Source organism: Macaca fascicularis, chromosome 7 (assembly GCF_037993035.2).
Source record: "Macaca fascicularis isolate 582-1 chromosome 7, T2T-MFA8v1.1".
Classification (NCBI taxonomy): Eukaryota; Metazoa; Chordata; class Mammalia; order Primates; family Cercopithecidae; genus Macaca; species Macaca fascicularis.
Genome location: NC_088381.1, coordinates 102,214,155 through 102,285,547, shown reverse-complemented (window position 1 = coordinate 102,285,547; position 71,393 = coordinate 102,214,155). Strand labels below are relative to the sequence as shown.

Genomic DNA, 71,393 nt, shown 5'->3' with positions numbered 1-71,393 from the left:
GGTGTGGTCGCTGGCACCTATAATCCCAGCTACTCGGGAGGCTGAGGCAGGAGAATTGCTTGAGCCTGGGAGGCGGAGGTTGCAGTGAGCAGAGATAATGCCACTGCACTCCAGTCTGGGCGAAAAGAGCAAGATTCCATCTCAAAAACAAAAAACAAAAAACATCAGATAGGGCAATATCAGATAATCCAGCCTTTATTGTACATATAATTTCTAAACTTGTGATTAGATAATATATAATGTGATAGAATGATATGGTACAGCTGCTCCTAAGTCCCTGGCCTATATAATACACATTCCAGATGAGACTGAAGTTAAGCAGTAGGAAGCTCAGCATTCTAGCGTCAATGACATAAAACACTAATTTGCTTTAATGACCAGATGTGCAATTTAAGCAAATAGTTGGAAACCACCTCCACTTTAAATTTGTACAAACTCTTTCAGGACCTTAAATTGATTCAGTTATGTCCAGCTCAAACAGCACAGTCTAAAAACTATTTGATATAATTTTCAGAGTTATAGAAGGGAAGTTACTTTACTTTATCAAATTATTATTTTATAGAATTCTGCCTCATAGTGAACTGCTAATCGAATCATCTCTCTCTAAAATAGCCAAATCACTTACATATGAATTTTAGACTTTAGGTAAGCACCCTAAAATTTCTGGTCACCTGTCAAAGTGATTCACTTTTCACAGCAAGTTTCCAAGACAAATTATTTTACATTCTATTCTATCTGTATCCCCAGAGGTTATTATAAAGGATACAAAGAATGACACAATGGGCATGGACTGATATTTATTTGCAACATAAAGTAGGCTAACCATGAAATCACTACTGTATTTGGACTTGGAAATTAGAATGAGTCAGAAGAAGTAGGAGATGTTATGTGAAACTTGTTTAAATAAAGCCTCTAGTTTACATTCATTTGCTAAAGAGACAGGCCGGTTCGAGACTGATGGCATCTGACAGGGCACACTTGGCTCTTGCTTTTGGACTTCCCTTCCTCCAAACAGCAGAGCCCCACCCTTCCAGCCAAATACTGCACCTCCAGGCCTTCGCCTTCTCATGGCAGCCTCAGCACCTCAGCCTCCTCAGCCTTTTCTTCAACTACTAGCTTCTTCAACTTCTTCAGCTTCCTCAGCTTCCTCTGCTTCCCCAGCCTCCACAACCTTTTTTGCATCCTTGGAGTCTCAGCCTCTTCGTCTCCTTGTATCCTCAGCCTCTGACTTCTTGAGGCTTGGCTCCTTGGCCTCCTCCGTTCTCATTGGCTTTCGCGGTCTGGACCTCCCTCCCTCAGCCTCCTCTTTGATTTATCTGGGTATTTGAATGAACTCTTTGCATTTATTTCTGGTGGGAAGAGGACAAGATCCTGCCACCCTTCTCCTCCCACAGGTCTGTAGATATGCATTTTGCAAGGAAAATCAAGTTTTCATTTTCCTGAAGATTTGAGGTCAGAGTAGGGACTGATGGTGCTGACAGTAAAGCCCCTGTGTGGTGGGATAAAAGCCTTCACTGCCAGCTGCCCATCTAGAAAACCATCTAAAAGACTGTCAGCTGACATCAGGGGTCCTCGTTTACCAGGACATCCTCAACTGCTCCTTGGTTTCTCATAAGTGACTATTGAGTAGGCTGGTGCCAAACAAGAGTGTTAGACATCAGGCCTTGGAGGCCAGGTGCGGCCTCAGCTGGGCGTGGTGGCACACGCCTGTAGTCCCAGCTACTCATGAGGCTGAGGCAGGAGAATCACTGGAACCCGGGCGGCAGAGGTTGCAGTGAGCCAAGATCGCTCCACTGCACTAAAGCCTGGGCGACAGAGTGAGACTCGGTCTCAAAAAAAAAAAAAAAGAAATCAGGCCTTGGGGCCTGGCATACAGTAGTTAAGTGATTAGCTACTATATGTATGGTGGTTAGATAAACCTTCTTAGAACTCCTTTATCTTGAATGAAATTACCATATTTAGCCATGGTTCAATGTGTTTACCTTTACACATAACATTGCTGAGAGAAACTCCAAATTTGATTCTGCATCCGCCTGCTGCCTTGGTTTTTTTTTGAGACACAGTCTTGCTCTGTCGCCCAGGCTGGATTGCAGTGGCGTGATCTCAGCTCACTGCAACCATCACCTCCTGGGTTCATGCAATTCTCTTGCTTCAGCCTCCCAAGTAGCTGGGATTACAGGGGCCCATACCACAACCAACTAATTTTTGTATTTTTAGTAGACATGGGGTTTCACCATGTTGGTCAGGCTGGTTTTGAACTCCTAACCTCAAGTGATCTGCCCATTTTGGCTTCCCAAAGTTCTGGGATTACAGGCGTGAGCCACCGCGCCTGCCCGCTGCCACCCCCACCTGTTTTTTTTTTTTTTTTTTTTTTTGAGATGGAGTCTTGCTCTGTTGCCCAGGGTGGAGTGCAGTGGCATGATCTCGGCTCACTGCAACCTCCACCTCCCGGGTTCAAGCGATACTCTTGCCTCAGTCTCCTGAGTAGCTAGGACTACAGGTGCACACCACCACTAATTTTTGTATTTTTAGTAGAGACAGGGTTTCACCACGTTGGCCAGGCTGGTCTTGGACTCCTGACCTCAAGTGATCCACCTGCCTCGGCCTCCCAAAGTGCTGGGATTACAGGCATGAGACCGAACCTGGCTGATTCTGTTCCATTTTGAGGCACATGCATTTGCTGAACTCTCTTATTCCACAATGAGAGCCTATTTGAATAAAATACATATGGATGAAATGTTGATTGTAGTTCTGTTTATTTTCTTTATTTGTGCCTTTCAGTATTTACTATAATAAAAAATGCATAAAAGTTTTAGCAACCTTTTACTGTGTTTTGAGACATTGTGTAATACATCTTGAGGGTTTTCTTTCATTTATACTTGAATTTACTAGACTTGCTTGATCTTTTTCTTCACTATATCAAGCGACCAGATCAGCACTTTTTCTGCCCTGGGAACCAAATGTCACCCCTACTTTTCCATCTGCTGGCCCCGGAGCTCTCCAGCTTTTCAGCTCCTCCTTTTCCTTCTCATTCCCTCACAAACAGTTCCATCACTGCTCCTGGAATAGCTCAGCTGAGTCCTGGCAGGAGGGACTCAGACCTAGAACCCAGAGGTTACTGTGGCTGTCAGTCTAGGAATATCATGAAAACCTAGCAGGCAGGAGGAATCCCATATTTTGTGGCCTTCCTGTGTGCACATGTCTCCTACACTGGGCCATGAACTCCTCAAGTGCTGGCTCTATGCTACCTGCCCTACCACTCCCACAGCCCCTGGCAAAGGTAGGCCCTTAATACAGTCTTTTTTTTTTTTTTTTTTTTTTTAAGATGGAGTTTCACTCTTGTTGCCCAGGCTGGAGTGCAATGGCACAATCTCTACTCACTTCTACCTCAGCCTCCCGGGTTCAAGCGATTCTCCTGTCTCAGCCTCTGAAGTAGTTGGGATTACAGGTGCCCACCACCATGCCCGGCTAATTTTTGTATTATTTATTTATTTAGAGATGGAATTTCGCTCTTGTTGCCCAGGCTGGAGTCCAATGGCGTGATCTTGGCTCACTGCAACCTTTGCCTCCCAGGTTCAAGCGATTCTCCTGCCTCAGACTCCCGAGTAGCAGGGATTACAGGCTTGCGCCATGATGCCCGGCTAATTTTGTATTTTTTTTTTAGTAGAGACAGGGTTTCTTTTTTTTTTTTTTTTTTTTTGAGACGGAGTCTTGCTCTGCCGCCCAGGCTGGGGTGCAGTGGCCGGATCTCAGCTCACTGCAAGCTCCGCCTCCCAGGTTTACGCCATTCTCCTGCCTCAGCCTCCCGAGTAGCTGGGACTACAGGCGCCCGCCACCTCACCCGGCTACTTTTTTGTATTTTTTAGTAGAGACGGGGTTTCACCGTGTTAGCCAGGATGGTCTCGATCTCCTGACCTCGTGATCCGCCCGTCTCGGCCTCCCAAAGTGCTGGGATTACAGGCTTGAGCCACCGCACCCGGCCTAGAGACAGGGTTTCTTCATGTTGGTCAGGTTGGTCTCAAACTCCCAATCTCAGGTGATCCGCCCACCTCGGCCTCCCAAAGTGCTGGGATTACAGGCGTGAGCCACCACACCCGGCCTAATTTTTGTATTTTCAGTAGAGACCGGGTTTACACCATGTTGGCCAGGTTGGTCTCAAACTCTTGACCTTAGGTGGTCTGCCTGCCTCAGCCTCCCAAAGTGCTGGGATTACAGGCGTGAGCCACCATGTACAGTCTTAAACTTAATTACACCATCGTTTCCATAGGCCATATGAACGTATTTCTTTTTAGATCATAGACTCTCTGAGAGCAGAGGTCATGTGACATTGATCTTTCTGTAACTTGGCACTGGCTCAGCTGCTGTATTGTGGGTACATTGTAATGGGCAGTAAGTGAAGGGGTTGGTGGAACTACTGGGTAATTGGAACTGAAAAGACAACTTAAGTGAAAACTTTCCGGATACAGACAACATGGAATAGTTTTCTGAAAACCTGTCATTTTTTTCGCATAGGTTGGAAGTATTTTTAGTATAAAAGTTTTCTTCGATCTGAAAGTACAAGATGAGCCATGGTTAATAAACAGGGATAGCCAGCGACAGCAGGTAAGCCACATTTGGGTGACAACGGTCAGCTCACGCACTTGATGAGAGTGAGGTTGTATGGGGACATGTCCTAACAAAGGAGGCAGACCTGAGACACTTGGAGGAATGACTTGTCGTCACCTAGGAACAGAAACAAGGGGTCGGGGGAGGAGAAGGGATGTAAAACTGGTATGCCATTTCTGGCCTGAAAATCAAGGTTCTTTCTGCCATAAACAGGAATGAGAAAGGTGGAAAGAAAAGTTAGTTTTTGGTGCAAGATTAGTTTGTGTCCTTGAACTTCAGTGTCCATAGTTATTAAATAGGAGCCATACTTGCTCTGAGGAAATGAGATAATGAAAGCACTTTGTAAACTAGGAAGGACCAGATGATTGTAATGTGTTAGTGATAATTGTTATCATTTTAATTATATTTAAATACATCCTGTCAGCAGGTAGAATAAAGACCTGAAGTGCTGTTTGGGATCCAAAGGGAGGGCCGAGCCACCTGAGGAAGCAGGCATGAATGGGGAGAGGCAGAGGAGACAACAGATCTTTAGGAATACAGAAGAAAATAGTTTTTTTCAAAGGAATCCAAGGAGCAGTGAGAACTCCAGGAGAAGTTTGGATAGTGCAGTGTGGTAGAAACCAAGACTGTGGGGAGTTTTTAGAAGGTAGAAATGTTCAGTAGTGGCTGGGCACGGTGGCTCATGCCTGTAATCCCAGCACTTTGGGAGGCTGAGGTGGGTAGATCACCTGAGGTCGGGAGTTTGAGACCAGCCTGGCTAACATGGTGAAACCCTGTTTCTACTAAAAATATAGAATTAGCCAGGCGTGGTGGTGCGCGCCTGTAGTCCCAGCTGCTAGGGAGGCTGAGGCAGGAGAATCGCCTGAACCTAGGAGGCAGAGGTTGCAGTGAGTCGAGATTGTGCCATTACATTCCAGTCCAGGTGACAGAGTGAGACTCCGTCTCAAAAAAAAAAAAAAAAAAAAAAAAAGTTCAGTAGTGTGAAGTGCTGCAGAGAGGTTCAGTAAGAAGATGATTAAACTTTATTGAATTTGGCTTGAAGGAAGTTTTGGTGAACTTGAGGAAATGGTTTCACTAGAGGGTAGAAAGAGAACCCAGATTTTGTATGTTTTGGAGGGGTGGCTGGGCTAGGTCTTAAGGTACCCAACGAGAGGAATGGTGGCTTTAGGTATCACCACAACTGCAGGTACTTCGCAGCCAAAAAATGATAGCTTAATGTAATTTTGTAACTCTCATTCCAAAAAAAGGATTTGGACCCGCAAAGTGGGGAGAAGTAGTTCAAAAAGGGCAGAAAGATTAGCTGAGAATGTTTGAAAGGTGCAGGAAAGTGGGAGAGGAAAGTGACGAGACTCTTGATCTGTGACAGAAAGTGACAAAGTCCAAGAGGAGGGCATAGCTTTACAGATTAGAGACAACTCTCATGAGGCTGGGAGAAAATGTGGGGTGGTAAGTGTAGGGTGGTGATGGTTGTGAGGAAGGGGAGGGCTTGTAAAGGATGTTTGGAGGATCTCAGAGCATTGGGAGCGCACAAGACAGGCAGAGCAGGAGGGAGGCTGCCCACTGAGTGCAGAGTAAGAGAGAAATGGATAGAATTGGGCAGTTTAAGAAGAGAAGCTGTGAAACCGTACTGGAAAAAATGCTAGATATTTAGCAAATGTTTCTTGTAGTATAAAGAGCATACAAAAATTGGAAAATATAAATATTATTATTATTATTATTTTTTTGAGACACAGTTTCACTTTGTTGCCCAGGCCGGAGTGCAGTGGCCCAATCTTGGCTTACTGCAACCTCTGCCTCCCAGGTTTAAGCGATTCTTGTGCCTCAGCCTCCAGAGTAGCTGGGACTACAGGTGCGTGCCACCATTCCCAGCTAGTTTTTGTATTATTAATAGAGATGAGGTTTCGCTATGTTGGCCAGGCTGGTCTCAAACTCCTGACCTCAAGTGATCTGCCTGCCTTGGTCTCCCAAAGTGCTGGGATTATAGGTGTGAGCCACCATGCCCGTCTCAAATATTCATTGTTTATACCCATCTAAAAACTGTTAATTTTCATACAACTCTGAAAATATATAGTAACTAGATCCTTAATAAATGTTGGTTGAATTAAGGTCTATTTATTAGATTTCAGCTAGGCACTGACCTCATTTATGAATACAACTATGTGGTTGTGTGTGTGTGTGTGTATGTGTGTGTATGTGTGTGTTTCTTTTAAGTTGCTGCAGTTGGCATTCTATTTTTATTTGAAATTTTTTGCATACCCAACTCAGACCTAATTGTGTCAGTAGCTTTGACCCAGGGCTCTGCTTTGAAGAGGCTGGCAGCCCTGGGCTGACATGCTTTCCTATGCCCCTTCTCCTCTGGGCAGAGGGCCTGAGGTTGGGCAGTCTTCATGGGCTATTGGTTGCTTCCATCACCTGCCTCACCTGCTACCTCAGGGCTGAGCTTTGCTAACGCACAAAATGACTTCTTAGTAACATGTATTTGAAAGACTAAAACTGAGTCAAGGTCCTGGTTTGCTGATTGGACAGCAATCAGAGGTTGCTCCATAGCCCTGGAAACCACTTGGGTTCTGCTGGTGTCTGTCCTGATGCTGCTTTGAGTCAGATGTTGAGGTCAGCCTGGCCCACTTTGCCATCAGCATTACGTTGCTAAGGTACCAATGTTCTGCCTTCCCATTCTGCCCTGGTATTTTCTTTTTTTTTTTTTTTTTTTTCCTCCAAATTCCTGGTTTAATAAGGACTTGTTTATTTTGAGGAAAAAAGGTCCCAAACATCAGGCTGTTCACAAAAATAACCCACAGTATCAACTTTAGAAAACAAATCTTAAGACTATAACACTAATTATTTTTCTAGAGGATGCATTTGACATGCCAACTCTCATTCACAAAAATACATTGTTACATTCGTGTTGAACTGCCCCACACAGCACACTAATGTGGGGGTGTAACACACATACTTCTAACTCAAAGCTGCTTTCAGGAGCTACTCAACTAAATGAGATTGCCTTTGCATTTAGGGAAGCAACTACTGAACTTATGTATGAATGAAAAGAACTGTACTCCCTGCATAACAAGAGATTATTTTGGAGACAATTGATAAAAACCATACATCCTTTTTATTGTTAAGTCATAAAGAGGTATCAAAATTAAAAGCAAAAATTACAGGGTAAGACTTAACAAAACTACTAGGAGCGTCAAAGGAAGTGAAAATGGGACTAGGCGCGGGGCAATATGAATTAATGAACATGGGAAGGACAAGGATGGGGAGAACAGTGAGCATGTGCTGAAGATACTAGGGGAGAGGATCTGGTGAAAAATTTGATCTTAGACAAGCGCCTAGGTAAAGAAATAATGGGATAAGATTTCTAAACCCCACTATGTGCTTAAGAGTCATCCTCGACATTGGCGCTGTCTCTGTCATCCTCTCCTTCCTCAGCCTCTTTTTCATCATCCTTGATCAACTCCAGCTGGTCATCCCCCCGATCTTCATTATCATCATCATCCAGTAGGTCCCCCTCCTCAGCAGAGTCATCGGCACCCCCCTCAGACTCCATCTTCACATTAGTCTCATCTTTCTTCACGGAGCTGCTGCTCTGCTCCTCTTCTGACTTATCGTTCTTCATTTCTACTGCTTGTTTGCTCTGTTCCTTTTCAATTTTTTCCAGGTTTTCCAGGAGAGAATCCACTTTTTGTTTAATCTGGGTCAACTCCTTCTTAATGGCCTGAAGGTCATCTCCTTTCAACTTTCCAGACTTGGAAGATCCCTGCTGTCCACTCTTAGAATTGAAGCCACTTTTGCCCCTTCGTGAGGTGTTTCCTGATACACGCTGACGTTTCGAGGGCACTACAGCCCGAGCAATAGGAGGAGGAGGAGGTACACGTGCTGGGTAACTGTACATCCTATCATAATAGTCCCGTTGAAAGTCATAGTCCAAGTCAAAAGAGGAGCCGTACATCTCCGCTGCAGATCGTTTCACACCTGCTTTTCCTTGGTTCACTTTTGGCTCTGCAGCCAGGTTAATATCTAAAACCTGGCCAGCAATCATTCTCCCATCCTCTCCTGCTACAGCAGCCCGGGCATTTCTCTCATTATCATATTGAACGAAGGCAAAGCCCTTATGAACAGAGCAGCCCACAATTTTGCCATACTTTGAAAAGATTGCCTCCACATCAGATTTCTTGACCACAAGAGTGTTGAGATTCCCAATGAACACACGGGAGTTCATGGAGCGAGGATCTGTCTTGTTGGTAACGTTGCTGGCCATTGTGTTTGATGATAAGGTTTCTCACAAAGCTGAAAATGTAGCTGAAGATCAAAAAAATCTCACAGGAAGGGGGAGGGAGAAGAGATTCAATTCTGAGTCTCCTACTCCCGGATTCTGCGTGGAGAAACCGACTGCTGGTCGAGGTCGGCAGCGCGGCCACAACCGCTCAGTCTTCATCTCTTCACCTGCCCTGGTATTTTCATCTTCCAGGAACATCACTGCAACTGAACCCTTCTTGCCAACCCTCTCTCTCTTGCCCCCGACTTCACTTTCCTGTATAAACAAAGACTCCTCTGCTGTCACCTTCTTTGGGAACACTCTATCTCTTTCTTTTTCCCTGAGGATATGACCTAAGTCCTCCTACCACAGAGCTGGGGGTGGGACTGGGGGTGGGGTGGGATTGGCTTTCTGCTTGCTCTCCAGTACTGCCTCCTAACCAAAACCATGTGCCACTGGGCTTTGCCCCCTTCATCCGCCTGTCTCCTGAGCTTTTCTCTACACTCACTGCAGACTTTGACATTTGCTTTATAGACTTTCCCTCTCGACACTTAGTCCTGCCATTATCCTGGACAACTTTATCTTTCCTGTGGTCTTTTTTTTTTTTTTTTTTTTTTTTGAGACGGAGTCTCGCTCTGTCGCCCAGGCTGGAGTGCAATGGCCGCATCTCAGCTCACTGCAAGCTCCGCCTCCCGGGTCTACGCCATTCTCCTGCCTCAGCCTCCCGAGTAGCTGGGACTACAGGCGCCCGCCACCTCACCCGGCTAGTTTTTTGCATTTTTTAGTAGAGACGGGGTTTCACCGTATTAGCCAGGCTGGTCTCGATCTCCTGACCTTGTGATCCGCCCGTCTCGGCCTCCCAAAGTGCTGGGATTACAGGCTTGAGCCACCGCGCCCGGCATCCTGTGGTCTTTACTATCCCCTCCACTCCACTTTAGCTGCCTATCCCATGGTCACAACCTGTGCCTGATCTTTGTCTAAGACTGGCCTATTTCTGTGCTCCTAAGCTTCAGAAGCACAGCTGTGGCCTTCCTCCTCCAACACAGACTCTCTCCCATGCACCTACTCCTACAGTTTCCAACCTCACACAGCTCTGGACTACTCCATTTTACCTTTTTATCATTTACTTCCCTCTGTGACCTAATTCTTGTAGTCATTATTTCAATTATTCTCTCTCCAGCAACCTTCTTGCTTATTTCTCCCTTGTATCCATCCAGCAAACCCTGCCTTGGAGGAAGTCTCCTAACCCAACTTCTCTAGTTCTATATATACTCGGTACTTGTGTATTGTTGGTAAAAACTGTATGGTTTTTCTGCCTGACAATCCTTAGGCAGCTTTAGGAAGCTTCCCCCATCTCCCTTTTTCTTTTTCATACCCTCCGCACTTCAACATCTTGCTCACTCTCAACAACAGGCCTTTATTTTTTCACCAAGAAAAGTGAGGTTGTAAGGTAGGGAGTTCCTTAACTTACTCATTTGTGTTTGTGTCCATCTGGCTCCCATCTTTCCATCCTCCTCCTCTTGGGGAAAGAGCTACCAGTTCCTGTTTATTAAGGGTTTGGATCTGGTCCCCCAGCCCACCATCTTTATCCATCTCTTTACTCTAAGCCTATAAATGTGCTTACCCCTTTCCCATCTGAAAATGAAACCAAACTGAAACCCTTGCCACCATTCTATCTCCTTCCCTTCACAGGCAAGCCTCCTGCAAAACTAAGCCTGAATGAACTGTCTTCATTGTTTTACTTCCCGTTCTCTCCTCAGCCTTCTATAATCTGGCTTCTGCCCTATCATCATTCCACAATGAAATGCTGAGTCATTAATCTAGCTCCATGTGGACAAAACAAATTGGCGCTTCCCTTCTTCATTTTGCTTATCCTCCCTGAGCCATTTGCTCTGCTGGCTGTCCCTTCCTCCGTTAGCTTCTCCTGTATGTCTCTCTTCATTGCTGTCAAATCTTAAGTAGCTCCTTTCCTGTATTGGCTTCCTTTGGACTCTCATTGGCCAAACGCCAGAATCTCTGGGTTTATTCTGTACCCTGCTCTTCCCGTTCTATGTGCTTTCCTTGGGTGACCTCATCTGCTCTTCTGGCTTCAATGACCAGAGACATATTGAAAATTCATATGCCTCTAGTTCTGTTCAGGCTTCACTTCTGAGTTCCAAACCATGTGCTCAGTTGTCCCGTGGATACCTCCACTTAAATATCCCTCAGGTACCTCAGACATAGTTTCATCCTAACAAAATCAATACCTTTTCAGCCAAACGTCTTCCCTCGGATTCTCTGTATTGTCATCATCCAGGATCTCAGCCTCTTTTCCTCATTTCTAGTCAGTCACCAACTTTAGTGAGATGAGGTGGTAGGGCTGGTTTCCAAGAGACACGCAGTGGATTGGGAGCTACTAACAGTGAGGACAACCATCTGGCAGAAATGCTGCTAGGGAGAGGGCCCAGTAAAGGAAGGGTGGCTATGGGTGATGCTTCCAATCTTGGGTAAATTTTACATAGCATCACCAGATGCTGAGGGTACTTGGAGTTCTCGAGGAAAAGGGAACAGAGCTTGCCTGTGCTGGAACAGGAATAGGGACAGAAAGAAGTCCAAAACAGTTAAGTTTGAAAGTAGGAGGGCATGTGTACCTGGACCTCTGAGGGGTAAGGAGGTTCCAAGTGAGGGGTAAGGAAGACTACTTTTGTGATGTCTTCTCAACCTGTTTTTTTCCTTAGTAGCCTCCAGGCTACTACCCCCACCCAAGTCTTGTTCCAAAAAGCAATTTTTTTTTTTTTTTTAAACGGAGTCTAGCTCTTGTTGCCCAGGCTGAAGTTCAATGGCGCGATCTCGGCTTACTACAACCTGCGCCTCCTGGGTTCAAGCAATTCTCCTGCCTCAGCCTCCCAAATAGTTGGGATTACAGGCACCCACTACACACCTGGCTACTTTTTTGTATTTTTAGTAGAGACAGGGTTTTACCATGTTGGCCAGGCTGGTCTGGAACTCTTGACCTCAGGTGATCCACCCGCCTTGGACTCCCAAAGTGCTGGGATTACAGGTGTGAGCCACTGCACCCAGCCCTGAAAGAAAATCTTATTTAAGCTGTTGGCTCTAGTAACTTTTGGACATCAAGTTAAAAATTTCTTAGTTTCTCAAACAAGGTCCCTCAGAATATAGTCCCTGTTTGCTATCTATGCCCATCTCTTGCTACTGCATACACATTATTTTTGCTCCAGCCACATGGAAGTTCTTCCAGTCTTCTAAAAACATTACAACTTCATCCTTAGAATGTCTGTCTCACCCACTCTTCCCCAGGCTCATTCATTCTTCCATTTCTGCTTGTCCTTCAACACTCAGTTCAAGCACCATCTCCCAGAAGCCTTTCACAAGCCCGATCTGATTTTGTCTGGGCTATCTTGGTATCCTAAAGGATAGGATCCACAAAAATATCATTTACCACACCTCACTGTAATCCATTAAGTTGCCTCTCTTCCCCAGTAGACTGGGTACTTCATGAAGGCAGGTCTCAGTCTATCTTGTTTGCTATCCCCAATGTCTGGCACTTGATATTACTTACTCTTTTCTTTCTTTCTTTTTTTCTCCTTCCTTCCTGCCTGCCTGCCTGCCTGCCTTCCTTCCTTCCTTCCTTCCTTCCTTCCTTCCTTCCTTCCTTCCTTCTCTTTCTCTCTCTCTCTCTCTCTTTCCTTTCTTTCCTTCCTTTCTTTTGCTCTGTCACCTAAGATGGAGTGCAGTGGTGCCATCCTGGCTCACTGCAACCTCGACCTCCTGTGCTCGAACAATCCTCCCGCCTCAACCTCCTGAGTAGCTGGGACTACAGGTGCAGGCCACTACCCCTGGCTAACTTTTTTTTTTTTTTGTAGAGATGGAGTTTCACCATGTTGCTCAGGCTGGTCTCGACCTCCTGTACTCAAGAGATCCGCCAGCCTCAGCCTCCCAAAGTGCTTGGATTACAGTCATGAGCCACTGCACTTGGCCGGCACTTGATACTTTTAAATAAATAGTTATTAACCGTGAAACTTTTAAAGTTTAAGCAATAGGCTGTTTAACCTGGAAGACTTTTAACATTTAAACAGCAGACCATTAAATTGTGGCATTTCACATGCTACACCAGTGTATGGAGCTCCTGGTGGCCAGTGCAATGTTGCTGACCCATTTGGCAGTGGGAAAATCCGGGCATCCAGGAGTGCATTTCTAGGAGGTATCTCCAGCCCTCACACCAATCTCAAACTGCCTGTCATCTGCAGAACCCACTAGATCAGCGCGCTTCTGGCCTTGACCCACTTGGTGGTTAACTACAGCCACTAAGAGGTGGGCGGATAGATACTTTTGGTAAGTGGTCTTTGGGTTAGGGAGTGCATGGGTTATGCCTGTCTAGATGGGTGTGTTTTTGTGTGTGTGCATGGGCGGGGGAAGGGAGGAAGGAGGCCGAATGTGCATCCCTTCTACAGGGACGCCTTTCCAGACCTCCTTATTAGATGGCGTTCACCTCCTCACCCTCTCTCAGTCCCTTATTCTCCTCTTACACCGATCACGACTTGATTAATGCCTGTCTCCCAGCTAGGCCGCCAGCTGCACGAGGTAAGGAACCGAAGGCATTTCGGTTCTCCCTGGCAATCCCCCTCCTCAGAAGGATGCCTGAGGCATAACAAGTGTTCCAGAAATATTTATTCCGCAACCGCTCTGGGCCAGTCTGGATGGACCCGGCGCCCGCTGGGCTGGGGGCCCCCGGCCGGCACTGACGCCCCGCCCACCACCGGCCGGCCCAGGCGGGGCGGGGCGCGGCCGGGCGCTCTCGCGGGGACCGTTCTCCGGCTCGCGTGGGCGATGCCCGGGCAGGGAAGCGGGAGGGGACGACGGGACGCGAGGTAGCGGCCTGGCCAATGAGCGCGGGTCGGGCGGGGCTCGGGGACGGCGGCCTGGGCGCGCGCGGGGCTGGGCGTGCCGCGGGTGACGGCGGGGCCGGGCGGGCCAATGGGCGCTGGGTGGCGGGCGGGCGGGCCTGGCTGCCGGGGGCTTTAGGACGTGAGCGGGCGGCCGGCCGGACAGACTTACGTGTGAGCTGCATCGCGGGAGGCGCATGGCGGGGATGGCGCTGGCGCGGGCCTGGAAGCAGATGTCCTGGTTCTACTACCAGTACCTGCTGGTCACGGCGCTCTACATGCTGGAGCCCTGGGAGCGGACGGTGTTCAGTATCCTGTCCGGGTCGCGGGCGCGGGGGCCGGGTTGGGGGCGCGGGCCGCGGGGCCGCAGCTCCCAGGCCCGGGGCCTGGGGTGGAGGTTGGAGCGGCGGCCCCGCGGGTCCTATGCGCGGAAGCCGAGGAGTCGGGGGGCAGGGGGAGGTCTGGGGGCCTAGGGCCGGGCTTGCGGGGTTAAGTGGGAGGTGGGGGAGGCGAGAACTCTTGAGATCCGGAGTCACCCGTGAGTCGCTGGACCCAAGGAGGAAGCGTCTTGATTCCTGGAGAAAATCTCCGAGGGTGATGTGTAACCCAGTGTGTCGCCTGCACTTCGGCCGCGCCTGCCTTTGGTTCAGTTCCCTGTTCCTGTAGGAGGCGGGGATCATGTAACAGTGGAGTACATCGCTCCCGGCTTGGACGCCGTTGACCTTTAAGTGTTCCTGATGTAGTTGGCTTTGGGTCTACCAAGAATTCTAACCAGTTAACCAGCTTTTAAGCGAGATTCTGAATTTGTAGGCATGACACTCCAGTAGTTTTTGACAGCAGTTTAAGTTATTTGTATCTTTTTGGTCTTCAAGGTGGGGAGTTTTAAAAGTGTATTGCTTCTTTGCACCGTCCGTAGAAGTCGGCCTGAAAAGTGGTGCAATTTGCGGTTAGTTGTCGGTAGGGTTTGAAACTGTTGTGGTGGATAGTTAGTAAATTATTAATGACTGTTGAGTGGTTACTATAAGCAAAGCATTTGTGCAAAGCACATTTTCTGTATCTTAACTCATCTAACTTTGAGAACTTCAATTAATAACTCAGGATTGTGAAGATAGGCTCCCTGAAAGTCTGATGTTTCTTGTCTCTACTTGTCCATATTGACATCCTTTGATGATATTCTTGCAGATTGAATACTGATAATGAATGAGATGTAACTTTTTACAAACTCAGGCCAATACGAAACAGATATTTCACAGAACATGTTTAGTTTATCCACGTTCTCTCCTTTTCAGTGTGGTTTAGTTGGAGTAGCTTACTTCAGAACAACTTTGCGAATGCATTGTTGCATTCCAGTGAGTGACTGAAGTAATTTCATTCCAAGCCTTATCAAGTGTGTTTGTTTTGAAATAGCTTAAGGTTGTACTCAAAGCTGAGTCTTTTGTTTCAGCACTTTTGAAGAATTTGAGATGCTTTCAAAGCAGTTTATTTATTAGGAATTTAAGAACCAGAATGCATATTTTGGATTTAGACACTGAAGATAGTTTGCTTTGATTTCCTGCACCATTTATTTGTAGCTGCACTTTAGTCTCACTCTTTAGGGCTCACAGGGCCATGCCTTGTAAAATACATACTTAAATGTATATTTAATAGAAGTCTCTCTGTAGAAGCAAGCGTATCTTGACTCACATAACACATCCTAAAATTAAACAATGCTGGGTTACATTGAAGCTCTTTAAATCAGAGATTGAATGTAGAGTGCACTATTAGAATATAGTATAGATTTTACACCTAAAAGCTTTTACACCTAAAATCTAATATAGATTTTACACACTAAAATGCTACAGTTATCAATGATGTTAAGATTTTTCTGTTATGTTGCAATAGTGACAGTATCCTATAAAGAACTAGGTGATGGCTTTTTTGGGGTATGGAGAAATAAATTATGAAATGAAATTCAGTGCCTTAGTAGATATTTGCCTTTAATGGTTTTGAGTTACCATTGGTTTAGCGACCAAGTAGTTTCAAATTTTTTTTTCAAATAGGTGACACCTGCAACCAACTGACATCCAGTATTATAGAACCTTATGATTTTAAACTTGAGATTAAAAAAAGTCTTATTTCAAATTTCATGTTATTGGGGTTAGAAATGCAATTATTTGACATAAGCCAGTCTTGAATTACTATCAGCTGTTATATTTATATTTTTCCACTTCAACTTCTAGAATCATTTAAAACTATCTGGTAGTTTGGAACATCAATTTGAGATTGAATCCTCGTTTTAGCTTGACGGAAGAACTGAATAAGAAAGCTGGATTTTTTTTCCCCCAACTTGTCAGGAGGCTTACTGTCAAGTACTTTGAATTTCATAAATCCATTAACGATTAGTAAGCTTCACCCAGAACTATTTGTGGCCAGCTACATGATGTTAAAGGAAAGAGGCATACTTTCTACAGCTTAAACATTACATTCAACTTAATCATCAATCCCAGAAACCTAAAATTTAGAGAAATTTGCCTCTGCCGGTCTGAAAATTGGTGTCTGTCTGAGTTAGAAGTCCTGAACAGAGTAAGACTTTAGATTGATTTCTTTTCTCTCTCTCTCTCTCTCTCTCTGTCTGTCTCTGTGTGTGTGTGTGTGTGTGTGTGTGTGATGGAGTTTTGCTCTTATTGCCCAGGCTGTAGTGCAATGGCACGATCTCAGCGCACTGCAACCTCCGCCTCCCAGGTTCAAGTGATTCTCCTGCCTCAGCCTTCAGAATAGCCAGGATTACAGGTGCCTGCCGCCACGCCCGGCTAATTTTTGTATTTTTAGTAGAGATGGGGTTTCACCACATTGGCCAGGCTGGTCTTGAACTCCTAACCTCAGGTGATCTGCCCGCCACAGCCTGCCAAAATGCTGGGATTACAGGCATGAGCCACCATGCCTGGCCAGATTAATTTTCTTTTTTTTTCTTTTTCTTTTTTTTTGAGATGGAGTCTCTGTCGCCCAGGCTGGAGTGTGGTGGTGCAATCTTGGCTCACTGCAACCTTTGCATCCCTGATTCAAGCAATGCTCCTGCTTCAGCCTCCCAAGGTAGCTGGGATTACAGGTGCCCACCAACAAGCCCATCTAATGTTTGTATTTTTAGTAGAGCCAGGGTTGGGGGTGGGGTGGGGGAGTGGTTTTACCATGTTGGCCAGTCTGGTCTCAAACTCTGACCTCAAGTGATCTGCCCACCTTGGCCTTCCAGAATGTTGGGATTACAGGCGTGAGCCAACGCGCCTGGCCCAGATTAATTTCTTAAAGAGGATAGATGCATTAGTTTACATTTCCTTGCTATATAATGCCTTTTTAAAAATTTGAAGTTGTGGGCCTAGTGCGGTGGTGGGTGCCTGAAATCCCAACTACTGGGAGGCTGAGGCAGGAGAATCGCTTGAACCTGGGAGGCGGAGGTTGCAGTGAGCCGAGATCATGCCACTGCACTCCAGCGTTGGTGACAGAGCAAGATTCCATCTCAAAGAAAAAGAAAAAGTTGTAATTTCAGGGGAAATTGATAACGTACTATCACTGTACTTTCCAGGGGCATCCTTGAGCATCTGAATGGATGTTTAGAAATTCTTTGCTTCTTGACTTCCCAAATCAAATAGCTAGAAGTTAGTTAAAAGCTGTTGTAAATTGAAAGTCAATCTCGGCCGGGCACGGTGGCGGTTCACCAGCCTGGCTAACATGGTGAAACCCCATCTCTACAAAAAAAAAAAAAAAGCCGGGTGTGGTGGCGCACACCTGTAGTCCCAGCTACTTGGGAGGCTGAAGCAGGAGAATCGCTTGAACCCAGGAGGCAAAGGTTGCAGTGAGCTGAGATCGCGCCACTGCACTCCAGCCTGGGCCACAGAGCAAGACTCCATCTCAAAAAAAAAAAAATGTCAATCTCAGGTCTGGTGCGGTGGCTCACACCTGTAATCCCAGCACTCTGGGAGGCCCAGGTGGGCAAATAGCTGAAGTCCAGGAATATGAGACCAGCCTAGGAAACATGGCAAAACTCTGTATCTACTAAAAATGCAAGTATTAGCCGGGTGTGGTAGTGCACGCCAGCTACTTCGGTGGCTGAGGCACCAGAATCTCTTGAACCTGGGAGACGGAGGTTGCAGTGAGCTGAGATGACACCACTGCACTCCAGCCTGGGCGACAGAGCGAGACTCCGTCTCAAAAAAAAAAAAAAATTGCAATTTATAAAAAAGATTTTAAGATGTGTTTTTAAGGAAAAGCCTCTATTGGGTCAAGTCAGACACATTGTAAATAGTTCTTGAAACAGTGAGATTTATGAATAAGTTTTGTAAATTCTTCCTCATTAGGGCCTATATGCTAAGTTTTCTTTTACCATCTGTCTTGTCTTTTCTTTCTTTGTATTTTTTTTTTGAGACAGTCTTGCTCTGTCACCCAGGCTGGAGTGCAGTGGTGTGATCTTGGTTCACTGCAACCTCTGCCTCTGGGACTTAGGCGATTCTCCTGCCTCAGCCTCCTGAGTAGCTGGGACTACAGGCCGTGCCACCATGCCCAGCTAAATTTTTGTATTATTAATTGAGGTGGGGTTTCACCATGTTAGCCAGGCTGGTCTTGAACTCCTGACCTCAAGTGATCCACCCACTTCAGCTTCCCGAAGTGCTGGGATTGATTATAAGCATGAGCCGAGATGCCCGGGCTACCATCTGTCTTCTAATAAGACATTTGAAGTGATACATTAGCGTTTGGTTTGTCAAGGAATATTTGAACTTTTTCCACGTGCAGACATGTTTCTATCTTACAGAGAAATGGGACATGACACCTGCATTAAGACAAAAGATAACAATAAAAAAGAATCTGATAAGTGCTAATTAGTATTACAGTATGTACTACAAAAGGAGACCTACCATAGACTGAGAACCACTTACCTCATCTCAGGAGGAGACATTTTTAACAGACGTTTCAAAAGTTTCCTTTCCCTACCGGCATCCAAAGGTGGGAAAGAAAAGACCAGGTTTTGGCCAGGCGTGGTGGCTCACCCCTGTAATCCCAGCACTTTGGGAGGCCGAGGCGTGCAGGTCACAAGGTCAGGAGATCGAGACCATCCTGGCTAACACAGTGAAACCCTGTCTGTACTAAAAATACAAAAAACTAGCCGGACATGGTGGCAGGCACGTGTAGTCCCAGCTACTCGGGAGGCTGAGGCAGGAGAATGGCGTGAACCTGGGAGGCGGAGCTTGCAGTGAGGCGAGATTGAGCCACTGCACTCCAGCCTGGGCGACAGAGGGAGACTCCGCCAAAAAAAAAAAAAAAAAAAAAAAGACCAGGTTTTGTAACCAAGAGAGGCTTTTGTAACAGTGAGATTGGCCCTGAAGTATCTCACTGGATAACATTGTAACCATGCCTGTTGAGAGGTGAAAAAACTAAGAATAGTTTGTTAAAATAATTTGAATCAACTTTGGGAGGCTGAGGTGGATGGATCACCTGAGGTCAAGAGTTCAAGGCCAGCTTGGCCAACATGGTGAATTCTTGTCACTACTAAAAATACAAAAATTAGTGGGGTATGGTGGCTGGCACCTGTAGTCCCAGCTACATAGGAGGCTGAGGCAGGAGAATTGCTTGAACCCGGGAGGCGGAGGTTGCAGTGAGCCAAGATTGCGCCATTGTACACCAGCCTGGGCAACAGAGCAAATACTCTGTCTCAAAATAATAATAATAATAATTCGAATCAGAAGTATGCTATTTTAATCGTTTTTCTTTTTTTTTTTTTGAGATGGAGTCTTGCTCTGTTGCCCAGGCTGGAGTGCAGTGGCGCCATCTTGGCTTACTGCAACCTCTACCTCCTGGGTTCAAGCGATTGTTCCGTCTCACCCTCCCGAGTGATCCACCTGCCTCGGCCTCCCAAAGTGCTGGGATTACAGGCATGAGCCACTGTACCCGGCCAAGAGTACAGGTGTGTGCCACCACGCCTGGCTGATTTTTGTATTTTTTAGTAGAGACAAGATTTCACCATGTTAGCCAGGCTGGTCTTGAACTCCTGTCCTCAGGTGATCTGCCTGCCTCGGCCTCCCAAAGTGCTGGGATTGCAGGCATGAGCTACCGTGCCCGGCCTGTAATCTTGTTTTATTGATTAAAAAATAGAGTCATATTAGTCTATAATCACGGCTATATTTGCCCATCTCTCTGCTGCTGCTGATGTTTCCATGGCATTTTATTTTAAGCAAAATGTGGGCAGTTTTTTGGTTTATGTTAGGAATTAGATTCCCCCTGAAAGACAGTTCATGTGTCTTGAAAACATTTTTTTTCCACTTTTAAACCACAGTGCTGGGCACACAAATAATGCTTAAAAAACATTCGTTTATATATTGATTTGTTATTTTATTTATTTATTTATTTTTTGAGACAGGGTTTTGCACTTGTTGCCCAGGCTGGAGTGCAATGGTGCGATCTCGGCTCACTGCAACCTCCGCCTCCCGGGTTCAAGTGCTACTCCTGCTTCAGCCTCCCAAGTAGCTGGGATAACAGGCATGCGCCACCACGCCTGGCTAATTCTTTGTATTTTTAGTAGAGATGGGGTTTGTCATGTTGGCCAGGCTGGCCTCAAACTCCTGACCTCAGGTGATTCACCCACCTCGGCCTCCCAAAGTGCTGGGATTACAGATGTGAGCCATTGCACCGAGCTGATTTGTTATTTTATTTTATTTTATTTTTTATTATTTATTTATTCATTTATTTCTTTATTTTTTTTTTTTGAGACGGAGTCTCGCTCTGTTACCCAGGCTGGAGTGCAGTGGCCGGATCTCAGCTCACTGCAAGCTCCGCCTCCCGGATTTACGCCATTCTCCTGCCTCAGCCTCCCAAGTAGCTGGAAATACAGGCGTCCGCCACCTCGCCTGGCTAGTTTTTTTTGTATTTTTTAGTAGAGACGGGGTTTCACCATGTTAGCCAGGATGGTCTCGATCTCCTGACCTCGTGATCCACCCGTCTCGGCCTCCCAAAGTGCTGGGATTACAGGCTTGAGCCACTGTGCCCGGCCTGATTCGTTATTTTAAAGCAATTGCAGAAGTATTTGAGAGTGGGAAAAGAGACCTGATTTTTTTTTTTGTTTGTTTTTTTTGAGATGGAATCTCACTGTTGCCTAGGCTGGAGTGTAGTAACGCGGTATCGGCTCACTGCAGCCTCCGCCTCCCGGGCTCAATCAATACTCCTGCCTCAGCCTCCCAAGTAGCCGGGATTACAGGCATCTGCCACCATGCCCAGCTAATTTTTGTATTTTTAGTAGAGACGAGGTTTCACCATGTTGGCCAGCCTGGTCTTGAACTCCTGATCTCAGGTGATCCACCTGCCTTGACTTCCCAAAGTGCTGGGATTACAGGCACGAACCACCGCGCCCGGCCAAGAAACCTGGTTTTAAACCACTTTTAGAGTGGTTTTGGAGCTTGGCTGCTTCTGATGAACAGAATGCAGTTCTCAGAGAGAACTTAAATTTAAAGGGATTAGGTGAACTTTTTTTCTTTATTATTTTATTTTTTTAAGAGACAGGGTCTTGCTCTGTCACCCAGGCTGGAGTGTTGTGGTGCAATCATAGCTCACTGTAAACTTGAACTCTTGGGCTCAAGTGATCGTCTCGCCTCAGCCTCTTCCTCAGCCTCCTGAATATCTGGGCTAATTTTTTTTTTTTTTTAATTTTTAGTAGAGACAGGGTCTTGCTATGTTGCCCAGGCGGTCTCAAACTCTTGGCCTCAAGTGATCCTCCCACCTCGGCCTCCCAAAGCATGGGAGAACTTCTTTGACTTACCTTGGAGCTGTTAACAAAATTTACATTGCTCTGTTTACTCATTTGTAAAATGTGTATGTTTGTTGAATTCTGTACTCCACAAGTATTATGTACCTTCTATTTGCCAGATACTATTCTAGAAATTGGGGCTATAACTGTAATAAAACATAAATTTTTTCTTCTAATGCCACTAGATAAAGAAATGAAATATATAGATTATTAGATTGTTACAACTGTTATAGATAAAAATAAAGCAGAACAGGATGGAAAGTAAGGCAGAAGGACATTTTTCTTTTTCTCCTCTTCCCTCCCTCTCTTCCTTCTTTCTTTCCTTTACTTTCCTGCTTTCTTTTTTTGACAGAGTCTTGCTCTGTCACCCAGTCTAGGGTGCAGTGGCATGATCTCGGCTCAAGCTTCTCTGCCACCTCAGCCTCCTGAGTAGCTGGGAATACAGGCATGCACCACCACACCTGGCTAATTTTTTTTTTTTTTTTTTGTAGAAACAAGGTTTTGCTATGTTGCCCAGGCTGGTCTCCAACTACTGGGCTCAAGTGATCTGCCAGCCTTGGGCTCCCAGAGTGCTAGGACAAGTGTGAGCCACCCACCATGCCCAGCTGAGTTTTTTTTTTTTTAATTCCCTGCTCCCCAGTTTTAGCCAGAGTGGCCAGGAGAGGACATTTGGAAATATTTAAGGAGGGAGATAATTCTAGAGGAATGAGCATTCCAGGCAAAAGGCACAGGAGGTGCAAATGGCCTGAGGCATGTTTCAGGACTAGCAGAGAGGCCAGTTTGGCCGGAGCCAAGTGAAGTGGGGTGTGAATAGCAGGAAAGGTCAGATGATGAAGGGCCTCTCAAGCTAAGATTTGAGGAGATGAAGGCAGGTGCTCATACCTTTTGAATACTTTCACTGGTTAAAATCCAGTAATACTTTTTTTCACTGACATTTTAAAATTTAATAAAGTAGGCAAGTGAACCATAAGAATATACATTTTTGTTGGGAAGGGTAAGGGAAGTCCGCTTCCCATTTTGTTGGGAAGGGGGTAGCCAGAGGTTGGTTAACAAATACGAAATTACAGCTAGATAAGAGGAGTAAGTTCTAGTACTGTAGGGTGACTCTAATTAATAATTTATTGTATATTTTCAAATAGCTAGGAGTGCAGATGTTGAATGTTCCCAACACAAATAAAGATAAATATTTGAGGTGATAGATATGCTAATTACCTTGATTTGAACATTATGCACTGTATACATGTATCAAAATATCACACTATACTCCGTAAATAGGTATAATAATAATAATTTTTTTTTTTTTTAGATGGAGTTTCACTCTTGTCACCCAGGCTGGAGTACAGTGGCATGCTCTCCCAGGTTCAAGCAATTCTGCCACATCCTCCCAAGTAGCTGGGATTACAGGCGCCTGCCACCATACCTGGCTAATTTTTGTATTTTTAGTAGAGATGGGGTTTCGCCATGTTGGCCAGGCTGATCTTGAACTCCTGGCCTTAAATGATCCTCCTGCCTTGGCCTTCCAAAGTTCTGGAATTCCAAAGTTCTGGAATTACAGGCATGAGCCACCATGTCCAGCCAATAGGTACAATTACTTATTATGTGTGAATTAAAAAAATAATAAGTGCTGAGTACAGTGGCTTGCACCTGTAATACCAGCTACTTGGTTGGCTGAGGTGGGAGGATCACTTGAGCCTAGGAGTTTGAGACCAGACTAAACATAGCAAGACCTGTCTCTAAAAAAAAAAAAAAAGATAAAAAAATATACATTTTTGGGGCCAGGTGCGGTGGCTCACGCCTGTAATCCCAGCACTTTGGGAGGCCGAGGCGGGTGGATCACGAGGTCAAGAGATTGAGACTATCCTGGCTAACACGGTGAAACCCCGTCTCTACTAAAAATACAAAAAAATTAGCTGGGTGTGGTGGTGGGTGCCTGTAGTTCCAGCTACTTGGGAGGCTGAGGCAGGAGAATGGCATGAACCCGGGAGGCGAAGCTTGCGGTGAGCTGAGATCGCGCCACTGCACTCTAGCCTGGGCAACAGAGGGAGACTCCGTCTCAAAAAAATATATATATATATATAATGTGTGTGTGTGTGTGTGTGTGTGTGTGTGTATACATATATATGTATATACACTTTTTTTCCTCCCTGGGATTCCAAGCTATTTTCATTTTGGATGGAAAAAAATAGAACCTAAAACCTTTTTTTTTTTTCATTTTTAATGTATTGTCCTGAGTTCTGTCTGAGTTTCCAAGAAGATGGATTTCATTTCTTCCTTTAGGGAAACTAGGGAGTAGTTTCAGGAAAAATAAGAATTTACACATGTTATCAGATAGAGCCTTCTGGTGTTATTTCAGCTGAGGGAGCCGGGCAGCAGGTGCTTTGGGATGTAGGGCAGGAAGAGCATGATGGATTGGGAGTGCTCAGAGAACTTTCAGGGAGGCATTTGAGTGGGTTTGTTTCTCTTCCCACAACATGGATAAGAAGGTACAGACCAGGGTACAGAGGCATACTGGGATGGTGAGTACTCCAGTCAGACTGGCTGCAGCAGGCATTCTTTTGGGAAGAATAGGTGGGAAATAAAGTTGAAAAAGTAGGCTGGGGCCATCCATTAATTCAACAAATACTGTGTGCATTCCTTGTACCAGATGCTGGCTTTGGTGCTTGTGATACATCAGTGAGCAGAAGAGACAAAGATTCCTGCCCTCATGGAACTTTCATAGTAACGAAGTAATAGAAAAGTAGATCATGGCCCGGGGTGTCAGAAATGTGGGGGTGTGATGGAGTTGTTGGTTTTTGTTTTTGTTTTTGTTTTTTTGTTTTTTGAGGCGGTCTCACTCTGTCACCCAGGCTGGAGTGCAGTGGCACGATCTTGGCTCACTGCAACCTCTGCCTCCGAGGTTCAAGTGATTCTCCTGCCTCAGCCTCCCAAGTAGCTGGGATTACAGGCATCTACCACCATGCCCGGCTAATTTTTGTGTTTTTAGTAGAGATGGGGTTTCGCCATGTTGACCAGACTGGTCTTGAACTTCTGACCTCAGGTGATCTGCCTGCTTTGGCCTCCCAAAGTGCTGGGATTATATGCATGAGCCTCTGCGCCCAGTAGAGTTGCTGGTTTTTAAAGAGAATATCAGGAGAGGCTTCATGGAGGAGGGAGGGGTATTTGAGCAAAATATAAAGGTGGTAAAGGAGTTAATGTGGGGGAAGAGCAGAGCTGGAACAGTCAGTGCAAAGTCCCTGAGTCAGGAGCCTGCCTGGCATATGTGAGGAGGGTCACTGAGGCAGGTGTGGCTGGAGCAGAGTGAGCCTGGACCAAAGTGGTGGGTAGTGAGGCCAGAGAGTCAATGGAGGGCCTGGAAGGGCCAGAGTAAGAATAGACCTTGAGTGAGGAGTGATCCAATTTACCTTTATTTAAGTTTGTTTTTTTTTTTTTTGAGACGGAGTTTCACTCTTGTTGCCCAGACTGGAGTGCAATGGTGCGAACTCGGTTCACCAGAACTTCCACTTCCCAGGTTCAAGTGAGTCACCTGCCTCAGCCTCCCAAGTAGCTAGGATTACAGGCATGTACCACTACAGCCGGCTAATTTTGTATTTTTAGTAGAGACAGGGTTTCGCCATGTTGGTCAGGCTGGTCTTGAACTCCCGACCTCAGGTGATCCGCCCACCTCGGCCTCCCAAAGTACTGGGATTACAGGCGTGAGCCATGGCACCTGGCCCCTTTTATTTAAGTTTTTAAAGGTTAACTCTGGTTATGGGGTTTGGAATAGGTGAAGGTCTGTGAGAGGAGGCAGTGGTAGAGGCAAACATCAGTGTTTTGGTTTGAGGGTAGTCTTTGAATGATAATGAAAAAAGAGCATTACAAATTTTAAGCTATATGTTATTTTCAGTAGCAACTAAATTATTTTCTTAGATTTTTGCTATATCCTCAGATGCTTACAACTTAGCATTTTTTAATTCTCACAGGATCCTCCCCGCTTCGGCTTCCCAAAGTACTGGGATTACAGACGTGAGCCACCACTCCTGGCCAAAAAGGACTTTTTTTGCATCTCAATATACTAATTAAAGTATTTGGGAGTTTGGAAAATATGAATTTTTAAGTCGTAGATAAAATAGATTATACATTCTTATGGTTGAAACACAAAAGACACAAAAAGGTAGTTGGTGACAGTCTTCCTTCCACCCCTGCCCGAGCCACCCTGTGACAACCAGTGTCAGCAGTTTCCTGTGCATCTCTCCTGAGATATTCTGTGAATGTATAAAAAATATACTCTTTTTTTTTTGAGACAGAGTTTCGCTCTTTTGCTCAGGCTGGAGTGCAGTGGCGCGATCTCATCTCATTGCAACCTCTGCCTTCTGGTTTCAAGTGATTCTCCTGCATCAGCCTCCCCAGTAGCTGGGATTACAGGTGCCTGCCACCATACCCTGCTGATTTTTTGTATATTTAGGAGAGACGGAGTTTCACCATATTAGCCAGGCTGGTCTCGAACTCCCGACCTCATGATCTGCCCGCCTTGGCCTCCCAAAGTGCTGGGATTACAGGCGTGAGCCACCGTGCTGGCTCCCTTTTTTTTTTTTTTCCCTCAAGATGGAGTCTTGATCTGTCACCTAGACTGGAGTACAGTGGTACAATCTTGGCTCACTGTAGCCTTGGCCTCCTGGGTTCAAGCAATTCTGCCTCAGCCTCCCGAGTAGCTGGGATTACAGGTGCCCACCACCATACCTGGCTAATTTTTGTATTTTTAGTAGAGATGGAGTTTCACTATGTTGGCCAGCCTGGTCTTGAACTCCTGACCTCAAGTGACCCACCCACCTTGGTCCCCCAAAGTTCTGGGATTACAGGCATGAGCCCCTGTACCTGGCTGGGAAATACACAATTGTAAGATTAGGAAGTAATGTGGGAGAAGTAAATACATTTATAAGGGAGAATGGGAAGGACAACCAGCAAACCACAAGAATTCTCAGACAGATCAAGCTCTGGGAGTACAGTGGAAGCAGACCACCTTTAACTGGTTTCTCCTTAAACTATCCTAACCTCCTGAAAAGTTGTCTTGTTACCTCCAGGGCCCCACTGCTTTAGTTTGAAGAAAACTGCTCTAGCCTGTTTTACATGTTAGCCTTTATATTTGGCTGATTCAGTGAGAATGTTAGGATATCTCTTAACTGTACTCCTTAGAATATTGACTTTTTCTTTAGTAGTTTTTGGTTGGTAAAGGTAGAAAATAATGAAACCTGTGCTTAACAAGAACTAAATGGTCTATACCAGGACAGGCAGAGAACATCATGGTTGGGTTAATGGCAGTGGGAGCCACACATTGATATTCCGCAGCAGTGTTTCAGCATGTGATTCTAGTGATTTGTGAGTAGTGATCACTATAGGCCCTGTCTCCATTTTCTTAAAGACTTTATGATTCCTCCAGACTATGAGTGTTGTAACATTTATGGTACATAGGAGCTAAGATAGGTGTTTTTTTTTTCCCCCTAAAACAGGGTCTTGCTCTGTTGCCCAGGCTGGAGTTCAGTGGCTGGCATAATCTTTAGTTCACTGTACCCTTGAACTCCTGGGCTCAAGCGATCTTCCCGCCTCAGCTTCCCAAGTAGTGGGGACTACAGGCACACACCACCATTCCTAATTTTTAAATTTTTAGTAGAGACAGGGTCTCACTATGTTGCCTAGGTTAGTCTTGAACTCCTGGCCTCAAGCAATCCTCCTGCCTCAGCTTTCCAAAGTGCCGGGATTATAGGTGTGAACCATTGGAACTGGCCTCTTTTTTTTTTTTTTTTTAAAGAACAAAGCCCAAATGCTCAAATTTAATAATTTAAGCTGGCCGGGCGCGGTGGCTCAAGCCTGTAATCCCAGCACTTTGGGAGGCCGAGACGGGTGGATCATGAGGTCAGGAGATCGAGACCATCCTGGCTAACACGGTGAAACCCCGTCTCTACTAAAAAATACAAACAATTAGCCAGGCGTATTGGCGGGCGCCTGTATTTCCAGCTACTCGGGAGGCTGAGGCAGGAGAATGGCGTGAACCTGGGAGGCGGAGTTTGCAGTGAGTCGAGATCTCGCCACTGCACTCCAGCCTGGGCCTCAAAGCGAGACTCCGTCTCAAACAAACAAAAAAATAAATAAATAATTTAAGCTATGTGTTCCAGAAGATGTACTTGATAGAGGATATACACTTTTTATAAATTGGCATGTTGAAAAAATAGTAGTTATGGAATGGTAGAAAGATAGTATTTATGATCAATAGTTATGAGAAATAGAAGTTTTACTAATACAAGGATTTTGGTCAGCATGTATTATATATGCTTCTGAAAAATTGCAAAATAATTGGGTTTATGGGAAAATAGTATTGAGGCAGACCACTCAAAATGTATGCAATTTAGTTAGTATGCAAGCACTAACAAACACAATACTTGGCATCTTGAGGGAATAACTTGGATATCCCAGACAGGCAGGCAGCTTAGCTTCACTGGAAGCTGCCCGAGGGGACATGACCAAAGCATGGACAAAGTTGAATGGAAATGTCAGCAGTAGGTGCTGATGTAATGCAGATAGTGTGGGCTGCCATTGAGGCAGTGTAGGGGCAGTGCCACCTGCCACACTAGCTGAGAGCTGTGCTACCCTGGAGGTGCCTTTCTCTGAAGAGGGAGACTGGGTGCAAACGTGAATTTCTGATTTTCTTAAAATAGTTAAAAGGACTTCTGTCTGTATAGCTGAGTTGAGAGATGTTTCCTGCTTGAGGTGATACAGTTGACCCTTGATCCACTTGGGGGTTAGGAGTGCTGCCCCCAGGCCCTCATCCTCACCCCACAGGCAGTTGAAAATCTGTGTATAACTTTTGACTCCCCAGAAACTTTGCTAATAATCTACTTTTGACCAGAGCCTTACTGATAACATTAACAGTCGATTAACACATATTTTGTATGTTATATGTATTATATATTGTATTCTTACAGTAACGTAAGCTAGAGGAAAGAAAATCATGAGGAGGAGGAAGGGGTCTTGCTGTTTCAGGGGTGGCAGAGGCAGAAGAAAATCCATGTATAAGTATAAGTAGACCTGCATAGCTCAAACCCTTGTTTTCAAGCGTCACCTAATTATTTTCCCACTAATCTGCTCCCCTGATGAAATATCCCATATGAAGGAATACAGCTCGTATACTCTACTAGTCATATGTGAATTATCTGATGTTACAGAAACATGTGCTGTAGCAGAACAGATTATATTTCAGAGCAGACTGAGAATTTTTTTTCCCATAACAATGGGACTTCAAATCTTCCTGAGGGTAATAGAAGCTCAAATCAATAAAGGTGTGCCAGAGACACCATAGCCTCAGTGTCTTCTGGGATTAGAGCTACAAACCATTTCCAGGATTTTAGTCCATAGTGAAAAATATTCAGTTTGTAATCATTACTGATTTCAGCAGCATGCTTTGTTGTTTAGTTTTAAAAGAGCTTGTCATCAAGTTGTAGTTTCTAAAAACGGTTTTCATACTTAGGTTTGTATAATCAGCACACTATAGAAAGCTTAGAGAATGGATTTTGCTTGCTAAACACTAACTTCTGATGGTGATGTGCTATCCTTTAACATGACCCATGAATATCAAATTGGTTAACATACAGAGGAATGTGACAGTATAATAATTGTGACAGTATAATATTTTCCACTTGCTTCAATGTAAGGAAACTAGAAAAGTACCAAGGGATAGTCAATATATCTAGGAAAAATTAACTTTCTTTTTTTTTGTGGGGGATGGAGTCTCACTCTGTTGCCTAGGCTCCAGTGCAGTTGCATGATCTCGGCTCACTGCAAACTCCACCTCCTGGGTTCAAGTGATTCTCATGCCTCAGCCTCCCGAGTAGCTGGGATTACAGGTGTGCACCACCTTGTCAGGCTAATTTTTGTAGTTTTAGTAGAGATGGGGTTTCACCATGTTGGACAGGCTAGTCTCGAACTCCTGATCTCAGGTGATAATGCCCGCCCTGGCCTCCCAAAGTGCTGGGATGGAATTACAGGCGTGAGCCACCACTTTCTTTACATTTCTGTTGGTGATGATCTGCAGTTTTTTAAGGTCAAGGGAAAAGAAAACTACAGTAATAAGGAAGATTTCCTGTTTGGGGCCTCATTCAGTAGCCTGCAGCTGCTTTCACTTAGGGCTTTGATTGCTTTTCAGTAAACAGCATGTGATAATACTTCGACAAATGCTTTGTTTTCTCTTTTCATTAAGATGATTTCTTAGATTTATCACAACTTTTGAGTATTTCTAAGGTTAAATAACATTCTAGAATTGATTTTTTTTTTTTTTTTTTTTTTTAATGGAGTCTCATTCTGTCACCCAGGCTGGAGTGCAGTGGCGCGATCTCACTGCAAGCTCCGCCTCCCGGGTTCACGCCATTCTCCTGCCTCAGCCTCCCGAGTAGCTGGGACTACAGGCGCCTGCCACCATGGCCGGCTAATTTTTTGTATTTTTAGTAGAGATGGGGTTTCACCATGTTAGCCAGGATGGTCTACATCTCCTGACCTCATGATCCGCCCGCCTTGACTTCCCAAAGCGCTGGGATTACAGGCGTGAGCCACCGCGCCCGGCCTAGAATTGATTTTACAAAAGAAATTTGATTAATATAGGATTGGATTGCTTTAAATGTTTTAGCTTTGCTTTTTAATGTGACTAGTGTAATCAGACTTAAATCATTAAAATTATTTAGAGTAGTGAAGATGTATAAGTCATACCCACTGGAACAAATGTCTATGACCTTTTCCCAATGAGAAACTACCTTTAATTTTTCCAAAGTCTTGTGATTAGATTACTAAGGTGGGTGATGATAGTTTAGAGTTACTGATTGGAACAGGAAATGTTAGTTGCTATGGTTTTGTTTCTAATGTACTGTATTTATATGTAAAGCATTTCCTCTCTTTATTACAGGACTTTTTTTTTTTTTTTTAAGTTGCTGATAATGGCCTTTTTATGGGCCAAAAAAAAAAAAAATCTTTCTTTCTTTCCTAGCTTGCTGGAAACTTAGCTTATGTTTAGGAGATTCCTCTTAAAGAAGAGAAAACAACATATAGATTCTATATATGGCTTCACATCTACTTGCTTTTATGTCCATGGAACCCATACAATATTTATGTTATGCCCAGGTTATAAAGAACCTCTGATTGTTCATTTAGCCCTTGAACAAACATTTGTCTTCAGCACCTGCACAGTATCCTGGCACATTATTTGCTCAGTTCTGGGATGGTTCATGAAGCACCTGCTTTATCAAGTGATGCACTATAGCTGGAAGCAAAGGCTCAGTAGAGGTGCTCTGTCAAACACTTAAGTCAGTGTTTACAGACAAGTCATAAACACAAAACAGAACAGCCCATTTTTTAGTTTTTGAGGTTGTATTCTAGATTGCACTTTGTTCTCTATTGCTTGAGTCATGGAACCCCCTCTAGAATATAGACCTGAGTAATTTGTATATAGCTACTGGCACTTATACAAACAGCAAGAAGAGTTCGGTAAATAGAAAGATTACTCTAGTACTTTGTATATTATCTTCCAATATATGTGTATTGCATAAAACTGATGAATTTTTACATTTTTTCTTTGTGTACATGTGAAACAGAAGATTGCCTTATGGACGATTGACAGGTGGTACCTAAATGTCCTCTTCAGACAAGTGGGATCCCATGTTAATGAAAGAAAGGACCTCATTTTATGAAGAAACTCAGGTCCAGAGAAGTTGTGACATCCCAGGATTACACTATAAATTAATAACAAATTAGTAGCAGGATGAACTTGGGCAAACATAGGTCTAAGTCATGATGTTAAATGCTCAAACCCTCAAAGAACAGTTTTAATAAGGATTACATTGCCTTCTCTTGCAGAATAGGTTTGATTCTGAATTCTCACAATCCTGAAAGATAGGTGATGTATGTCCACATTTTATTGATAAGGAGACTAATGTTCAGAGAGCTTTTGACACAAACAGATGGCAGAGTTATGACTCAAACCTGGGTCTCCTCTAGTGCTGTACTGTTTCTACTACCCATTTCTTAAAATTCAGTGTGTCAAGGATACTTTAAATTTTGAGAGGCTTGTTACAGAATGAGATGGATTGAGAAATCTATACCAGATAGCAAATTATAGCCGGTATACTTTGTTATATATATGTTTAGCTTTGTGAGAGCACTTCTGAATGTCATAATAAAACCAATGCCTAGGCCGGGTGTGGTGGCTCACGCCTATAATCCCAGCCCTTTGGGAGACTGAGGTGGGTGGATCACCTGAGGCCAGGAGTTCAAGACCAGCCTGGCCAACATGGTGAAACCCCGTTTCTACTAAAAATATAAAAATTAGCCCCATGCAGCCCGGGCATGCCCAGTGCGGGCACAGTGGCCCCGGCCCTGGAAGCGCCCCCGACAGAGCCAGCCGCGGTGGGTGAGGGGCCGGGCCGGAGCCGCGGATCCTTCATGATGAGAGATTTGGGGACACTTCTCTCTCCTCTGTGTAGTTGATAGTTTGGTGGTGAAGAGATGGCTGACAGTGTCAAAACCTTTCTCCAGGACCTTGCCAGAGGAATCAAAGACTCCATCTGGGGTATTTGTACCATCTCAAAGCTAGATGCTCGAATCCAGCAAGAGAGAGAGGAGCAGCCTCGAAGAAGGGCAAGTAGTGTCTTGGCACAGAGAAGAGCCCAGAGTATAGAACAGAAGCAACAGAGTGAGCCACGTATTGTTAGTAGAATTTTCCAGTGTTGTGCTTGGAATGGTGGAGTGTTCTGGTTCAGTCTCCTCTTGTTTTATCGAGTATTTATTCCTGTGCTTCAGTCAGTAACAGCCCGAATTATCGATGACCCATCACTACATGGAGATGTTTGGTCGTGGCTGGAATTCTTCCTCACGTCGATTTTCAGTGCTCTTTCGGTGCTCCCCTTGTTTGTGCTTAGCAAAGTGGCGAATGCCATTTGGTTTCAGGATATAGCTGATCTGGCATTTGAGGTATCAGGGAGGAAGCCTCACCCATTCCCTAGTGTCAGCAAAATAATTGCTGACGTGCTCTTCAACCTTTTGCTGCAGGCTCTTTTCCTCATTCAGGGAATGTTTGTGAGTCTCTTTCCCATCCATCTTGTCAGTCAGCTGGTTAGTAGTCTCCTGCATATGTCCCTTCTCTACTCACTGTACTGCTTGGAATATCGTTGGTTCAATAAAGGAACTGAAATGCACCAGCAGTTGCCTAACATAGAAAGGAATTGGCCTTACTACTTTGGGTTTGGTTTGCCCTTGGCTTTTCTCACAGCAGTGCAGTCCTCATATATTATCAGTGGCTGCCTTTTCTCTATCCTCTTTCCTTTATTCATTATCAGCGCCAATGAAGCAAAGACCCCTGGCAAAGCATATCTCTTCCAGTTGCGCCTCTTCTCCTTGGTGGTCTTCTTAAGCAACAGACTCTTCCACAAGACAGACTGTCTGCAGTCGGCCCCGAGCAGCTCCACTTCTGCAGAGAAGTTCCCTTCACCGCATCTGTCACCTGCCAAACTGAAGGCTGCTGCAGGCCACTGAGTTGCCTGCCATCCAAATGGAATGGGCGGGATTGGAAGAAAGCTGTGGCAGCTCTTTTCCCTGTTCACCTCCCCCTGCCAGGGAAGGCAGGACCCACTCTGCCAAGGGCCCTCTGCATATTCCCTTCTCTCTGAGGAACTGAAATTTTTGTCTCTGGTACACGTAAGGCAGAATGTTCCCTGACACCAGTGTGTGGATTTTTAACATCACCGTGAGTCTGAAAGGACCACAAGTTTTTCTGCAGCTATTTTCTAGCATTTGCCAGTCCTCGTGCCTGGACTGATTTGAATACTTTGTTTTTCTCCCTGTGCCATTTACCCTTCCACCTTTCCATCCTGCCTTCCACCACCCTTGGATGAATGGATTTTGTAATTCTAGCTGTTGTATTTTGTGGATTTGTTGTTATTATTATTTTTTCTGTGAAGCACATATATTGGATATGGGAGGTAAAGGAGTGTTCCAATTGCTCCTGGTCACTCCCTTTATAGCCATTACTGTCTTGTTTCTTGTAACTCAGGTTAGGTTTTGGTCTCTTGCTCCACTGCAAAAAAAAAAAACCCTGAAGAAATGAGATAGGAGGAAAGACCTCACAGCCAGTTCTGCTGGGTTTTGAGGAGTGATTTTCTTTCTTCCCCTTGAAGGGGAAAAAGCTATTTTCACTGGTACATTTAACGTCCCCCAACTATAGGGAGGTACCAATTATGGACAAGTGCCACTGCAACAACACTAAACCTGAACTTTTCAACTCCGTTGGGGGTGGGAGGCGGTGGGCAGAAATTTACTGTTGGCTACTGCCAGGTCTGTTTCATATTTCAAAGGAATATTGGGTGCTGCAAATAGGAACTGAAGAGATAAATGTATTAAACCTGTAATTGGTTGTTTTCCTGTCATTTTAAGACTAAATGTGGGGGGCAGATATCAAAATACTTGTACAATTTTAAAGTGTCACAATTAAACGTGAGCTGGTTTCCCACAAAAAAAAAGAAAAAATTAGCTGGGCATGGTGGCACATGCCTGTGATTCCAGCTGCTCGGGAGGCTGAAGCAGAGGAATTGCTTGAACCTGGGAGGTGGAGTTTGCAGTGAGCCAAGATCGTGCCATTGCACTCCAGCCTGGTTGACAGAGCAAGACACTGTCTCAAAAAAAAAAAAACAAAAAAAAAGAAAAAAAAAAAAGAGGGGCCAGGTGCAGTGGCTCACGCCTGTAATCCCAGCACTTTGGGAGGCCGAGGTGGGTGGATCACAAGGTCAGGTGATCGAGAAATTAAAAAAAAATTTTTTTTTCTTTGAGACAGGGTCTCACTCAGTCATCCAGGCTAGAGTGCACTGGTGTGATCTTGACTCACAGCAACCTGGGCTTTCTAGGCTCAAGCAATACTCCTGCCTCATCCTCCTGAGTATCTGGGACTACAGGCATACATCACCATGCCTGGCTAATTGTTTTCTTTTTTTTTTTGTAAAGACGGCTTCACTGTTGTTGCCCAGGCTGGTCTTGAACTCTTGACCTCAAGTGATCCTCCCACCTTGGCTTCCCAAAATGCTGGGATTACAGGTGTGAACCACCACACCCGGCCCGCATTTTTTGATTATTAGAAGTTCCTCACTGTCCTGTTATCTGCTTGTTCACTTACTGTGTCCCTGTATAGCTAATTTATTATTTTTTTAAAAACTTTTTAGATAGAGTCTCACTCTGTCGTCCAGGCTGGAATATAGCTGTGTGATTTCAGCTCACAGTAGCCTCAACCTCCCAGGCTCAAGTGATCCTCCCACCTCCGTCTTCAGAGTAGCTGGGACTACAGGTGTGTGCCACCACGCCCAGCTAATTTTTGTATTTTTTTGTAAAAGAGATGGGGTTTTACCATGTTGCCCAGGCTGGTCTCATATTCTTGGTGTTAATGGTGGAGGGTATCCCGGTTCTTGGTGTCTTGAACAAAGAATTGGTCAAAACGCACAAACAAAGCAAGGAAGGAATGAAGGGTTTTATTGAGAATGAAAGTACACTCCATAGTGTGGGAGCGGGCCTGAACACAGGGGCTCAAAGGCCCGGTTACAGAATTCTGGCGAGTTTAAATACCCTCTAGAGGATTCCATTGGTTGCTTGGGGTATGCCCTATGTAAATGGAGAGGATGAAGTAAAGTTACAAAGTCATTTACTTGGCATACACCCTATGGAGAGGATATTTCCTGTCATGGCTGAAGTGTGAATCGGCCTTATGTTCTCTGCCTCCAGACACTATTTTTCTGCCTCATCTCCCCACTGAGAGATGTGATTCCCATAAATCTTTATGGGAGGCAGAGGGACCAATGTTATTTTTCTATAACTACTTCATGCTGCCTTGTGGCCTAGTCCCTACCTATTGGGGACCACAGAACTCTCGCCCTGCTCTATCTAGTGAAGGTAGGGTAGCTTTTTTTTTTTTTTTTTTTGAGATGGAGTTTTCGCTCTTGTTGCCCAGGCTGGACTGCAATAGCATGATCGTGGCTCACTGCAACCTCCGCCTCCCAAGTTCAAGCGATTCTCCTGCCTCAGCCTCACAAGTAGCTGGGATTACAGGTAACCCACCACCATGCCTGGCTAATTTTTGTGTTTTTAGTAGTGATGGGGTTTCACCATGTTGGTCAGGCTGGTCTTGAACTCCTGACCTCAAGTGATCCACTCACCTCAGCCTCCTAGAGTGCTGGGATTACATGCGTGAGCCCCTGTGCCCTGCCAGCAGGGTAGCTTCTTGATGGCCAGGGGTGGTGGCTTCACTTGGAATTGGCTGGAACCTTTGTTGCATGGTCATCTGAAGCTTGATGGTCTCTAGGTGAGAGGGAATGAATTTGGTTAAAAGATTTAATGGGAACTTCAGAGGTAGATGCCTATACTATCAGAAATGTTTGTTACAGAGATTTGCAGAAGAAAAAACAAAACCTTGTCTGTTCTAGAACCCATGTGTTTCCTTAAAGTCTTAGCACAAACAACCCCGTTTTGGTTTGGTTTGGTCTGTTGGGGCCCAGTGGATGAGCTTAGTCCAAAACAATGGCCTCCCAGGATTTTGTTGAAAAAATTCCCCCTTTTTGTTCAGATTCTCACTTAGGTGAGAGTATGACTAAAACTTAGGGCTGTAGGACCACTCTCAGTTACCGTCATTTTCGTTTCCAGTCTCAGCACATCATTTATAGGTTAAGTCCTCATGGTTGCACATTTCCTTCAGCTCTTGTCATTCCAGTTGAAGAGAGATAATATGACATTCTAGAGATGGCTGCATGCATTTAAAACCTTTCAGACAATACAGCACTTCAGGGAGACGATTATTATGACTGTTGGGAGGATAATACCAAGAGTTCAGAGTATGATCCTTACCCGGGTCCCCATACCAAACCACCTAAAATTACATAGATTAAAGAATGACCTGGGTGAAGAGTCTGCTTGCTTGACCAAATGGTTTTTTTTTTGTTTTTAAAGAGATGGAGTCTCGCTCTGTCACCCAGGCTGGAGTGCCACGGCACAATCTCGGCTCACTGCAATCTCCACCTCCCAGATTCAAGCGATTCTCCTGCCTCAGCCTCATGAGTAGCTGGGATTACAGGTGCCCACCATCACGGCCAGCTAATTTTTGTCTTTTCAGTAGAGATGAGGTTTCACTATGTTGGCCAGGCTGGTCTCGAACTCCTGACCTCAGGTGATCAACCTGCCTCAGCCTCTCAAAGTGTTGTGATTGCAGGCGTGAGCCACTGCGCCCAGCTGATTAAGTGGTCTTTTCATTAATCCCCTGCAATTGAATTTTTATAATATGCAATCTGTATTTCTCCATAGGCCTCAGGTGCCAGCAGCTGCACGATACTTCTCTGTTTAGCCAATTCTGTTATTTAGTGTAACTTTCACAAGAGAATTTAAAGTCTGTTGTGTGATATAGCTTTTAAAGTAGAATGTGCTATAGAGCCTTCGGGATACATTTCTAATCATTGCTTCTTTCACTTTAAACCATGGAAAAAGAGCCAAATAACTGATGCCTTTCTTTTTTTTTTTTTTTTTTTTTGAGACTGAGTCTGGCTCTGTCGCCCAGGCTGGAGTGCAGTGGCCGGATCTCAGCTCACTGCAAGCTCCGCCTCCCGGGTTTACGCCATTCTCCTGCCTTAGCCTCCCGAGTAGCTGGGACCACAGGCGCCCGCCACTTCGCCCGGCTAGTTTTTTGTATTTTTTTTTTTAGTAGAGATGGGGTTTCACCGTGTTAGCCAGGATGGTCTCGATCTCCTGACCTCGTGATCCGCCCGTCTCGGCCTCCCAAAGTGCTGGGATTACAGGCTTGAGCCACCGCGCCCGGCCCTAACTGATGCCTTTCTAGAAGAGTGAAGGCCTCCTGGCAGTGTTCTCTTTAACCCATGATGTGGGTTAAGAGGAGTGAACCAGTGTTTTGTTTTTGACTGATTATGAGGCAATGTATGTACCATTAAGGTTTCTTACCTACATTGGGCCTTCATTTGTTATCTGTCAAAGTATAAGGTTATCCAGGTAGAAGGCTGGCTGCAGACGCCTTCATAAATAAAAGTATACCCCATAAATGCACATAACGGACCCCTTTTCCACTTCTATTGTTCGTAGAGATGTAGGCAAGAAAAAAATATTCAAAGATAAGAGTTTCATGATAGTAGAAGTCTTAATCTGTGAACTTGGAAAAGCTGTTCACATCAAGGATGCCATCTTCTTGGGAGAAATTTCCCTGGTTGGCTTTATCTCAAAGGTGCCAACGGATGCAGTTCCAAAAGCGTGGAGGGACCCCTCTCAGTTGCAAGACCATGAACCCAAAGCCCAAGGTCCCAAAGTTTTGTTGTAGTGTGGATGGGAAGGACAGTCTTTCTCTAATGTTCTCAGAAGATTCAAATGATAAAAAGCTTTTTTTACCTGGTGAAAATACACTGTAGCATAGAAATCTACTGTTACAACATCAGCCCTCTTGCATGGGAAAGCTTTATACAACCAGATAGCAGTGGAATGAAACCACTTTATAAAATGTTAAAATGGTGCACCAGGTGACCAAATGTGCGTGAAGCTTTAATTGTCTTCCCAGTAATATGGCACCAAGTATTAGTTATAAACTATTTTAAACAATTTTAGTATCAACTGGTTTGATTTGGTTATTTCTGTGATTTACAATAACTTAACATAATAATTATAGTTGATAGCATATACTTAGACATTAGAATTTTAGAAATCCCATACAATTTTGGAACATAGTATTATTAACAAAAATATAACGTAAAGAAGATTGAACATCGTTTTGGCAATCCCATGTACCTAAACATGTCAAATAATCCTGTTTACCTCTTTTCTGGATGTTTTCAGGGATCCTCTGATCCATCCAGAAAGTCAGGCATTTGGAAAGACAATTTTGAAACTGAAGTTTGATTTTGGAATTCCAGATTACCATACATTATATATTTTGCCAAAATGATGACTCAGAAATTTTATTTTATTTATTTTTTTTGAGACAGAGTCTTGCCCTGTTACCCAGGCTACAGTACAGTGGTGTGATCTCGGCTCACTGCAACCTCTGCCACCCAGTTTTAAACAATTCTCCTGCGTCAGCCTCCTGAGTAGCTGCGATTACAGGTGCATGCCACCACACCCAGCTATTTTTTGTATGTTTTCGTAGATGGGGTTTGGCCACACTGACCAGGCTGGTCTCGAACTCCTGACCTCAGGTGATCTGCCTGCCTTGGCCTCCCAAAATGTTGGGATTATAGGTGTAAGCCCCTGCGCCTGGCCTAGAAATTTTAAAGAAGCAAAAACCTTTTATAACCTTTTACCAAAAAGAAAAAATATTTTTTTTCTACTATTTTTACACAGCTTGCATGTAAAACATTTTTAGTAGTCTTTTTTTTTTTTTTTTTTTTGAGACAGAGTCTTGCTCTGTCACCCAGGCTGGAGTGCAGAGGCGCGATCTCGGCTCGCTGCAAGCTCCGCCTCCCGGGTTTACGCCATTCTCTTGCCTCAGCCTCCCAAGTAGCAGGGACTACAGGCACCTGCCACCTTGCCCGGCTAGTTTTTCGTATTTTTCAGTAGAGACGGTTTTTTTTTTTTTTCTTTTAGATGGAGCCTGATTCTGTTGCCCCAGGCTGGAGTGTAATGGCGTGATCTTGGCTCACTGCAACCTCTGCTCCCAGTTCAAGTGTTTCTAGTGTCTCAGCCTCCCAAGTAGCTGGGATTACAGGTGCCCACCACCACCCCTGGCTAACTTATATTTTTAGCTGAGATGGGGTTTCACTATGTTGGCCAGGCTGATTTCGAACTCCTGACCTCAAGTAATCCGCCCTCCTTGGTCTCTCAAAGTGTTGGGGGATTACAGGCATGAACCATTGTGCCTGACCTGTTTCTGGTAGTCTTATTGCATGTTACAATGATGACTCTTAGCAATTTTTTTTTTTTTTTTTTTTTTTTTTTTTTTTTTTTGAGACAGAGCCTTGCCCTGTGGCCCAGGCTGGAGTACAATGGCACAATCTTGGCTCGCTACAATCTCTGCCTCCGGGGTTCAAACAATTCCCCTGCCTCAGCCTCCCAAGTAGCTGGGGTTACAGGAGCCTGCCACTACGCCCAGCTAATTTTTGTATTTCAGTAGAGATGGGGTTTCACCACTTTGGCCAGGCTGGTCTCAAACTGTTGACCTCAGGAGTCGCCCACCTCGGCCTCCCAAAGTGCTGGGATTACAGATGTGAGCCACCGTACCTGACCCGATTCTTAGCAATTTTTTTTTTTTTTTTTTTTTTTTTTGAGACGGAGTCTCGCTCTGCCGCCCAGGCTGGAGTGCAGTGGCCGGATCTCAGCTCACTGCAGGCTCCGCCTCCCGGGTTCACGCAATTCTCCTGCCTCAGCCTCCCCAGTAGCTGGGACTACAGGCGCCCGCCACCTCGCCTGGCTAGTTTTTTGTATTTTTTAGTAGAGACGGGGTTTCACCGTGTCAGCCAGGATGGTCTCGATCTCCTGACCTCGTGATCCGCCCGCCTCGGCCTCCCAAAGTGCTGGGATTACAGGCTTGAGCCACCGCGCCCGGCCAACAATTTTAACTTTAGTGTAAAACCTGGTAAGTTATGTTCTGGTAAGATTTGACTGTTTCTAGCATAACTAGGGGCGTGGCCAACTCCACATGTCCCCTGGCCTTACCTAGCTGGAAGGCAGGCAAGTTAAACAATTTTCAAAAGCGAAGGAAGCAGTTTATGACCGTAAAGCGTTTAGCAAACCTAGTATTTGAACATAATTTAGACCAAATGTTTACATTTTGAATACATTTTTACCAATAATCTTTTTTTTTTTTTTTTTTTTTGAGACGGAGTCTCGCTCTGTCACCCAGGTTGGAGTGCAGTGGCCGGATCTCAGCTCACTGCAAGCTCCGCCTCCCGGGTTTACGCCATTCTCCTGCCTCAGCCTCCCGAGTAGCTGGGACTACAGGCGCCTGCCACCTCGCCCGGCTAAGTTTTTGTATTTTTAGTAGAGACGGGGTTTCACTGTGTTAGCCAGGATGGTCTCGATCTCCTGACCTCGTGATCCGCCCGTCTCGGCCTCCCAAAGTGCTGGGATTACAGGCTTGAGCCACCGCGCCCGGCCACCAATAATCTTTAAAACCATCTTTATTTCCCAAAGATTGCTAAAGTCACATGAACTAAAAGGCGTTACACTTTCTATTTTCTGACAAAATATTTGATTTAAGCTCTTGTTATTATTAAACCAATTAATTTAAAACTTTACAGAGATTAACCATTTTGCTTATAGAGAAAGCAGGCCAGAAACTGAGTGGTAAGAAATTCTTACCCTTTTGCTGGCATGCCAGGTTGCTGGGTTCTCTGTCCCTGAGCGGCCCTAGCAACCCTGTTTGACCGTATGCAAACAGACACATTACCATGAATTAAGAATATTCACAAATAGTTTGCAAATTTTGGAGAAATTAGGCAGAGAGAGAGAAAAATATGACTCAAATTCTATTTATGAAAGTATCCTTCACCAGGAGCGGTGGCTCACGTCTGTAATCCCAGCACTTTGAGGGGCCCAGGCAGGTGGATCACCTGAGGTTGGGAGTTAGAGACCAGCCTGACCAACATGGTGAAACCCCATCTCTACTAAAAATACAAAAATTACCCGGGTGTGGTGGTGGGCACCTGTAATCCCAGCTACCTGGGGGGCCGAGGCAGGAGAATCACTTGAACCTGGGAGGCAGAGGTTGCAGTGAGCCAAGACTGTGCCATTGCACTCCAGCTGGGTAACGAGAGCAAAACTCCATCTCAAAAAAACAAAACATATCTAGACATGTATACACACACACAAAGGAAGATCCAATAGCTTGGAACCTTGACCACGAGATAGCAATACAAGCTTGGCGGTTTTACTTTACCCCAGGAGATAATCCAAGGAAGACTGTGAACCAAAATTTCGGGTAAAGCAATCTCCATGGCAGTTTGATTTTTAAAGGCCAAACCTCCCCAGACTCCAAGGAGCACTGGGGCCAAACGGTAGCAAAGGAGCGTGTCACCTGTTAACCAGGCCCTCTGCTTAGAACCACAGCACAAAAGCCTGGATGCATGTAATGCCATTCCACTTTCCCATTCAATAGTAAACTCCAGATTCCAAACAATGTTGGGGTCAAACAGCATTCATTGCAACTGCGAGAGTAAATTCTAAGGAGGGCCTAGTATTAGACCTCAGAACCTCTGCCAAGAGCATCCCCTTTGGGCAGGTTGAGGTCTGCAGGACCCCTGGAGCGTCTCCTGTGGGGTCCAGTCTTAGAGTGCCAATGTCTCTGATCGTAGGTGGGCACCAGTGCCACATGCAGGTTTTCCCTTCCAGAGCCTACTATGAGCTTTAGAAGAATAGCCATGAACTGTAATGAGAACTGGATGCTGGGTGGGCCTTTTCCTTAGCCAGTTGAGTATGATAAGGGAAAAATTTAGTCTAAGAAAAGAAGGTTTAAGTCCCCTGAAACATGGGTGACTTTGCTCTGAGCTGCACCACATGTAGGAATCAGGGACCATGTGCGGAAAAGATTAAAAAAAAAAGAGTCCAGGGCAATTATAAACAGGTGCTGAGGCCTCACAAGGTGGCTCACACCTGTAATCCCAGCATTTTGGGAGGCCAGGGTGGGGGGATTGCCTGAGGTCAGGAGTTTGAGACCAGCCTGGCCAACATGGTAAAGCTGCGTCTCTACTAAAAATACAAAAATTAGCTGGGTGTGGTGGTGGGCGCCTGTAATCCCAGCTACTCAGGAGGCTGAGGCAGGAGAATCGCTTGAACCTGGGAGGTGGAGGTTGCAGTGAGCTGAGATTGTGCCATTGCACTCCAGCCTGGGCAACAGAGTAAGACTCTGTCTCAAAAAAACAGCCGCTAAAAGACTGAAAAAGAAAGAAAGGAAAAAAAAAAAGAAAAAAGACCCAGGTTCCTTAAGTGGACTGGGCAGTGGTAGTTAGGCTTCTCCACATGGAAACCCCTTAGTTTCACTAGCCATGGTCAGAAACCTGCAGTTGCTTCCATGTTTAGGTGCTACCCATATGGGTCCTGGGTGGGAAAGGAAAAGAGAGAGCGTGATATTCCCCTGTATGGAGCAGAAAAGAAAAGGAGAAAGGAAAAAAAAATTCCCAAACTTGAGGCTTACCTCTTCCTCCTGGCTGGCTTGCCAAAATATGTTAACTGTGGAGGGTGTCCAGGTTCTTGGCGTTTTGAACAAAGAACTGGTGAAAATGCACAAACAAAGCAAGGAAGAAATGAAGGGTTTTATTGAAAATGAAAGTACACTCCACAGTGTAGGAGCGGGCTTGAGCATAGGGGCTCAAAGGCCTCGTTACAGAATTTTTGAGTTTAAATACCCTCTAGAGGATTCCATTGGTTACCTGGTGTACGCTCTGTGTAGATGGAGCGGGTGAAGTAAAGTTACAAAGTCATCTGCTTGGCCTACACACTATGGGGAAGCTATTTTCTGTCATAGCTGAAGTGTGAATTGGCCTTATGTTCCCTGCCTCCAGATCCTATTTTCCTGCCTCACTGGTCTCAAGTGATCCACCTGTCTTAAGTTCCCAAAGTGTTGGGATTACAGGTGTGAACTGCCTCGCTGGGCAACTTTTTTTTTTTTTTTTTTTTTTTTTTGAGAGACAGGGTCTCACTCTGTTACCCGTGCTGGAGTGTGTATACAGTCTTGAACTCTAGTATCTTATATTTTAACCAGGTAAAAAACCTGTTCAAGTTTTGATAAGTTACTATTTCAATTAGAATTTTAAAATCATGCTTTTATATGCATGTAAAAAGTTTAAAAGCTTGAAAATTTAATGTTCAGAAAATTGAGCTTAAGTTTCAGATTCTTTTTTTTTTTTTTTTGAGATGGAGTTTTTGTTCTTGTTGCCCAGGCTGGAGTGCAATGGCGCCATCTCAGCTCACCGCAACCTCCACCTCCCGGGTTCAAGCAATTCTCCTGCCTCAGCCTCCCAAGTAGCTGGGATTACAGGCATGCGCCACGACACCTGGATAATTTTGTATTTTTAGTAGAGACAGGGTTTCACCATGTTGGCCAGGCTGGTCTCGAACTCCCGACCTCAGGTGATCCACCCACCTTGGCCTCCCAAAGTGCTGGGATTACAGGCGTGAGCCACCATGCCTGGCCAAGTTTCAGATTCTTGATTTGTAGTGGAATAATCCCTGTTAGGCTAATTTATGCATATTCCTTAAGTGATATATTCTCCATACTAAATTGAAGAATTAGTACCTTAAAGACTATGTAACATACATATTCAGATAGCTGATTTATAGTAATCACTCCTATTGGAGTTGAAATTGAGCCAATGACCTTAAGATTATTACTATACCATTTTCATTTGTTTGGTATATATATTTATAAGGTTTCCATAAAAGCTGTAAAAAAAGCAAAATTTGTTCTTAACTACCATATTGCCTGGAAACTGGTTTTGTCTTTTCTGTAGTCGTCATCAAGTTTGTCAGCCACAGTAATGTGTGGAATATGTAGAAAGCATCATAATGAATTTAGTCACATGACCGTCTCTAGTCATCAAATGTCTATTTAGCATGTTTTTTGTTAGATGCTGGAGATACAAAAATAATATTATTTCTCTGTTTAAGGAGTTGATAAGTTTAGTGAGATAAGTACATCTACAAATAGGTAACGTCAGGTGGTAAGTGCTGTGTTACTCACTTTCATACAAAGTATTAAAGGAGCTATATGAGCATTAAGGAATAATTAGTTCTGCCAAGGGGCTGGGGTAAGAATGGGAAAAATTATGAACGCCAGGGAAGGCCTAAGGCCTAATAGAAGAGGAGATAACTACTGAGCTAGAATTATTAGGTTTTACCAGGGAGAATAGGGCATTTCATATGTAGGAAAGTGTAGTGTAGTGGTTAAGAACACAGACATACCGGAGTTGGACTGATTGGGTTTGGAACTGGCCCCTTTACTTTGTTGTTGGGGAGGTTACTGGAACTTGATGAAGTGCTTAACTAGTACCAGACACACACTAGACATTCGCAAACTGAAAGCTGCTGCCGCCACTGTTATTCTTACTTATATTATTATTAAAAAATAAGCAAAACCAGAGCAGTATGGAAATATATAATGTTGTTTTCTGAGACTCTTGTAATATGACTGCAAGTAGGATATATGTGTATTAGGGAGTGGTTTGAACTGTTGGGAAGTACAGTGGAAAAGCAGCATGGTACTTGTGGTTGGTCCTCACCTAGGTCTCTTTTCTTTTTTTTTTTTTAATTTTATTTTTATTCTTGGTAGAGACATTGTCTTACTATGTTGCCTAGACTAGTCTTGAACTCCTGAGTTGAAGTAATGCTCCCACCTCGGCCTCCCAAAGTACTGGAATTACAGGTATGAGCCACTGCACCTAGCTTAAGTCCCCTTTAATAGCTGATGTACCCCACCCCCCCAGCCTCCGTGAGTGTTGGCTGCTAATGACTTATCGCTCCCTCTTTCTCCACAGTATTGTCCTCTGCCAAGCAGCTTTCTTGCTTAGGTAGATTTTCTGTATCCCACCCTATAGCCACTGATTGACAGGTAAGCAGATACCTGTCATGCCTTAATCATTTATCATTGATTAAGGTTGGGGGGTGAGATTTAAGAGTCATTTGTAGGGGTTGGGGAAGAACTGAGAAGTCATAATTTGAATGTGGGGAGAAGGAATAAAAAGCCTTCTAGACTGGATGACTTGGCAAATAGTTGTGTCAATTGGAAAAATAGGACTCATAGGAAGAGGTAGTTTTGGAGAAGGTTAATGAGTTCAGTTTGAATTTAAGTTACCTTGTTGAATGCCATAGATGGAAATGTACAGTAAGTAGGCAGAAATATCTGTCTGCAGTATGGAAGGTGAGGTCAGGTTGACAACATTAAGGTGCAGATTGGACATCCCTAATCTGAAAATTGAAAGTCTGAAATGCTCCAAAATCCAAAACTTTTGAGCAACAACATGATAGTCAAATGAAATGACCACTGGAGCATTTTTGATATTGAATTAGGTATGCTCACCTGGTAAGTATAATGCAGATATTCTAAAAATTTTTTTTAAATCTGAAATTTGAAATGTTTGTCATCTTAAGCATTTAGGATAAGGTATACTTATCTTGTAGTTGTTTAAGTTATGAGAGAGTGTGGGGCCCAAGACAAAACGATGGGAATTCCATTTGATCTGGAACGTTTTCAGCCGCAAGTAACAAAATTGAACAAGCTGCTTTAAGAGTAAAGGGGATTGACCAGCCAGGCCTGGTGGCTCACACCTGTAATCTCAGCACTTTAGGAGGCTGAGGTGGGAGGATTGCTTGTCCCCAGGAGTTCAAGACCAGCCTGAGCAATACAGGGAGACCCCATCTCTACAAAAATAGTAAATCAGCTGGGCATGGTGGTGTGTGCTTGTTGTCCCAGCTACTTGGGAGGCTGAGGTAGGAGGATTGCCTGAGCCTGGGAGGTCGAGGCTGCATAAACTCTGATTGTGTCACTGTACTCCAGCCTGGACAATAGAGTGAGACCTTGTCTCAAAAAAAGTAAAGGGGATTTATTAGGTTAGTATGTAAAAATCCAGAGGTAGGGCGGGCTTAAGGGTTTTTTGGTGAGGATTCTGACTCCATTTTTCTGTGATTATTTTTGTTCTGCCACCTTCTTGAGTTAGCTTTGTTCTGAATCTTGCTTTCCTCATGGAGGTAAAGTGACTCTAGTGATTGCAAGATTCCATCAGCAAGCTGCATATTCTAGGAGAGAGCATCTATGTTCCTGAATTCCTGGCAGAAGTCCTAAGCTTTGAGCTGATTAATCAGTTTTGAGGTAGGGCATTGTTACCAAGAGAAAGAGATCCCTCTAATTGGTTAAGACCAGTCAGGGGTTATCCATGAAGATGGGTTAGTCCAACCAAAAGGGCATGGCTGCTATACTAGGAGGAGAGGTAGAATGGATGTTTGCAAAGAAAGCACAAAGTTCACTCTTACCATCTATCATCCATCATAAAGGAAAGAGCCAATGAAAAACAGGAAAATGGTAAGAGAGATTGAAAGAGCGCCTTAGAAAATACCTCAGCCCAGAGTAGAGTTTTGAAGAGTGGAAGGGGTTGTTTTGTTTTGTTTTCTGTTTGTTTTTTGAGACAAGGTCTGGCTCTGTTGCTCAGGCTGGAGTGCAGTGGTGCCCTGGCTGACTGCAGCCTTGAACTCCTGGGCTGAAGTGATTCTCCCACTTCAGCCTCCAGAGTAGCTGGGACTACAGGCATAAATGCAAAGGGTTTTGAAGAAGAAGGACTAAAACAGTGTCAATTCAAACAGCCTTTGGATTTAATGGAGACCACCAGTGACCTTAGGACAATGCCTACAGTCTGGAGGAGTAAGAATCAGATGGTGTGTTGGTGATGAACAAATATATGCCAATGACATAGAAGCAGCAAATCTTCCTTCCTTCCCTTCCTTCCTTCCTTTTTTTTTTTTTTTTTTTTTTTTTTTTTGAGACGGAGTCTCGCTCTGTCGCCCAGGCTGGAGTGCAGTGGCGCGATCTTGGCTCACTGCAAGCTCCGCCTCCTGGGTTCACGCCATTCTCCTGCCTCAGCCTCCCGAGTAGCTGGGACTACAGGCGCCCACAACCGCGCCCGGCTAATTTTTTTTTGTATTTTTAGTAGAGACGGAGTCTGGCTCTGTCGCCCGGGCTGGAGTGCAGTGGCCGGATCTCAGCTCACTGCAAGCTCCGCCCCCCGGGTTTACGCCATTCTCCTGCCTCAGCCTCCCGAGTAGCTGGGACTACAGGCGCCCGCCGTCTCGCCCGGCTAGTTTTTTGTATTTTTTTAGTAGAGACGGGGTTTCACCGTGTTCGCCAGGATGGTCTCGATCTCCTGACCTCGTGATCCGCCCATCTCGGCCTCCCAAAGTGCTGGGATTACAGGCTTGAGCCACCGCGCCCGGCCCCTTCCTTCTTTCTGTCTCTCTCTCTCCCTCTCTCCCTCTCTCCCTCCTTCTCTCCCTCCCTCCCCCCTCCTCCTCTTTCTTTCTTTCTTTCTTTCTTTCTCTTTCTTTCTTTCTTTCTTTCTTTCTTTCTTTCTTTCTTTCTTTCTTTCTTTCTTTCTTTCTTTCTTTCTCTTCTCTCTCTCTCTCTCTCTCTCTCTCTCTCTCTCTCTCCTTCCTTCCTTCCTTCCTTCCTTCCTTCCTTCCTTCCTTCCTTCCTTCCTTCCTTCTTCCTTTCTTTCCTTTCTTTCCTTTCTTTCTTTCTTTCTTGAAATTAGTAAATAGAAGGTGGCAGTTTAAGGAAGAACTGGATTAAGGGAGGTTAAAAAGTAAATTGTAAAAAAAGATTGTGAAAGACTTTCTGCCCTTGTTTGCTGGGTGAAGAGAATGAGTTTATGGTTTCAGTCAGGCAGTCTTGATTTGACCTCTGGCTCCAAAGACAACTTCCTTTATGGCCCTGAGCAAGCTACTCAGTTTTCTCAGTTTCTGATTAATAATGAACATAATAAACATTTCATAGGAAAGCTATAAGGGTTAAGTAAGATAATGTAATTGTGGAAGAGATTTGTCAACTAACCTGTTATACAAATATTAGTTGGTAGTAAGCACATTGCTTATTTAAACCCTATCTTCTCATAAAAGAATGTAAGTTATTTTAGAAATAATAGTATGTAAAGGTATGTAGAGTTGAGAAAGGGGAAAGGCAAGTGGAAGAGGAGAGAGAGAATAAATGAGAATATGAATGAATTAATAAAGCATGACCCCAGTTCAAAAGCAGTTATTCCTCTTAGCATCCTATGTAACTGTGCAAAGCCAAAAGCCCTTAGATTTGACATAATTTTTGCTAGCAGTATTTTGTGTGGCCCCAGAGGAGAGACCTCTTGTTGACTTCCATATATGCAGTTTCAGTTCCTTTTGTAATAAAGGAGCACAGTACAGAAAGGTTATTGTTTAGGTTATCAAGATGACTTTTATTTGAAGTTGTTGCAAATAGTAGCAATAGTGATAATGATGTTTAATAGTGATAATAATAAATAAACGTTTGATAGTAGCAGTTGCTGTCATTTTATATATCCCTAAGCTAGTGTATGATTGATTTTAGCTCTGTGTGACTCTAAAAATACTTTTAGCCACATTCTAGTCTAACTAATTCTAAAATTCTTTGATCATACATTCTTATTAGTTAAGTTGGTAGATCTTTTACAGTCATTAAATAGAATTTTATTCCTGTATATTTATTTCTTAGGTAGAACAGTGTCACATCCTGTGCTTCATTTTAAGCAGTCCTGCTGGGTGCAGTGGCTCACGCCTGTAATCCCAGCACTTTGGGAGACCGAGACTGGTGGATCACCTGAGGTCAGGAGTTTGAGACCACCCTGGCCAACATGGTGAATCCCTGTCTCTACTAAAAATACAAAACTTGGCTGGGCGTCGTGGCGGGCGCCTGTAATCCCAACTACTCAGGAGGCTAAGACAGGAGAATCGCTTGAACCCAGGAGGCAGAGGTTGCAGTGAGCCGAGATCATGCCACTGCATTCCAGCCTGGGCAACAAGAGCAAAACTCCGTCTCCAAAAACAAAAAAAGAAAAAAAAGAAAAAAAAAAGAGAAGAAAAAAAAACATTTTAAGCAGTCTGATGTTTTTGACTACACAGGGAGAATAACAGTACCTACCTTATATGGTGGTAGTAAAGATGAATGAGCTAAAAACAAAACAAAACAAAACAAAAACCAACTTAGAATGGTGCCAGGCATAGTTGTTAGTAGCTAGCATTATCGTTCTTGTTTTTTTTTTTTTTATCAGTGCTTGATATAAATGAGAAAGTACTAAGTGAATGGGTACTTCATCATAAAAGAGTTGTTGAAAACATGTGGGGATTTAGTTTTGAATAAATTAATAATAATAAGTTTCCTTAACTACAACTCAGATTCAATGCTGGTTTCCATTGTGGGGATGGCACTATACACAGGATACGTCTTCATGCCCCAGCACATCATGGCGATATTGCACTACTTTGAAATTGTACAATGACCAAGATGCGGCAGGATCAGAGGTTCCTTGGGGAAGACCCACCCTACGAAGTTGGAATGAGACCATCAGATGTGATAAGAAACTCTTCTAGATGTCAACATAACCAACCTTATAAAGACTAAAATTCATGAGTAGAACAGGAAAATCATCCTGACTCATGTGTTGTGTTCTTTATTTTTAATTTTCAAAGAGGCTCTTGTATAGCAGTTTTTGTCTATTTTAACATTGTAGTCATTTGTACTTTGATATCAGTATTTTCTTAACCTTTGTGACTGTTTCAATATTACCCCCGTGAAAGCTTTTCTTAATGTGACTTTGAGTACATTTTAATTGCCTTCTATTTTTAAAACTCAAAATCATTAGTTGGGCTTTACTGTTCTTGCTATTGTATGGCATATACATCTGCCTGGATATATTTCTACTCTTGACCAAAGTTTTGTAAGAACAATATAAGATTTCGGGTAGGGGTATGGGGAGGGAAGATATTTTATTGAGAACTACTTACAAAAGATCTGTAAGCTTGAACTCAGGAGTACAGTTTTAGCTATCTAGACTCTAACAGCTTTTGCTTTAAAATTATTAAATTGTTTCTTAATGAAAAAGAAAAGATCTTGCTAAAGTTAAAATAAAGAACGTTTCACCTTTTAAATATTTTATTCTTATGTGGACTTATTTCCACAAAACTTTGGTGATAATTCTTGAGACAAAAGGTGGTTAAGTAGCATTATTATGTAATGCTTATATACCATAGAGTTTTTAATAGAAGAGAAATCCATTTCTTCTGAGGGTCACTATTAACAGTGGACTTCCTTAAATTTAGTTTAATGATTGTAATGGGTGCTGCATTTGCACATTGCATTAAGTTATGATGAGACGAATTGTTGTTAAAAATTATAGCAAAAAGAAATGTAAACTTGGTTAAAATCTTTTCACTCTTTGTATTGTTTTTTTTAAGGTTTTTATTCCTTAAATGTAAAATGACTACCTAATTTTTTGATGTAAATACATTAAATTCAAAGAGAAAAAAATCAGCTGATGTAGCAGTATATCTTTTCCTTAATGGTTAAATATTGATCTAGTATTTACATTTCTGAATTATTTCTGTGGAGGACCAGATAAGCAGTAAGTATGTTTTATCCTATATGTCTTGCAACATGAAAATGTTGCTAATTTTAAAAAAGTAGGCATTATGTGTGTGTGTGTTTTTTTTTTTTTGAGACGGAGTCTCACCCTGTCGCCCAAGCTGGAGTGCGATAGCATGATCTTGGCTCACTGCAACCTCTGCCTCCTGGGTTCAAGTGATTCTCCTGCCTCAGCCTCCTGAGTAACTGGGATTACAGGCACGCACCACCATGCCTGGCTAATTTTTTGTATCTTTAGTAGAGATGGGGTTTCACTATGTTGGCCAGGATGGTCTTGAACTCCTGACCTCCTGATCCACCTGCCTTGGCCTCCCAAACTGCTGGGATTACAGGCGTAAGCCACCGTGCCCGGCCAAAATTGAGGTATTTTTTGCCCAACATTTTAAGGACTAGACTTTTGAAGTATTTTATAGTCTAGAGGTCTCAAGTAATATATACATGTTTAATATTTTTAGAGTCAATTGATATCACAATTAGGAATAGTGAGAATAATATGTAATTACTTGGTTTGAAGTAGTTAAAACTTGGATATGGTTATATCTGAGCTATGGTCATACTATCTCAAGAAAAATAATATGAGGATTTAACTTAAGATTTGTTCTATTAATGCCCAAATTTGGCTTTCCTCTACTATCCCCCATAGAGAACCACTAACAAGTGGATGTCTAATATTCCTGTGGTGAGTTGAAGGCAGGAAAAGTCGAGAATCATTAGTTTCAATGGGTATCCAGATGACCTATCCTGGCCCTCTACTCAGAAACCTGCAATTTGTCCTCACTCTGCTGAAATTCATTAAATTGCTGTTGTATAACTGATGGTTATTATGAACACTGACCTGTGAGACATACGGAAGATAAAATTTAGTCTTACAGGAAATCTTTAGGAGAGTCAAAAGAGAAATGGGAGCATGTCTCTTGAGAGGTGATCAGGGAAGTTTATGCTCACTGTCTGATGCAAATGTCTAGTCTATTTGTTAGTAAATAACAAACAGGGAAATAATTTTCACTTTTTGTTTAAAATAAGGTATTTACAAGCATACCTTGTAGTTATTGTGGGTTCAGATTCAGACCACTGCAATAAAGTGAATATCTCAATAAAGTGAGTCACATGAAGTTTTTTGGTTTTCCCCTGCATATAAAAGTTACATTTACACCATCCTGTAGTCTATTAAGTGTGCAATAGCGTTATGGCAAAACAAAAACAAAAACAAAAACAAAACCCATATGTACCTATCTTAATTAAAAAATTATCTATTGCTAAAAAAAGCCAATGATTATTTGAGCCTTCAGCAAGTCATAATTTTTTGTTGGTGGAGGGTCTTGCCTTGATGTTGATGGCTGCTGACTGATCTGGGTCATAGTTGCGGAAGATTGGGGTGGCTATGGCAATTTTAAAAAATAAGACAACAATAAAGTTTGCTGCATTGATCGACTCTTCATTCATGAAAGATTTATCTGTAGCATGTAATGCTATTTGATAGCCTTTCGCCCACAATGGAACTTCCCCCAAAATTGGAATCAATACTTTCAAACCCTGCTGTTGCTTTATCAACTAAGTTTATAAAATATTCTAAATCCTTCGTTGTAATTTCAACAATGTTCATAGCATCTTCAGCAGGAGTATAGGCCATCTCAAGAAACCACTTTCCTTGCTCATCCATAAAAGGCAAAATCTTGTCTGTTCAAGTTTTATCGTGAGATTGCAGTAATTCAGTCACATTGTCAGGCTCCATTTATAGTTCTCTTGCTATTTTTAGCAACTACAGTTAACTCCCTCACTGAAGTTTTGAACCCCTCCAAGACATCCATGAAAGTTGGAATCAACTTTCCAACTCGTGTTACTGTTGATATTTTGACCTCCTCCCATGAATCATAAATCATCTTAATGGCATCTAGAATGGTGAATCATTTCTGGAAGGTTTTCAGTTGACTGCCTAGGTCCATCAGAGTAATCACTACCTACGGCAGCTATAGCCTTACAAAATGTCTTTCTTAAATAATAAAGACCTCGAAGTCAAAGTAAATCCTTGATCCATGGGCCACAGAATGGACGTTATGTTGGCAGGCATGGAAATGATATTAATCTCTTTGTACATCTCCTTCAGAGCTCTTGGGTGACTAGATGCAGTATTAATGAGCAGTAATATTTTGAAGAGAATCTTCAAAATAGTAGTAGGTCTCAACAGTGGGCTTAAAATATTTAGTAAACCATGTTGTAAATGGTTTTTTACAACACAGATGTGCTGTCACCAGTCTTTATTGTTCCATTAATAGAGCACAGGCAGAGTAGATTTAGCATAATTCTTTTTTTTTTTTTTTTTTCCGAGCCAGAGTCTGTCGCCAGGCTGGAGTGCAGTGGTGCGATCTCGTTTCACTGCAACCTCTGCCTCCCAGGTTCAAGCGATTCTTCTGCCTCAGCCTCTTGACTAACTGGGACTACAGGCACGCACCACTGCACCCAGCTCATTTTTGTATTTTTAGTAGAGATGGGGTTTCACCATGTTGACCAGGATGGTCTCAATCTCTTGACCTCATGGTCCGCCTACCTCAGCCTCCCAAAATGCTGGGATTACAGGCGTGAGCCACCATGCCTGGCCTGATTTAGCATAATTCTTAAGGGCCCTAGGATTTTTGGAATGGTAAATAAACATTAGTTTCAACTTAAAGTTACCAGCTGCACTAACCCCTAACAAGAGTCAGCCTTTGAAGTTTTGAAGCCAGGCATTGACTTCTCCTTCCTAGCTATGTAAATTCTAGAGGGTGTCTTCCAATATAAGGCTGTTTTATCTACAGTGAAAATCTTATTTAGTATAGCCATCTTCATCAATGATATTAGCCATAGCTGCATTATTTGCCACATCTTCTAAATTGGTATTTGCTGCTTCACCTTGCACTTTTATCTTACGAAGATGGCTTCTTTCCTTAAATCTCGCGAACCAACTTATACTAGCTTCAAACTTTTCTTCTGCAGCTACCTCACCTCTCTCAGCCTTTATAGAACTGAAGAGAATTAGGACCTTGCTCTGGATTAGGCTTTAGCTTAAGGGAATATTGTGGCTTGTTTGATGTTTTATCGAGACCATTAAAACTTTATTTATTTTCAGCAATAAGTCTGTAATACTTTCTTACCATTGGTGTGTTCCCAGGATTAGCATTTCTAGCTTTAAAACAATTTATTATTATTTTTCCCTATCTTTCAGCAGCCTGGAACATTTCTAGCTTTTGATTTAAAGTGAGAAATGGGGCAAGGCACAGTGGCTCGTGTCTGTAATCGCAGCACTTTGGGAGGCTGAGGTGGGAGGATTGCTTGAGCCTAGGAGTTAGAGACCAGCCTGGGCAACATGGCATGACCCCGTCTCTACAAAAACTTTTTAAAAAAATTAACCAGGCATGGTGGTGTCACCTGTAGTGACAGCAAGTTGGGAGGCTGAGGTGGGAAGTTCGCCTGAGCCTGGGAAGTTGAGGCTGCAGTCAGCTATGATCGCACCACTGCACTCCTGCCTGGCGACAGTGAGACCCCATCTCAAAAAATGATAAATAGATGCGTGACTCTTATTTTCACATGAGCATTTAGAGGCCATTGTAGGGTTATTAACTAGTCTAATTTCAATAGCGTTACGTCTCGGAATGAGGAGGCCTGAGGAGAGGGAGAGAGACAGAAGAACTGCTGGTCAGTGGAGCAGGCAGAACATACACAACATTTATCAATTAAGTTCACCTGTTATATAGGGATGGCTTGTTGCACCCCAAAATAGTAGCATCACAGATCACCATAAAGGATATAATAATAGTGAAAAAGTTTGAAATGTTGCAGGAATTACCAAAATGTGGCACAGAGATATGAAGTGAGCACTCGAGGCTGGAAAAATGGTGCCATAGACTTGCAGGGTCGATTGGAAGAGTTGCTACAAACCTTCATCTTGTAAAAAATGCCATGTCTGTGAAGCACAACAAAGTGATGTGCAATAAAACGAGGTATGGCTAATTAGATAATTCTCCATGGACCACTAGTGTTTCTGTATATCTTATAAGCAGATGTACTGACTGCATTATTTTTCAAGGATGTTTATATGATAGAGAAGATAGAGACAGTATCTCCCTCCAAAATGAAGGGCAGGTATATTTAGAGCCTTGGAAGATAAAGGGTGTTTCTTTCTGGACCAAAGGGCATTATAAAAGCTTTAGGTTCCCTATGCTCAGGGTTCCTTTCCTGTAATGCAACCATCTGCACGTACAGATATCACCTGGTCTTTGCATTGCCCTGTGGAAACTGGGGTTTGGGAACCAGAACAAGAAAATGTTGATATTTTGACTATTTCTGTGAGTAATAAAGTTCTTTGTCTCTAACCCTGAATCTCATGTCTTCTGCTAACATCTACAAAACTGTCAGACTAGCTTGCAAGTAGAGTAGAATTTCAGACTCTTCATAGTTTTTGACAGTTTAGGTGATGAGGATGGGATGTTGGCAGATGTGGTCTTCTGGAAGAGGAGGGATAATGGACCCACAAACTAGGTTTGAAGATGAGACAACTTGGATCAAGAGGTAAATACATTTGCCCAAGTATTGGGTGAGTTAAGAGAATAACGATTCCCCAATATCCTACTTGTTAATTAATAGTTAGGGGCTGTACAGTGAGAAGTAGAATGCAAACAGCTGTCTAAATGGTGCCTCAGTTGTTACTCTCCTCTGGGCAGATATAAAAAGGGATCTTATGACAATGGGACAACAGGTGCCATGGTCTTGGACTAGGTGCAATGGTAGCTATGGCTACTAAGCTAAGCTTGGGTGGTCCAAAACCTCAGAAGCTCATTTAGATGAGCCATGAGTGAGGGCCACTTGAAATTGAATGCAACGCCTCAATTTTCTCAAAAAAAAGCTGCTCTTCTTCTGTACGCTTGATCTTTCCTTTGCCTCCTACCCTAACTTAAGAGTGAGACCTGGCCATGCGCAATAGCTCATGCCTATAATCCCCACACTTAGGGAGGCGGAGGTGGGCGGATCACTTGAGTTCAGAGTGAGAAACCAGTCTGAACAATGTGATAAAATCCCGTCTCTACAAAAAATACAAAAATTAGCCAAGCATGGTGGTGCACACATGTAGTCCCAGTTATTGAGAGGCTAAGGTGGGAGGATTGCTTGAGCCCAGGAGGTTGAGGTTGCAGTGAGCAGTCTTTGCACTGCTGCACTCCAGCCTGGGTGACAAAGCAAGACCCTGTCTCAAAAAAAAAAAAAAAAAAAAAAAAAAAAGAAAAAAGATCCAGTATGCACTTATGCACTGCTTGAATGTGCTGGGGAACTGTGGAGGAAATATTTCAAACTTTGTGTGCTGTTGCATATAACTACTCAAGGCACTAGTAGTCTTTGCAGCCGCTTGGGAAGAAGGGGCACCTTAATTCAACTGATGGGATTTGGGCAATTTTTGCAGTGAAGAGAAATTAAGTGACCCTGTTGCATGTGGCCCTTTGGGTCTGTTTAGTGTTCTGTTGTAGCTTCCACTGATGAATGTATAATTGGTATTAATGTTTTACATGATTGTAATTTGAATGCTTATAAGTGCCCGAGGTGATTCTACTGATTGGGAAGAGATGTTGTATTAGTCTGTTTTCGTGCTGCGGATAAAGACATACCTGAGGCTGGGAAATTTACAAAAAAAAGAGATTTAATTGGACTTACACATGGCTGGAGAGGCCTCACAATCATGGCAGAAGGTGAAAGGCACGTTTCACATGGTGGCAGACAAGAGAAGAAAGCTTGTGCAGAGAAACTCCCCCTTATATAATCATCAGATCTCATGAGACTTATTCACTATCATGAGAACAGCACAGGAAAGACCTGCCCCCGTGATTCAGTTACGTCCCACTGGGTCCCTCCCGCTACATGTGGGAATTCAAGATGAGATTTTGGTGCGGACAGAGCCAAACCATATCATTCTGCCACTGGCCTCTCTCAAATCTCATGTCCTCACATTTCAAAACCAGTCATGCCTTCCCAACAGACCCCCAAAGATTTAACTCATTTCAGCATTAACTCAAAAGTCCACAGTCCAAAGTCTCATCTGAGACAAGGCAAGTCCCTTCTGCCTATGAGCCTGTAAAATCAAAAGCAAGTTAGTTACTTCCTAGATACAATGGAGGTACAGACATTGAGTAAATGCAGTCATTTCAAATGGGAGAAATTGGCCAAAACAAAGGGGCTACAGGCCCCATGCAAGTCTGAAATCCAGCAGGGCAGTCAGATCTTAAAGCTCCAAAATGGTCTCCTTTGACTCCACCTCTCACATCCAGGTCACGCTGATGCTAGAGATGGGTACTCCCGTGATCTTGGGCAGCTTCATCCCTGTGACTTTGCAGGGTACAGCCTCCCTCCTGGTTGCTTTCATGGGCTATCATTGAGTGTCTGCAACTTTTCCAGGCACATGGTGCAAGCTGTTGGTGGATCTACCATTTTGGGGTCTGAAGAATGGTGGCCCTTTTCTCACAGCTCCGCTAGGTAGGGCCCTAGTAGGGACTCTGTATGGGGGCTCTGACCCCACATTTCCCTTCTGCATTGCCCTAGCAGAGGTTCTCCATGAGGGCCCTGACCCAGAAGCAAACCTGCCTGGGCATCCAGGAGTTTCCATACATCCTCTGAAATCTAGGCGGAGGTTCCTAAACCCAATCTTGGCTTCTGTGCACTCGCAGGCTCAACACCATGTGGAAGCTGCTGAGATTTGGGCTTGAACCCTCTGAAGCCATGGCCTGAGCTCTGTGTTTGTCCCTTTTAGCCGTGACTAGAGTGGCTGGGATGCAGGGCACCAAATCCCTAGACTTGGTTAAGCTTCAAACTGACAGTACTCACTGAGTTGCTGCCACTGTTCAGCATCAGTGCCAGCTCTGCCGAACCAAACATGGGTGGGGTTGCTCCATTCCCTTTGCAGAACTTAAGGCTATCTCATATCTCTGGCCAGTGTTCCTTTTGATAAAGCTTGTTACATTTTTACTGACCTCTGGGCTATAGCCAAAGGCCTAGGAGTTTAGTCTGTCACTTGGAAAACTACGGATTGGTAGATTAAAGACACCCTCTCTGGGGCTGCAAAATGTGGTAATAAATCACAGTTAAGCTGTTGGGTTACTCATGTAGATGTCTAGAGTAAGGGCCAGTTCTCTGGTATCAAGCTGCTGATCAAGACTGCACTGTCCAGATTGCTCCCATTTCTGACTAGATCCATCATTGTACTTGACATGGTGACCTATCTACCACTGTAGGTTTGGCATAAAATAAAGAAAAAGACCCTGTTTCTGACGCATAAGCTACCTGAAAGGCAGACTTGTGAAAATGTTGCAGTGAGGGGGGTCACATAGCGTGAGCCATCACCTCCATCTCCTCACACCTTGTTCTTGGCGGATTGACTACATTAGACTTCTGATCTCTTCTCAGGGCTACCCATTGTGCTGCAACGCTGTTGATATTTTTCAGTGATGATTATACAAGGCAGAGTTTCACTGCACAAGCTCTCTTCTCTTGTCTGCCACCATGTGAAACGTGCTTTTCACCTTCCTTTCAACACAATATTGCTGTTTTAACCTGATCATCAGATTCCAGCTATAATATTGCAGCCCTTGAAACAAATCTGTGTCATGTGTTTGGCCTTCTGGGCCTTTGCAGCTTGACAATGGAGCAGGTTTTTTTTTTGTTGTTGTTGTTATTGTTGTTGTTTTTTAATCACAAAAGCTACTCAACAAAGTGCTGATAGTCAAGGTATTTGATGGACATTCCATACTCCCTACCATTCACAGGCATCTGATATTGAATACTGGAATGGCCTCTTCAAAAATCAATTCAAATAGAATTTTACTCTAGCTCTCTCTTCTCCTTCTGGGCATGTAGCTTAATTAGGCAGTTTGGTCATTGAATGTGGCCATGCTCAGAAAGAGATAATCTCTCAGCCACTTTCTGTTTAATGATCAGGATGACCTATTGCTATTTTAAAATTTGGATTCCTCCCTGTTAGAAACAAAATGCTTGTTCCTTGGTGCTGCAAAGAAATAGCACTTGAACATAAGTTTAATTTTCCCAGCAAGGCAATGTTTACTTCTATAGAAGGGTGCGACTTGTGAATGGACTAATGGTGAGAGGACATCTGAACAAGACAGGGGAAGGGGTTCTTATTCTTGATGCAAGTAGCCGCTACTGCTCTGTCATTCCCCTATTAATAGGCTAGGGTTGCACTGCACAGTCTAAGCTAATTCTGATTGGCTATTTTAAAAAGAGCAGAGGTATGAGCCAGAGTGGCGGGGTGAGTAGTTTGGCAGGAAGGACAGTTAGGGACAGGTAACTAAATGTGACTTAGGTCAGAGCAGGTGACCAGGGGTGATTCAGGTCAAAGCAGGTGACTGGGATGAGTCAGGACGGAGCAGGTGATCAGGGGAACAGATGTGAACTACTGATTAAAACTGGTGTAAAAGGTTTTTTACTGAAACTACTAGGAAGTTAAACTTTAAAAGGGAGGACAAAGAACTGAACATACTGACATAATGATTCTTTAAAGAGAAATTTAGAACTCATTGTATCCAACACTCCCTGACCATGCTGCTTTTCTGTTCACTATTGGCAGTCCCAGGCCAGTGCGTTGCTAGCCCAGCCAGAAGGGGCCTAGGGATTTCAACTTAATTCTGGCTCAGTCCCCTAGATTATGTAGTTGAGTTGCTGTGACTCTGTATCATGAGGCTAATCACGACTTGGTTGAGTACATTTGCTTCATGAGTCACCCAGTGGCTCATGTAGGCCAAAGTAGGTGGCATGAGTCTCCCTGTACGTTTTATAAAATTGCCTTATCCCTTTTTCACCTGACTCTTTTGGATGAAAGGTCTGGGTATGAGTAGAGATGACTGGAAAAAGGTGAATGATAATTATTGGAATAGGACAAATTGATTTTATAGTGATGGAGAGAGAGCAACTCCAATACATGAGGGGAGAATACCTTAGATGCCAGGAGTGGGGAGAAGGATCTCTAACAACGTCCTTCAGAGCCACCCCTGGGTCTTTCCTCAGGAAGAAAAATGCCCAGATACAACTCTCCCAAACTGTAGCAAAAACTTTAAATGGTGAAACTGCTGAATCTGCCACCCCCCACGATGGTGCTCACCATAATTTTGATTGTCATTCCCCTTCACCTTAACGAGAATCTATCAGATAAAGCAGAGGATTTCCCCATTTTCTACATCTCCCATGCAAGACATTGATTAACACCACTGGATATCTTCCTCACCTCCCTTCCCGTAGCTATTGCTTAGTCATTCTGTGGGGTGAATGAGCAACACCTGTCTGATGGCATAGATAAATAGGACAGTTTGACTGACAGCCCTCAGGCAATTTCAGAAAAAACAGAGACTAGCCTCAATTATTCAAACTGAACCGGGAACCATAAGGCTTACCAGCTTGCCAGGAGGCCAAGCTGGAGGAACTGTCAAACTATGCCCTCTGAATGATGTATGTCCCACTTAGAGAGGCCAACAACACTTTCTTTCCAGGGGCACCCTGTGTGCCCTCAGGTCTTTATTTCCTGTGTGGAATCTAGGAGTTATTTTGTCTCCCCTAAAAGCACCCTTAGGGGTAATCATAAGATCCCTTTAAGTGTTTAAGGAAGCACCACTGACAGATCATGTAGCCCTCAGGTGACTACAGAGATCTCTTCAAAATGAGGCTTTTCTTAGGTAATGGAGAGATCTCTGCAGTAAGATAACAGATTCATAGGCTGGGCGTGGTGTCTCATGCCTGTAATCTCAGCACTTTGGGAGGCCGAGGTGGGCAGATCACTTGAGGTCAGAAGTTCAAGACCAGACTGGCCAACATGGTGAAACCCCGTCTCTACTGAAAATGCAAAAACCAGCTGGCTTGGTGGCATGTGCCCGTAATCCCAACTACTCGGCAGGCTGAGACAGGAGAATCGCTTCAACCTGGGAGGCGGAGGTTTCATTGTGCCGAGATCGTTCCACTGCACTTTAGCCTGGGTGACGGAGCGAGACTTGGCCCCCAAAAAAAAAAAAAAAAAAAAAAAAAAGATCGAACAGATTCGTTATTTATGTATCCTTTGCTGGCAGTTATCCCTGTAACAGTAGTCATCCGACTAGAAAAGTGAAGTGGTAAAAATTTTGCTGAAGTTTTCAATGACATGCCTGGACGCTGAAAGGAAAAGCAGGTCAGCCTCAGCTCACTAGCTAGGGTTGTTATGAATGAAATAATTGCCCCAGACTTCCCAATTATGATTCTCCTTTAGAAGTAACCTCTTTCCTGAGTCTCATATCTGCTAGAACTATGGGCTGTCTAATATGGTAGGCATTAGCCACATGTGACTACTTAGCACTTGAATTTTGGTTAGTCTGAATTGAGATGTTTTGTAAGTGTAAAATTTACCCTGGATTTTCAAGACTTAGTGTGGGGGAAAAAAAAAAGAACGTAAAAAAATACTTTTATTTTATTTTATTTTATTTTATTTATTTATTTATTTTTTTGAGACAGAGTCTGGCTCTGTCACCCAGGCTGGAGTGCGGTTGTGCAATCTTGGCTCACTGCAACCTCTGCCTCCCAAGTTCAAGCTATCCTTCCATCTCAGTCTTCCACCTCGGCCTCCGGAGTAGCTGGGACTACAGGTACATGCTACCATGTCTAGTTAATTTTTGTATTTTTTAGAAATGAGGTTTCACCATGTTGCCAAGGCTGGTCTTGAACTCCTGAGCTCAAGTGATCCGTTCGTCTCTGCCTCCTAAAATGCTGGGATTAAAATGCTGTGAGCCTTCACACCTGGCCACTTTTAAATATTAATTATATGTTTAAGTGATGATATTTCGAATATCTTAGGTAAAATAAAATGTATTTAATTTCAACTATTTCTTTTTACTTCATTTAATGTGGCTACTAGAAAACTTAAAATTAAACTTACAGCTTACTTCTGTAGTTCACATTATTTTCACATTGGGTAGCTCTGCTCCATAGGTAACCACGATCTGGACTTTGTGAAAACGATTTTCTTCCTTTTCTTTAGATTTCTATCACCTGTGTGTGTGTCCATAAAATAATATATTTTGGTTTTGCCTATTTTTGAAATTTATATAAATGGAAAGTGCTTCACGTATTCTTTTGCATCTTGCTTCTTTTGCTTATGTTCGTATAACTTATCCTGCTGTTATATGTAGGTGTAATTCATTCATTTTCCTTGTTGTATATCCTATTCCATTTTATGACTATGCACAGCAATTTGTTTATCCATTCCATTATGCTAATTTATAATCCTATCAGCAACGTATGTGTCTACAGCCTTGCTTTTAATCATGAAAAATTGGAAATATTTCAAATGTCCATCATAGGGATTGATAGGTAAATTATAGTATATCTATACAATGAAATGCCATAAAATTATTTATTAAAAGAATTAGATGGCCGGGCATGGTGACTCACGCCTGTAATCCCAGCACTTTGGGAGGCCGAGGCGGGCAGATCACCTGAGGTTGGGAGTTCAAGACCAGCTTAACTCACATGGAGAAGCCCCTTCTCTACCAAAAAAATACAAAATTAGCTGGGTGTGGTGGCGCATGCCTATAATCCCAGCTACTTGGGAGGCTGAGGCAGGAGAATCGCTTGAATCTGGGAGGCGGAGATTGTGGTGGGCCAAGATTGCACCATTGCAACAAGAGTGAAACTCTTTCTCAAAAAAATAAATAAATAAATAAATAAAATTACTCTATCTGAAATAATTTGAAAAGATGTTTATAATATATTGAAAAATTCTAAAAATTTGTTGGCATATAATTCTTCATGGCAGTTTCTTATGATCACTTGTACTTCTGTGGCATCAGTTATAATGTTTCCTTTTATTTCTGGTTTTATTTATTTGAGTCATCTCTCTTTTTTCTTAGTCTAGCTAAAGGCTTGTCCATTTTACTTTTCTTTTCAAACACCAACTTAGTTTTTCTTTTCTATTGTTTTTCTAGTCTCTATTTTATTTATTTCTGCTCTGATCTTTATTATTTCCTTCCTGCTGCTGACCATGGGTTTAGTTTGTTCTTTTTCTTAGTTCCTTGAGGTGTAAAGTTATTAATAGTTTGCTTATTTGAGATCTTTTCAGTAGTGTGTTGTTTAAGTTCCACATGTTTGTGAATTTTTCAATTTTCCTCCTGTGATTGACTTTTGCTTTTATACCATTGTGGTGGGAAAAGTTACTTGATGTGATTTCAATCTTATTTTTTTGTTTTTGAGACAGAGTCTCACTCTTGTTCTTCAGGCTGGAGTGCAAAGGGGTGATCTCGGCTCACTGCAACCTCCTGGGTTCAAGCGATTCTCTTGCCTCAGCCTTCCCAGTACCTGGGACTACAGACACACACCACCACTTCCAGCTAATTTTTTATTTTTAGTAGAAATGGGGTTTCACCGTGTTGGCCAGGCTGCTCTCGAAGTCTTGACCTCAGGTGATCCACCCGCCTCGGCCTCCCTAAGTGCTGGGATTACAGGCGTGAGTCACTGTGTCCAGCCAGATTTCAATCCTCTTGAATTTGTTAAGACTTGTTTTGTGGACTAATATATGATCCATACTGGAGAATGTTCTAGGTACTTAAGAAGAATGTGTATTCTCTCTCTCCTGCTCCGCCATATTGAAGATTGTGCCTGCCTGCTCTTCACCTTCCACCATGATTTTTTTTTTTTTTTTTTTTTTTTTTTTTTTTTTTTTTTGAGACGGAGTCTCGCTCTGTCGCCCAGGCTGGAGTGCAGTGGCCGGATCTCAGCTCACTGCAAGCTCCGCCTCCCGGGTTCGGGCCATTCTCCTGTCTCAGCCTCCTGAGTAGCTGGGACTACAGGCGCCCACCACCTCGCCCGGCTAGTTTTTTGTATTTTTTAGTAGAGACGGGGTTTCACCGTGTTAGCCAGGATGGTCTCGATCTCCTGACCTAGTGATCCGCCCGTCTCGGCCTCCCAAAGTGCTGGGATTACAGGCTTGAGCCACCGCGCCCGGCCTCCACCATGATTTTAAGTTTCCTTAGGCCTCCCCAGCCATGCCTCCTGTACAGCCTGCAGAACTGCCACTGAATTTTGGAAGACTGAGAGACATCTTTAGTAAAATTTAAAGGATATTGTCTTCAATATGATAGCATTGATGTTGACTTTTTAGAAAATTTAGATGAGTTTGAAATTAGAGATGATGATGTCTTCGTAGTCACATACCCTGAATCTGGAACTGTCTGGTGTCAGCAGATATTAAGCTTGATTTATTTTGAAGAACACTGGAAGAGAAATGAACATCTGGAAACACTGTATCAAGCTCCCTTTCTTGAGTACAGCAGCAAAAACATGAATTTTTGTGAAAGACCATCTCCTCATCTCTTTGCAACCCACCTCCCATCCTATTTGGTTCCAAGAGGGATAAAGAACAAAAATGTCAAAAGGAAATATCTATACAGAAACCCAAAGGATGTTATGTGCTCATATTTTCATTTTTCAAAGATGGTGACAATGTGTAAGCCTACAGCTACCACTGATAATTTTGTGAAACAATTTTTTGAAAGAAAGGAGGTAGGAAGCCTTTGATTTGACCATATCAAATGTTGGTATGAGCACAAAAGCCACTTCAACATTCAGTTCTTAATGTATGAGGAGATGAAGAAGGATCTCAGAGGTTCTGTATTAAAACTCTGCAAGTTTCTGGGGGAAAGAACTGAGTGAGGAGGCCATGGATGCTGTGGTGAGATAGGCCACATTTGAGAACATGAAGGAGGACCCACCAGCAAATTATGCAAACCTACTAAACATTTGAATTAGGAGAAAAAGTAAAGAAGGCATTTCCTTCACAAAAACACCATTGGAGACTGAAAAATTTACATGACTTTTGAGCAGAATGAAAGGTTTGACAAGATTTTCTGAAGTCAGATGAAAGATTTTCCACTGATATGGAATATGGGACTTAAATGAAGTTCATCTGTGATACAAGTGAAGTATAGAATTCTAAGCTCAGCACACAGAATCCTAAGAAGTCACTTTTGGAAGGAAACACATTAAATTTTACACTTTAATCTTTGACTATCATTGAATCACAGTGAAAAATCTCAGTGATTAAGGAAGATTAATATAGTGACTTTTATATGTCATCTACCACCTGCAGAGTTTTTAATTTCTAGAGATTCCTTAGTTTCTGATCAAATGAAGATTCCCCATATTGTTTTGGCATATCGTTATGAATAATTTATTTTATTTGTAGTAATTCCTAAGTTCTTAAACAGAAGGGGAAGTTTTAATGTGTGAGCAATGTGCTGTCTTGAAACAGAAACCTTTTCAATTTTTACAAACTGCTTATGACCTGTTTGTCATATTCAAGATTTTAATTCTTATGTAATAACATGTTATTTTTATTCCTTTCACATTTCATAGCTTCTAGGTTCTATATTTTACTTTGGAGGGTTGATACCCCAAAATATTCACATATGTTGTATCTTTTTTATTTGGATATTATTCTAATGTTGTGAGAAAGCTATTTAATTACCTTTACAAATAGATAACAAATTGGCCCAACATCATTTATTGAATAGTCCATCATTTTCTTACTGCTTAAAATACACATGATCGTGTTCTAAAGAATTGTGTCTACATGAGTTGACTCTGTATACATTGTTCTGTGGATGTACTTAACACTTCTTCTATCAAGACAATGATGTTTAAATTTCTAAAATAATTTTATAAACTCTCATAGAGGAAAAAAAGTGTGTATTTTGCTGCTGTTGGATGGGATGTTTTGCATATGTGTATTAGGTCTATGGTGCTGTTCAAGTTTGCTGTTCATTAATTTTCTTTCTAGATGATCTGTACATTGTTAAAAGTAGGATATTGAAGTCTACTATTATTGTATTGCTATTTCTCCCTTCAATTCTGTTAATATTGGCTTTATATAGTTAGGTGCTCTGATGCTGGGTACATATATATTTAGAGTTGTTATATCCTCTTGATGCATTGACCCTTTTATTGTTATATAACAACCTTCTTTGTCTCTTTTTACAGTTTTTCACTTAAATTCTATTTTGTCTGATATAAGAATTGCTACTCCTACTCTTTTTTGGTTACTATTTTCTTTTTTGTATGTGTAAGAATGGCATGACCACGGCTTACTGGAGCCTTGACCTCCTAGGCTGAAGCAATCCTCTCACCTCAGCCTCCAGAGTAGCTGGGACTACAGGTGCCTGTCACCATGCCCAGCTAATTTTTTAATACTTTCTAGAGATGGAATCTCACTATGTTGCCAGGGCTGGTCTCAAACTCCTGTGCTCAAGTGATCCTTCTGCCTCAGCCTTCCAAAGTGCTGGGATTATAGATGTGAGCCATTTTACCCAGTCTACCATTTTAATACAATATCTTTTTCTATTCCTTCACTTTCAGCCCATGTAGATCCTTAAAACTAAAGTGAGTCTCTTGTAGGCAGCTTATAGTTGAATCTTGTTTTTATTTTTTATCCATTCAGCCCCTCTGTGTCTTTTGATTAGTGAATTTAATCCATTTATACTTAATTATTGCTAGGTAAGGGCTTATCATTGTGATTTTGTTGTTTTCTGACTGTATTTCTTTTGTTCCTTTCTTTCTTGCTTGTTCCCTTCCTTTGTGATTATGTATATGTATATATCTTTATATATATATATATAAAGATAAAGGAATCAAAGCATACTACTACAAAATATATATAGTGGTATGCTTTGATTCCTTTATCTTTTGTGTATATATTACATGTTTTTTATTTTGTGGTTATTATGTGACTTACATTAAACATCTTAAAGTTATAACAGTTTCTTTTAAGCTGAAAAGAACTTAACTTTAACTGCATACAATTCTACACTTCAACATCTGCTTTTCCTGCATTTTTTTTTTCTTTTTTTTGAGATGGAATCTCACTCTGTTGCCCATGTTGGAGTGCAGTGGCGTGATCTTGGATCACTGCAACCTTTGCTTCCTGGGTTTAAGCAATTCTTCTGCCTCAGCCTTCCAAGCAGCTGGGATTACAGGTGTGTGCCACCACCCCTGGCAAATTTTTGTATTTTTAGCAAAGATGGGGTTTCACCATGTTGGCCAGGCTGGTCTTGAACTCCTGACCTCAAGTGATCTGCCTGTCTTGGCCTCCCAAAGTGCTGGGATTACAGGCATGAGCCACCAGGCCCAGCCTCCTTCCCCTGTATTTTGTGTTATTGGCATCACAATTTACACTTTAAAATTGTGTATCCATTGACAAATTATTATAGATATAGTTATTTTTAATAGTTTTGTCTTTTAACTTATATCTGAGTTAAAAGTTATTTATATACTCCCATTACAGTATTAGAGTATTGTGAATTTGATTATACTCTTACCTTAACAGTGAGTTTTATACTCTTATAGTTTTCATGTTGTTTGTTGGTATCCTTTTGTTTCAACTTGAAGGAATCCTTTTAGCATTTTTTTTTTGTAAGACAGATATAGGGTGGTGAGCTCCTTTAGCTTTTCTTTGTCTGGGAGTCTTTATCTTTCCTTCATGTCTGAAGGACAGCTTTGCCAGGTGTAGTATTCTTGGTTGGCATTTTTTTTCTTTTAGCACTTTGAATATATTATCTCACTCTTTCCTGGCCTATAAGTTTTCTGCTGATAAACCTCCTGATAGTTTTATACAGGTTCTTTTGTATGTGATGAGTTGCTTTTCTCTCATTGCTTTCAAAATTCTTTTTGTGTTTGACTTTTGAGAATTTGATTATAAATTTGTGTAGGTGAATAACTTTTTATATTTAATCTACTTGGGTGTTCTTGGTATTCCTTTTTTTTTTTTTTTTTTTTTTTTGAGGCAGAATTTTGCTCTTATCGTTCAGGCTGGAGTGCAATGATGTGATCTTGGCTCACTGCAGCCTCCACCCCCTGGGTTCAAGTGATTCTCCTGCCTTAGCCTCCCAAGTTGCTGGGATTACAGGAGCCTGCCACCATGCCCAGCTAATTTTTCTATTTTTAGTAGAGACGGGGTTTCTCCATGTTGGCCAGGCTGGTCTCAAACTTCTGATCTCAGGTGATCCCCTGGCCTTGGCCTCCCAAAGTGCTGGGATTACAGGTGTGAGCCGCCAAGCCTAGCCTCATATTACTATTACATGGATCTGGATATTCATTTTCCTCTCCAGATTTGGGAAGGTTTCTCCCACTGTTTCTTTAAATAAGCTTTCTGCCCCTTTCTCTGCTCCTCTTGGCCTGCCACAATTGTACATTTATTTACTTGATGGTATTCCATAAGTCCTGTAGACTTTCTTCACTCTATTTAAATCATTTTTTTCTTTTTGTTCCTCTGAGTAATTTTAAATGACCTGTTTATATGCTCATTTATTCTTTGTTCTCCTTTATTGAATCTGCTATTGAAGCTCTCAATGGAATTTTTCAATTAATCATTATATTCTTTAGCTCCAGACCCTCTGATTAGCTCTTTTTTATGGTTTCTATATCTTTGTTGAACTTCCAATTTTGTTCATGTATTGTTTTCCTGTTTTTTTTTTTTTTTTTTTTTTTAACAGAGTCTCACTCTGTCACCCAGGCTGGAGTGCAGTGGCAGGGTCACAGCTTACTGCAGTCTTGAGGTCCTGGGCTCAGATGATTCTTCCGCCTCAGCCTCCTGAGTAGCTGGGACTACAGGCATGTGCCATCATGCCTGGCTAAGTTTTTGTATTTTTTGCAGAGACAGGATTTTACCATGTAATCCAGGCTGGTCTCAAACTCCTGGACTCAAGCGATCTGCCTATCTTGGCCTCCCAACATATTAGGCATGAGCCACCACAACTGACCTTCTAATTTTGTTTAGTTGCCTATCTGTGTTCTCTTGTAGCTCACTGAAATTCTTTATTAATTAATTAACTAATTAATTAAGGCAGAGTCTTGCTCTGTTGCTCAGGCTGGAGTCCAGTGGCATGATCTCAGCTCACTGCAACCTCCGCCTCCAGGGTTCAAGTGGTCCTTGTGCCTCAGCTTCCCAAGTAGCTAGGATTACAGATGCATGCCACCATACCCAGCTAATTTTTGTATTTTTAGTAGAGCTGTTTTGGCGTATTAGCCAGGCTGGTCTCAAACTCCTGGCCTCAAGTGATCCACCCACCTTGGCCTCCCAAAGTGCTGGGATTACAGGCATGAGCCACTGAGCCTGGTCTGAACTCATTAAAGATGATTATTTTGAATTCTTTGTCAGGCAGACTGTAGATCTCCATTTCTTTAGGGTTTGTTTCTGGTGCTCTATTCTGTTCCCTTGGTGGTGTCATGTTTCCTTGATTATTTATGATCTTCATGTTCTTATGTTGGTGTCTCTGTGTCTGAAGTAGGTACCTCCTCCAGACTGGCTTTGTCAGGGAAAGCCCTTCACCAGTTAAACTGTCCAGAGGTTCTGGGCTGGCAGAGTCTGTGAACAGGTTTGCTGATTGAGTCCTTGGGTGGGCTGGCCAAATGCCCATGTCAATGCGCAGATGGGCCTGGTACCCACATCTACAAGAGCTGGCCTGGGTTGGGCCTTGGGGTAGGCCAGGTATCTGAGTCTACTGGGGTAGGTCTAGAACCTGGGTCTGCAAGGGTGGCCTGGTGCTGGAATGGGCTTGGAGCTTGAGTTTGCAGGAGCAAGCCTGAATCCTGGGTCTGTAGGGGACCGGCTTGGAGCTTGAGGTCATGGGGTGGCCCTAGAACGTAGGTCCACAGGTGCCAGCCTAGAGTTTTGCTTCACAGGTACTGGCCTGGTACCTGGGGCTGCAGAGGCCAGTCTGGAGCCTGGGTCCATGAGGGCCAGCCTAGTCCTTACGTTCACTAGGGTAACCCTGGTGTTGGGGTCTGTAGTAAAATTAAAATTAGGTGCTCAGTTTACTTTCCTTCTCCACACAGAGGCCATCTCTCTCTATGCTGCACTATGTGGGCTTAGGGTAGGAGTGAAGTGAGTAATGTAAATTGTCCTTCTGACTCTCTTCAATGAGTCTTTTCTTATTTATGTATCTCACTTAGGTGCTGTAAACTCTCACCTGGATTCTGTAGCTCTTGTGAAATTATTTTTGTGTGTTGATGGTTGTCTAAATTGATGTTTCTATGAAAGAATGAGCAATGGAAATGTCTCTTCATTTTTTCTAATCTTTAAAGCCACATTCAAAGCACTGGAAACTTCTATTCCATTGTTTTGCTGATATCACTTGTAGAAGTCAAGATAGTAAATTTTATGTTATGTGTTTTACCACATGAAAAAATTGGAAAAAATTGATGACATTTTAAAGAAATTTAAGGAGAAAATATGTAAGATAAAGTACTATTTTAAAAAAAAAAAATTTACTCAGATAATTTATCCTCTTGGTCTTTATTTCTTTCTGCAGTACTGGATTTCTACCAGATTTTATTTCCCTTCAGCCTGAAGATTCAGCCTGAAGAACTGCTTTCCATGTTTCTTATAACGAAGAGCTATGGAGACAAATTCTCTCAGCTTTCATCTTTCTAAGGATGTCTTTAGTTTTTCTTCATTTTTGTAATGTATTTTCACTGAATAGAGAGTTCTAGATTGACAGTTCTTTTTCTTTTAGTACTTTCAATATATTTCTCCATGTCATCTGACTTTCATTATGTCTGAGGGAAAGTCAGCCTTTGCTTGTATCTTTTCCCACCTGTATATGATGTATTTACCAGCCCCCTTTTCTGGCTACACTTATTTATTTATTTATTTATTTATTTATTTATTTATTTATTTATTTATTTTAAGACAGGTTCTCACTCTGTCAGCCAGGCTGGAGTGCAGTGGTACATTCATAGCTCACTACTGCCTCGAATCCCTGGACTCAAGCCACCCTTTCACTTCAACCTCCAAACTAGCTAGGACTATAGGTGCCTGCCACCATGCCCAGCTAATTTTTTTTTTTTTTTTTTTGTAGAGATGGAGTCATGCTGTGTTGCCCACAGCAAGTCTCAAAATCCTGTGCTCAGTAGCTCCTCATGCCTCAACCTCCCAAAGTGCTGGGATTACAGGTATGAGCTGCTGTGCCCAGCAGGCTGCACTTTTAAAGATCTGCTTTATACTTTTGTTTTCAGAAGTTTCATTTTGATATGCCTGCATGAGTTCTTTACATTTATTCTGCTTGGAATGTATGAAAAAATTTGAACTTTTGAATTGCTGTCTTTTATCAAGTTAGAAACGTTCTTTGCTAATATCTCTTTAAATATTTCTTATGGCTCATGTTCTCCTGCCTCTGCCACTGGAACTCCAATTACATGTATGTTGAACCATTTGATACTGTCCCAAAAATCTGTTCTTTTTTTTTTTCCTCACTTTTCTTTCCTCTTTGTGTTTCAGTTGGGTGCTTATATTGACCTGTTTTCTGGCTCCATGATCCCATCCTCTGCTTTGTTTTTTTTTTTTTAATTAATTTATTATTATTATACTTTAAGTTGTAGGGTACAAGTGCATAACGTGCAGGTTTGTTACATATGTATACTTGTGCCATGTTGGTGTGCTGCACCCATCAACTTGTCATTTACATCAGGTATAACTCCCAATGCAATCCTGCTTTGTTTAATCTGCTCTTAACACACATCTAATGAACTCCTCACTTATGATGCCATAATTTTCCTTTCTAGCATTTCCATTTGGGTTTTCTTTTTATAGTTTCTATATCTCTCTTGAAATTCTCCATTTCTTCAGACATTTTGTCTTATCTTTCCCAATAGATTTTTTTTTTTTTTTTTTTTTGAGACGGAGTCTCGCTCTGTCGCCCAGGC

At 43.0% G+C, this 71,393-nt stretch overlaps 2 protein-coding genes and 1 pseudogene across 3 annotated transcripts; 2 read left to right on the top strand and 1 right to left on the bottom strand.

Annotated features, from left to right (window-relative positions):
* Positions 1-7,698: 7,698 nt before the first annotated feature.
* Positions 7,699-8,924, bottom strand: LOC102146883 (heterogeneous nuclear ribonucleoproteins C1/C2 pseudogene; annotated as a pseudogene).
* Positions 8,925-13,910: 4,986 nt separating this feature from the next.
* Positions 13,911-51,758, top strand: SPTSSA (serine palmitoyltransferase small subunit A). Its single transcript, XM_005561053.4, has 2 exons — positions 13,911-14,055; positions 49,415-51,758. Exons 1-2 carry the CDS (start codon positions 13,944-13,946, stop codon positions 49,516-49,518), a joined length of 216 nt encoding a protein of 71 aa, XP_005561110.1. The 5' UTR covers positions 13,911-13,943; the 3' UTR covers positions 49,519-51,758.
* On the top strand, positions 31,943-33,939 carry LOC102128861 (etoposide-induced protein 2.4 homolog). Of its 2 annotated transcripts, XM_045396277.3 has the most exons (2): positions 31,943-32,697; positions 32,810-33,939. In XM_045396277.3, exons 1-2 carry the CDS (start codon positions 32,024-32,026, stop codon positions 32,925-32,927), a joined length of 792 nt encoding a protein of 263 aa, XP_045252212.2. In that variant the 5' UTR covers positions 31,943-32,023; the 3' UTR covers positions 32,928-33,939. The 2 variants fall into 2 exon arrangements, with proteins under 2 accessions (XP_045252212.2, XP_073853322.1); XM_073997221.1 differs by having other exon boundaries at positions 31,943-33,939.
* Positions 51,759-71,393: the final 19,635 nt, after the last annotated feature.

Bases quoted from the DNA above. Each gene is read 5' to 3' on its own strand.
- LOC102128861 (XM_073997221.1), top strand. From the start codon at position 32,024: ATGGCTGACAGTGTCAAAACCTTTCTCCAGGACCTTGCCAGAGGAATC.
- SPTSSA (XM_005561053.4), top strand. From the start codon at position 13,944: ATGGCGGGGATGGCGCTGGCGCGGGCCTGGAAGCAGATGTCCTGGTTC. The intron at 14,056-49,414 runs GTATCCTGTCCG...ACTACAACTCAG, and splicing joins CTGGGAGCGGACGGTGTTCA to ATTCAATGCTGGTTTCCATT.